The sequence below is a fragment of the Nicotiana tabacum genome, chromosome 7 (genome assembly GCF_000715075.1).
Source record: "Nicotiana tabacum cultivar K326 chromosome 7, ASM71507v2, whole genome shotgun sequence".
NCBI lineage: Eukaryota > Viridiplantae > Streptophyta > Magnoliopsida > Solanales > Solanaceae > Nicotiana > Nicotiana tabacum.
In genome coordinates this window covers 18,044,987-18,116,202 of record NC_134086.1, presented here as the reverse complement: position 1 = coordinate 18,116,202, position 71,216 = coordinate 18,044,987, and the positions used below count along the sequence as shown (strand labels likewise).

Below are 71,216 nucleotides of genomic sequence, written 5' to 3'. Positions count from 1 at the left end.
AAATAATTCGTGCATTATAGCTAGCGCGTTCCTAGAATTCACGGGTAGATCTCATTGCCAGAGGGAGGCCTAATTCACAGATATTTGACAGACATTTAGATTTGACACATTTAGATATGAAGCAATTTGTTTTCATTGATAATTTAGACTGATACAACAAGGATTACATCACTGTTTCATAGAACTACATGGGCTTGCACAACTTGCCATTTTTGAAAGTAAAAGAGAAAACTAGGGATAAGGGTACAAAATGGAAAGGGGAAATCAACCAACTCTGATAAGCATCCCTTGAGTCATTTCCCATTTCTTTCTCTTCTTTTGGATCCTCTTCCGGATACTCCTCCGGGTCTTCCTCGAATTCGTCCTCATCATCAATGAATTTAGACTCCTCCTCTGGATCTTCTTCTGGCTTTGTGCTAGACTCTATCTGGATACACTTCACTACCCGGTGCTCATCTTCTATAGGTGGAAATATGTGGTCAATGGATCCCGGGACCACATGACGATGCATTGAGGTGGTCAGTAGGTAATGTGGCAGGATCTCATGGTAAATCTGCGAAGCAACCACCGCGTCCTCTAACTAGGCTATACCCTTTCTGTTTGGCTGGGCCATTTTTTCTTTTTGGTTAATCCATATGTAATACTCAGGAGTACACCATGAGTTTTGACCCATAAACACTGTTACCAGGTCATTCCACTATTCTTGCAGCCTTTTTATCATGGGAATTAGGATCTATCCATTGTACTCATCCTCATATAGTGATTTCCTTATCCATAAGGGTGCATCTTGGATCATCCCAAACTGTCTGAGGACCCGCAGGGGTGAGTATGGTTGAATTCCTTCCAACCCGATCAACTCAATGTAATATTTTTGAGGAGTCCTCAAGATTTCCCTTACACCTAACTAAGAGAGCTTCTAGTTGATCCATTCTCCAGTTAGATCGGTTAGCACTTCCCTCCATTCTTCTTGCCCATGTGGGGTGACCCAATGTCTTATTCTTTTATTGTGGATGCGGATCATATTGCTGACGCCCACGAAATAATCGATGATGGCTTCTCACTAAAAGAAATGTTTAGTAGCCCAGATCTAAAGCAACAAGTTACAACCTTCAAAGAAATAATACTCTCGTGCACATGCAGACAGAGCCCTCAGCATCTCAGCCAATAGCATTGCTACAAAAGTTGCTTGAAGATTGCCACGGAAGGTTAGAAATACTGGTAATAGGCTGATGTTGATATATCACTTCACTGGAGGAAGACTAATAGTCCAAACAGTGCCATGGCAAAAGTGATAGGCCCGAGACTCTCCCACGTCGCTTTGTCACATCGAAACTCTCTTGAATACTATTCTTAGCTTTCACGGTTCCTAAATCTATCGAACAGCTGGTCGAGGCTCACCCATCCGTCCTCGATACTTTTGAGACTCCTACCGTTGGTAAGGCCTAATACATCCAAGAACTAGTAACCGAGCATAGTAACTGGAAATACTAGCTTTCTTCTGTTAAATGGCAGGTCCGTGAAACTTGTGACTTCTTCAAATGTTGGTACTAACTCACAGTCGGCAAATTTGAACACTACCTTAGCCGTATCACACAATTCTATCAACAGGTGAGTGAGCACCCTATCGGCTTGGATGTTCATCGATGCAGTTAATGCCCCAGGTGCGTTCGAACCTCATCTCTGTGTTCCTGATGAATATTTTTCCACCACTATTTTAACTTATGTGGTGCTCCTATTACCATTGTGATCTTAGGGATGTTTCGGTTGATTTACATTTTCTGAGGTTGGTAAAAGAAAGATATTTGAGTAAGTGTTTGCTTCGGATCTTTAAGCGCCTTGTCAAGTTTGTTTGTCTTTTCCACTGAAGCTATGTCGTTGGGTGCATGGCCCGTTGACATTAAAGCAGCTTTCTTAATTATATGTCAGTACCAAGGACCGACTCACCTAATGTTTATGCAGTATGACCTATTTTACAAAAGTAGAGTGTTTCCCAATTTTCAATTGGACTGAAGGATGCGAGAAGTTATGTGAGTTGACCTGACAAAGCCATTCTCCGAAAGTAGAAAGTTTTGAAAAGAAGGTTTGGAGGGGTGTGAAAAACAACCCTCATGTGCCATTGTGTGTGATAGTGTATGGCCAAGACTCAATTGAAAGAAATATGATGGCAGTGTATATAAAGCAGTAACAAGCAAAGGTTTAGCAGCAATAAGCATGATAATTATAAAGAGCAAATAAAACAGGTAAGCATGTAATTGCAATTTCAACTACAATCCAAGCAAGGTATAAACGAATCTAGATGCCAAATTAATCTAATCTTGCTAAGTTCAGAACCTAAATGGGGTTTTCCTAGCAGAGTCGCCATGTTGTTGTACCCTATTTTTCACTAGTCAAGACAGGATTCATCTTGTGGTTTCTTTGTTGTTGATGAAATAGAGTTGCCACCTAATATTTAAAGGTATGCTCGGGTACCTATTTAATTACTAAGTTATATTCCTTATAGGTCTGCAAACAAGTGAGATTATGGGTAATGGTTCTTGTTCTTCTAAGGAGAAGATGTTAGGCACCCCTTAAAATCTACCCAAGGTAGCTCCATAGGACTTAGACTAATTTTTAGAAACGCGTTATTTATAATATGCTGAATTACTATTAGGGCATGGCTTACTACATATATATTAAAGGAAGGGTATATATAAAGAGTGTAAGACTTAAGGAGGATGCGAGATTATAAAAGAGTTATAGAAGGTTAAAAGAGTTCTGAAAGTAGTCCATATTTTAAGTGTAACGATCCGACCGGTCGTTTTGAGCTCTGGCGCGTCATTCAGCAGTTTGAGGCCATGAGCGGCTTCATCTCAGGTATATTGACTTGTGTGTATGGTCAGAATTAAAATTCAGGAAGTTTGGAGTCAAATCTAAATGGAAATTCTCATTTTGAAAGCTTAAAATTGAAGAAATGAATTAGGATTGGAATTTTGAGTAAACGACCTTGGAATTGGGATCCGAAGGTTTTAGCAGGTTCATATGATGATTTTGGACTTGGGCGTATGCCCGGATCGGGTTTTGGATAACCCGGGAGCGTTTTGGCACCTATTGTGGAAGATAGCATTTTAGAAGAAATTGCATCAGTTTGGTTTAAAATGCATTTTAGTGTCATTGATGTCTGTTTGGGATTCTGAGACTCGGAGTAGCTCCGTATGGTGATTATGGATTTGGGAGCGCGATCGGAAGTGAATTCGGAGGTCCGTAGGTCATTTTGGAGTCGTTTGGCTAAAGATGGAAAATTGAAGGTTTTTGAGAAAATTTGGCCGGAAGTGGAAATTTTGATATCGGATTCGAAATGCGAATTTTATGGTTTAGATAGCTTCGTTAGGTTATTTGGGACTTAGGAGTGTGTCCGGAATATCTTTGTGTTGAAATATATGAATTATGGGAAAATTTTGATATTTAATATTGTTAAAGTTGACTTTGGTCAACATTTTTAGTAAACGGACCCGGACCAGTGATTTTTCGGTCTCGAAAGGTCCATAGAAAAATATGGGAGTTGAACGTATTTCCGGAATTGAATTCCGAGGTCCCAGGCCCGAGAAATGAATTTTTTCGTGAAATTGTTTTCTGAAAATGTTTAAGGAAAATGAAAATGAAAATGAAATTTGATTAGAAAGTAATGGTACCGGGCTCGTATTTTGGTTCTGACGCCCGGTACAGGTCATATATGTTGGTTAAGCACTTCCTGTAAAGTTTGGTTACAAAAGGACGTTGTTTGACGAGTTTCGGCCTTAAATTGGAAAATTTGAAAGTTTATGAAATTTGAAAGAATTCTTGGATTTAAGGCTCAAATCATTGATTTTGATGTTATTTTGGCGATTTGATTACTCGAGCAAGTTCGGGTGATGTTTTAGAGTCAGTGTTCATATTTGGTTTGGAGCCCCGAGGGCTCAGGAGTGTTTCGGAGGTGTCTCGGAGTGATTTCGGACTTAGGAAAAATTGCAGAAAATTCTGTTGTGCCCAGAAATTTTAGGTGCGAGTAGTCCGGTTTGGAAGCTCATATCTTGTAATCTATAAGAAATCAGAAAAAGTGCAAAACGTGAAAGTTATATCCCATACATTCTAGTTTTCGGAAAGTTAAACCATTCGCGATTTGGATATCATCTCGGAAAGTTACGATGGATCGAAAAGGGCTGCTGGAGCAATTTCGGCAGAATTTACGATGCACTTTAGAAGCTCATATCTCGGGATATTTAAAGAGTTGTATGGTGTATAACCTATCAAATTAAAGATCTTTGCGAGTAGTTTCTAAATCTTCAAACCGTGTGTCATTTGGATATTTATACAAGACGTTATGGGTGTTTAAACAGAAGGTGTCCGACAAGGAACAATTTTAATAGGATGTACAACTTGTATAGCACAAATGCAAGGTACAATTCGACGAAGCACAGACAAATTCTTTTATACACGGATTTAGCTCACTTTTCTTCATTTCTTCAAAGTATGGACGATTTTTGGGGAGCTACAAGAGGGGATTTTCATCATCAATGTGAAAGTAAGTTATCCCCACTTATTTTGAGTTAAGTACATCAATTATGTATGGATTTGAGCATGAAAATTGTAGAAAAATTGAGGATTTAGGCCTAGGGATTTGAAAATAAGATTTGGTGATTTGAGAGGCCAAATGAACTCCGATTTTGGTAAATTTTATATGTACGGACTCGTGGCGAGACGAGGAATCCGGTGATGTGACTTTCATAATTTTTCGAGAAGTGGGCCCGGGGCTCGGGTATTGCAAATTTCGTGATTTTCGATATTTTTCGAGTTTTTTCGATTGGGTTATATTACCTTAGCCTATTGTAATATATTCATTGTGGTTTTGGCAAGATTCGACGTGCGAGGAGGTCGATTTGAAAGGAAAGGGCATCGCGGAGTAGACTTTTGGTCGTCTTGAGGTGAGTAATAGATGTAAATGTTGTTCTGAGGGTTTGAAACCCCGGACTTTCACATCGTAACGCTATATTGAGGCATGACATGCACTCCATGGTGAGTGAGGGTCGGATACTATTGGGGATTGTGACTTGGTCCATCCCGTATGATGTTTATACTATACTGGTGATTGATACACATACTTCATTAATATTACTGGGCCTGATGCCATGTTTGGGGCCTTGTGCCGATTTGTAAAATCCTTCGAGGATTGATATTACTTCTTAGCATGATTTGCATATCATTTAATTTCAGTCCAAGGTTTTAAATGTTGTTTTGCAAACTCAGCCATAATTCTAAGTGTTGAAAACTTAAATGATAAATTTAAATGTATTCCGGGCTGGGAACTTCTATTTTGTAAATGCCCAAGGGGCTTATTATATTATTTTTTGGACTGATTATAAAGTAACTTGAAACAGTGGTAACAATGACACTGTGTGATATACTTGAAACAGTGGTAACAATGACACTATATGATATACTTGAAACAGTGGTAACAATGACACTGTGTGATATACTTGAAATAGTGGTAACAATGACACTGGATGATATACTTAAATAGTGGTAACAATGACACTGTATGATATAAATTGGTCAGGTAACAATGGCTGATCGGTCAGGTAACAATGACTGACCAAGATATTGCGCTTAGGCTGCAGGAGCCCCTCCGGAGTCTGTACACACCCCCAGTGAGAGCCGTCGACGATAAATAAATATGGATGGCTCGGGCTGCACGCCGTAGTAGGTACTGGAATGTACCATCATATGAATTGCATTGCATTCATGTATTTGTATTTATACTGGTGTTTAGCTGCTCAGTTCCATATGTTGTTGTATATTCCGATTGTAGCTTACTTTGTGTATTTACTGGATTTTCTTATCTTTGGACTGTAGTTACCTTTATTACTTACTGGGTCGGAGTACTCACTTTACTCCCTGCACCTTGTGTGCAGATCCAGGGCAGTCTCAGGCTCAGTAGATCCAGTTGATCAGCAGATCCAGCCTCTGTGAGTATCGAGGTAGCTGCACGGCGTTCGCAGACATTGATCTTCTCCCTCCTATCCTATCTCTTTATTTTCGCATTATCGGACTTTGGATATACCGTGTATTAGAATGATATTCTGTATTCTAGAGGCTCAGATTCGTGACACCGGGTCCTAGTGAGATTATATTGTGTAGTTTGTTAAAATCTTCAGTACTTTAATCTTGCTTAATTGATATTTCTATTCGCTATTTTTCATAAATTGGGTTAAGTGTTTAATAATGGTCGGGCTTGCCTAGTAGTGTGTTGGGCGCCATCACGACCGGGATTTGAGTCGTGACAAGTTGGTATCAGAGCCTAGGTTACTTGGTCTCGCGAGTCATGAGCCAGTTTAGTAGAGTCTCGTGGATCGGTACGGAGACGTCTGTACTTATCCTCGAGAGGCTACCAAACCTTTAGGAAAACTTTACATTCTTGAATTCTTATCGTGTGTCCATGATTCAACTTGAAAAGAAACTTTTGAAATTCCTTCCGCTTGATCGTATGCACCAACGGGCGCTCAGTATCAGATATGTCTCGATGGCTTTTGATTCCCCGATCGAGGGGCGAGGTGTAATCTCTGTGAGTTTGAAGTTAGACCAGTCTGGAGGACTTGAGGCCAAATCTTTGCCAATGGCTTGAGCACCGAGGTGCTGATTTTGTGAGCAAGTGTTTTGAACTCATATGTTCATTATTGTCCTTGTTAGCCGGAATGGCGGTTGGATATCCACGTGATGAGTATGTTAGTATTGCGAGGTGTATTTGTACGACTTGGTAATGGCGAAGAAGCCTACTGGATAGTAGATGAACTGTTAAGTTATTCGTTTCTTATTGTGATTTGTTGAGTAGCCCGAGTTATGGGCGCGTGAAGAATATTTTTTGTGTCTCCTAGTTAGATAAGTATGGGAGCTGAGATCGCTTCCGTAAATGTATTATGACGAAATCGTTGAGTCAAGGAGACTACCTTGAAGGTTGAAAATATTAAAGGAAGAATATGTTCCTACTTGGTTGAATAGCCCAATAATGGAGGGTTGAAGGGTATTTTCTATGTGTTATGATTCAAATAGGTGCAACGCATGTCCATGTATCAATTTTGATTTATGTAATTGATATGCATTGTGATGCTTTGTCAAGTTGTGGATGTGTTGTTAGGATGGTTTTGGTGATTCTCTGGCAGGTGGATAGGACCAATTACAAAGGAGGCTCTGCCGAAATTTTTGAAAAATTTAGGACTTAAAAAAAATTGGTCGCCTAGAGAGTGGGCTTAACTGTTGTATGAGTAAATGCAAGAATTGCAGAAGAGTTAAAATTCCAGATGATTCGTGTTTCCACGAGCTTATGATGGAGTGAGTTTAATCTCACCATGATATTACGACAGCAATAGAGTATATGTGTTGTGATCTATGGCTTCGAGCCAAGTTGGGGAGCTTGTTGTTGATTAGCTTATTGCACGGTTTATTACCTGCGTGAATTCTGGTTATTGGCATATTAGTGGGTTATTGCAGCTACGAAAAAGGACCATGAGTGGTAATTTGAGTAAATAAATTGTTGGATGCATGCTATGGTTAGCCTTATTGGCTCATGTTCAGACTTGAGGGAAGATTCATGATTTATGCCTCGTATAGGTGCAGGCTTCGAGGGAAGTGATCCCTCTAGGTGCTTTATCGAGAGGGTATTCATATGTTATAAAATTCAGTAGAGTTGGTTGCATTCGGGGCCAAGTCAGAGCTGGGTGGCTCTCAATAGCGATCCTAGTTAATTCAAGAGGTAAAGTGTGGTGCCTAATGATTTTGAGTCTATAAGTACGGTTAAGAGTCAAGCTTTTGAAGCAGCTTATAAAGAAAGGCACAGAATGTTCTATGATGTTTTGACTTGCGGTGTAGCATTTGAGAGACATGAAATGGTCATGGTATTTGAGACAGCATGGTCTCGTGATTTAAGGTCACTCAGGGTGAGTTTGGTTGAAATAAGTTAGGTGTTAAAGGGAGATATTATTATTTCTAAGGCAATCAAGGATAAATTGGAAGGAAGTAGATTGATTAGCCATAGTTGAGTTGGTATACTGGTGTCAGTGATCGGTTCGTTCAGCGTGATCGAGTTATGCATGTGAGGCTTGTCGGCCGCAGTGATTGATGTTATTCTGAAACATTCTTTTGTCAGGGCCTATTATGAGTAGGCGGATCCCAGAAAGTGTTATGGTGGCTTGGACAACTACTTAGAGATTGGCATATTCGACGATTATGAGGATTCGCATGTATGCTGCTATAGTTCTCCTGAAGTGAGTTAAATGGAAAGTCTTATGTGATGAAGTATTAGGCTATCGGCGGTTCCAGAGTTGTGATGGAAATCGCGTCTATTTTATATTGGCACGTGAGGTGCAGTGAGTGGTATGGAATTTTAAGTAAGGACCAAGGTTGCAGTTTGGTCAATGACTGTGATGTCACGATCTCAGATGAGCAGTATATGAGTTTCAGTGTTTTGAGTAAGATGGGTATTGACGTCAGTATCACCTGAGGTTGGTGTTCTATGAGAAAGGCTTTGCATCCTAGTTAGAGATTCTTGATCACTTTTCAGCATTAGTGCAGCCGGTGGTTTTGATGTGCAGACCCGTTAATTATTTCGGAAGATGGTGGGAGCTTGTCCCATATGAATATTGTATAAGTGTGACAGGTAGTCACTTGATTAATTAGAAATTCAAACCAAGTATGAGGATTTTGGTAATATCATCCATTTGAGAATTTATGCTTGGAAGGCATTATGTTTATTGGGTTATGGACCTGTGAAAGATTATTGGCCTAGCTTGGCACGATCAGGATCGACTTGAGGTCGGTGGATAGATTTAAATGTGGAAGTGAGCCTTACATCAGGCCAGTTGTGTTTATTTCATCAATGTGCTCTTTATGGAAGGATAGTCGCGGTCTTATTTCGTGGTCAGTTAATTCATGTAAAGATATATTGCACCGTATGAGTTGTGAGACGGCTTGGTAAATTCCTTATGTGTTGAGGTTCAACTCAGTGGTGATGTTATATGAGCAGGATGAGACTTAGATCATGTATCGCACCTCAGTTGTGCTTGAGTTTGTAGCCTATAGCGCTATATGTTTCCTTGGGAATGATATTATGCACCTTAGTGTGTTTATGACCGATATTCGGTATTTTGATGTGATGAGCTATTCAGCTCGACGTATATCTCCTTATGTGAGTTCTATATGTGGATCGGGTGGCACACCACCATGGGTATGTTGTTTGGATCGGGTTGCACGCCGCAACAGTGTGATGTTCAGTTCAGTGCCCATATTTGCTTTTGTGTGTTCTGTTTCCCTATTTTCTGAGGAAGTCTATGTTAGTGTGCAAGTTGAGTAGTTCCTTCTAGAGTTCGCCTTCCTTTTGTATCGCGTTCGAATTGATAACATACTGGCACATTGTGGCGTCTTGTGGGATTTTTGATTATGTCTGAGGTGGCTTATTGCCTGAGCAGTTCGTACTGGGTGAGACGAGGTTACTAGATTTTGGGTCAGTGCAAACTGATTATATGAAGTATATTATAGAACAAAGATCATTCTTTGGTTTGGGACAAGGTAATGGAACTTGTCAGGAGTGTAGATCCAATGAATTGTTGATTCAGCAGTTGGTTGTGAATTTTGGCACATCTCTTCAGTCGTATCAATGTTGAAAAAAAAACTAGAGCAAGACCTTGTAGATCATGAGATGCAATGGGAGCATCAGATTCGTGGAATTTCGACTATTATGTTTAAAGAATGTTATTATGGTTCTATGAGTAAAGTGATGCAAAGTGTGAATTCAGCAAAGTTATGCAGTCATGTTTGGGTACAGCGTGTGGAGATTGATATGGTGGTCGTATGATGGAAACAGGCTTGGCAGGGAAATTCAGGATGTTGGAATTGGGCCTAATGGATTATTTGCTTGAATAAATAAGTATATCTATAAAATTATCGAGCTAATGTGCTCAACGGAGTAGTGGTAGCATGGGAAGGTGCATGGTATGTTAAACAAGTGATTTCAAACTACTCCAGTGTAGTTCTCAGCACGTTCGAGGACAAACGTATGTTTAAGTGGGGGAGATTGTAACGACCGACCGGTCGTTTTGAGTTCCGGCGCGTCATTTAGCAGTTTGAGGCCATGAGCGGCTTCATCTCAGGTATATTGACTCGTGTGTATGGTCAGAATTAAAATTCAGGAAGTTTGGAGTCAAATCTAAATGGAAATTCTCATTTTGAAAGCTTAAAATTAAAGAAATGAACTAGGATTGGAATTTTGAGTAAACGACCTCGAAATTGGGATCCGAAGGTTTTAGCAGGTTCGTATGATGATTTTAGACTTAGGCGTATGTCCGGATCGGGTTTTGGATAACCCGAGAGCGTTTTGGCACCTATTGTGGAAGATAGCATTTTAGAAGAAATTGCATCAGTTTGGTTTAAAATGTATTTCAGTGTTATTTATATCCGTTTGGGATTCCAAGATTCGGAGTAGCTCCGTATGGTGATTCTGGATTTGGGAGCGCGATCGGAAGTGAATTCGGAGGTCCGTAGGTCATTTTGGAGCCGCTTGGCTAAAGATGGAAAATTGAAGGTTTTTGAGAAAATTTGGCCGGAAGTGGAAATTTTGATATCGGATTTGAAATGCGAATTTTATGGTTTGGATAGCTTCGTTAGGTTATTTGGGACTTAAGAGTGTGTCCGGAATATCTTTGTGTTGAAATATATGAATTATGGGAAAAATTTGGAAAATTTTGATATTTAATATTGTTAAAGTTGACTTTGGTCAACATTTTTGGTAAACGGACCCGGACCAGTGATATTTCGGTCTCGAAAGGTCCATAGAAAAATATGGGAGTTGAACGTATTTCCGGAATCGAATTCCGAGGTCCCAGGCCCGAGAAATGAATTTTTTCGTGAAATTGTTTTCTGAAAATGTTTATGGAAAATGAAAAAGAAAATGAAATTTGATCAGAAAGTAATGGTATCGGGCTCGTATTTTGGTTCCGACGCCCGGTACAGGTCATATATGTTGGTTAAGCACTTCCTGTAAAGTTTGGTTACAAACGGACGTTGTTTGACGAGTTTCGGCCTTAAATTGGAAAATTTGAAAGTTTATGAAATTTGAAAGAATTCTTGGATTTAAGGCTCAAATCATTGATTTTGATGTTATTTTGGCGATTTGATTACTCGAGCAAGTTCGGGTGATGTTTTAGAGTCAGTGTTCATATTTGGTTTGAAGCCCCGAGGGCTCGGAGTGTTTCGGAGGTGTCTCGGAGTGATTTCGGACTTAGGAAAAATTGCAGAAAATTCTGCTGTGCCCAGAAAATTTTAGGTGCGAGTAGTCCGGTTTGGAAGCTCATATCATGTAATCTATAAGAAATCAGAAAAAGTGCAAAACGCGAAAGTTGTAGCCCATACATTCTAGGTTTCGGAAAATTAAACCATTAACGATTTGGATATCATCTCGGAAAGTTACGATGGATCGAAAAGGGCTGCTGGAGCAATTTCGGCAGAATTTACGATGCACTTTAGAAGCTCATATCTCGGGATATTTAAAGAGTTGTATGGTGTATAACCTATCAAATTAAAGATCTTTGCGACTAGTTTCTAAATCTTCAAACCGTTTGTCATTTGGATATTTATACAAGACGTTATGGGTGTTTAAACAGAAGGTGTCCGACAAGGAACAATTTTAATAGGATGTACAACTTGTATAGCACAAGTGCAAGGTAAAACTCGACGAAGCACATGCAGATTCTTTTATACACGGATTTAGCTCACTTTTATTCATTTCTTCAAAGTATGGACGATTTTTGGGGAGCTTCAAGAGGGGATTTTCATCATCAATGTGAAAGTAAGTTATTCCCACCTATTTTGAGTTATGTACATCAATTATGTATGGATTTGAGCATAAAAATTGTAGAAAAATTGAGGATTTAGGCCTAGGGATTTGAAAATAAGATTTGGTGATTTGAGGGGTCAAATGAACTCCGATTTTGGTAAATTTTATATGTACGGACTAGTGGCGAGATGAGGAATCCGGTGATATGACTTTCGTAATTTTTTGAGAAGTGGGCCTGGGGCTTGGGTTTTACAAATTTCGTGATTTTCAATATTTTTCGAGTCTTTTCGATTGGGTTATATTCCCTTAGCCTATTGTAATATATTCCTTGTGGTTTTGGCAAGATTCGACGCGCGAGGAGGTGGATTCGAAAGGAAAAGGCATCGCGAAGTAGACTTTTGGCCGTCTTGAGGTGAGTAATAGATGTAAATGTTATTCTGAGGGTTTGAAACCCCGGACTTTCACATCGTAACACTATATTGAGGTGTGACACGCACTCCATGGAGAGTGCGGGGTCGGATACTATTGGAGATTGTGACTTGGTCCATCCCGTGTGATGTTTATACTATACTGGTGATTGATACACATACTTCATTGATATTACTGGGCTTGATGCCATGTTTGGGGCCTTGTGCCGATTTGTAAAATCCTTTGAGGATTGATATTACTGATTAGCATGATTTGCATATCATTTAATTTCAGTCCAAGGTTTTAAATGATGTTTTGCAAACTCAACCATAATTCTAAGTGTTGAAAACTTAAATGATATTTTTAAATGTATTCTGGGCTGGGAACTTCTGTTTTGTAAATGCCCAAGGGGCTTATTATATTATTTTCTAGACTGATTATAAAGTGACTTAAAATAGTGGTAACAATGACATTGTGTGATATACTTGAAATAGTGGTAACAATGACACTGTGTGATATACTTGAAATAGTGGTAACAATGACACCGGATGATATACTTGAACAGTGGTAACAATGGCATTGTATGATATAAATTGGTCAGGTAACAATGGCTGACCGGTCAGGTAACAATGACTGACCATGATATTGCGCTTGGGCTGTAGGAGCCCCTCCGGAGTCTGTACACACCCCTAGTGAGCGTCGTCGACGATAAATAAATATGGATGGCTCGGGCTGCACGCCGCAGTAGGTACTGGAATGTACCATCATATGAATTGCATTGCATTCATGTATTTGTATTTATACTGGTGTTTAGCTGCTCAGTTCCATATGTTGTTGTATATTCCGATTGTAGCTTACTTTGTGTATTTACTGGATTTTCTTATCTTTGGACTGTAGTTACCTTTATTACTTACTGGGTCGGAGTACTCACTTTACTCCCTGCACCTTGTGTGCAGATCCAGGGCAGTCTCAGGCTCAGTAGATCCAGTTGATCAGCAGATCCAGCCTCTGTGAGTATCGAGGTAGTTGCACGGCGTTCGCAGACATTGATCTTCTCCCTCCTATCCTATCTCTTTATTTCCGCATTATCGGACTTTGGATATACCGTGTATTAGAATGATATTCTGTATTCTAGAGGCTCAGATTTGTGATACCGAGTCCTAGTGAGATTATATTGTGTATTTTGTTAAAATCTTCAGTACTTTAATCTTGCTTAATTGATATTTCTATCCGCTATTTTTCATAAATTGGGTTAAGAGTTCAATAATGGTCGGGCTTGCTTAGTAGTGTGCTGGGCGCCATCACGACCGGGATTTGAGTCATGACATTAAGGCTTGTAATAATGAGATTATGTTATGAAAGTAATTAACTTAGGGAATAGATATTTATATGATTCTAAAAGATGTTTGTGAGAAAGAGTGATTGTAAATGTACCTTTATTTAAAAACCTATCTTTGAAAACTCGTTTGAGTGACAGTATCTTACCGTTATACAAAAAATCTGATTTCATTCCTTGTTAATAAATTGGAGATTCTTTTTTATTTCCTTTTTGAAAAAGGGATTGCTATTTTTTATTAGAGTCTGGGCTTCAAAATCTTTTAAGAGAGGTGAGCGAACAAGATGAATAAACTTTCACCAGCGGTGTGAAGATTAATTACGAACTAATTTTTTTTAAATCCTATATTGTTTAAAGTTTGCCTATGTTTCAGGTGATATTAAAGCATAAAGGTAAGGTACATGATATAATATATGAGTGTTTAATACGTGATAATGAAATACAACAAAATGACAGAAGTAGTAGGCAAAAATAATACAGCTGTAAACTAGTCTATGGAAGCAATGAATAGTAATGAAAGAAATAAGGGAGAGAGGACTGGCCTCTGATGGTTGGGCCTCAATAAGGTAGGCCCAGCAATTAAGGATTGCGACTATAGCTGACTGGATCCTCCAGAAAAATACAACAAGTTGGTTTAGGTCCGAGTTCCTTAGGAACTCAGTAGACCCAAATATGTACATGCCCAAAAAGAAAGAAGGTCATTAGAAGTATATCCCACATTCTCAACATAAACATGTATGAAATGTATATAGACAAACAACTGGAACAGGAAATTTATCAATGATTCAAATACTATGAAAAATTATATTAATAATGTAGTTATACACGACAAATAGTTTACTTTAAAAATCTTTCGTTGTCATTAAACACTAAACCCTTAAAGAATAAAACGTGTCAATGAATTAAGAGCTAATGAAGAAGTTCTACTCAAGGTCTATGCCCCCTTTAAATCCTCCGATACTTCAAAGTTCCCAAGGGACTCAAGGCCCGGGGCAATGCTCTTGCTTGGGAAGGCAGCCCAACCTAGAGCTAAACTCCACTCCCAAATACTCTTAAACATTAACAACATGTTTTCCTTATGGTTTTAAATGCTCAATGGGGCCCTTTAAATATAAACTAGATGTTATAGTATTACTTGCCACAAAATATACTTTCCATCCTAATGGAAAGACATAAGAGGAGACAGTCTACATTTGATACCAAACAAAAACACATATCAAGTGAATTTAAAGGTCTGACTTTCAAACACACATATGTGAGGAGTAGAAATATTACAAGCATGTTGTAAAGGTCTGAACATTAGAGAAGAGCACACTCAAAGGAAAGACAAGCTATATAAGGTCACATATGCAATAATACAACAGACACAGATGTTCCTGTTCTGGCAAACCAAATATGAACTGATTGGTTCACTTCTAGCACATACATAGGTTGACAACACTACTTTAACACTTTAAAACTCTTCAATAAAGCTTCAGACAAAACAATCATGGCTAACCTTTTTTACAGAGGTTATCAAGGATATCGTGAACAAGATCAAACTCTCAACAGGACTATAAGTTCAACAATTTAAACATGGAATCCCTGAAGACTCAACAAAGTCATACCCCTAACAGTGTTAGCCTTAAATAAATTCAGACAGTATCAACAAAGGATCTCATAAGGTTTAAGGATCATATATGGTTTTCTATTAATAGTCGGGAAAGGACTGGGGTGGTTCTGGATAAAGCATGAAATCAGGAATCAAATAGGAACATACAGTATTCTGTTAGTTACATGAACACTTCAAGTGAAGTAATAGCTTTATATAGACAGGGACACTTTACACATTTATAAAATTAAGTTAAGTATGACATGATGATAAACATTACAGATAAGGGATAGCATTGTATCAAAACAAGTTTAACCCAAACATAAATCTAGTTTAGCATCTAAGTATGAGATGGTCATGCTTCTGTTTTCACAAATTATCACTTGATTATAATAGAGTAATTAAGTCCCTTTTTTAAGGGAAGATAATCTTAAAGATAAATGCATGTCATCTTTTCAAAGACCAATAATAACTTAAAAAGATTAGAGACAGGGATGTATTATGCTAAGTAGGTTTTGAATTGAACATGCAACCAAAGATGCAAATCAGTCAAGAAACAACAAAGTTCAGTTATGCAACAATTACCTTTGACTATAACAAAACATGATCATGACTAGTTTTATGGAGAGGAAGATAGCTCAATCTCAATAGCATGTACAATAAAGATTAATAAAAAGAAGACACTTCAATTATAACAAAACCAGGTCAACAGATACAACCATAACTAGATGAGATCATGAAAATGCCATAGTGATAAACTAGAAATGGTCTTCATAGTATAACAGGCATAAGTATAAAGAATAGAAACATATAAACACTTAGAGCTTCATGTTTAAGTTAAAGGGTAGATAATATAAACTTAAGCACCTTTAGATTTATCTGTCATGATTATCAAATAATGAGCTCAATCCCAAGGCTCACATGCTACAGAGAAGCAAACATATAATGGTAAAGGTCAAAGGTCACTGTAGAATCATCAATGGAAGGCTATAAAGTTCATGTGAACATGAACAATCACTCAAACATATAGACTTTTAGAAACTTAGAAACGAAACATCAGCAGGAATCACTTAATGGTTTGATCAATCATCGATTAAAGATTCATAAGGCAAGAAAAATAATCACATAGTAGACATTAGACTAATAGAATATAAGAACTAACATACGAATCACAAATACCATAAAACAACTATAATCATCAGAATATAACTAACACATTTGTAGCATTTAAAGGAGATGAACAAAAGAGAGGGATGAGGGTTGTGCTGACCTTTTTGAGCGAAGCAGACCAAACAAAGATTTTCTCACTTGCTTAAGACCCCAGGAACCTCAATTTTGAATCAGCAACAGTACTCAGAAAATGAAAAGAAAAGAACAGCACGAAAACTTAGGCTTTTTGAACTCTAAATTCTCTTAGATGATATCAGTGTTAGGTCGTAGCGTTCGTGTGTTTCGTGAGAACATTAAAGGTCACTTTTATAGTACCATTTAAGGGTATATGGTTTCACAAGTTCAAATCAGTGATGGAGAGTGATTCATGGTAATGATTTTAGCAAATTGAGTGAAAATTAGAAGACAGAGGGAAATTCAGTGTTGACTTTAATTGAGAGAAAGGGAATCGATCGTTAAAGGTTTTGAACCAACGGACAAACCCTAAGACCTAGATGTCACTACATTTGATCTCTCGGTATAGAATTTCATGATGAATCACTGAAGAAATTTCCATGCATACTCCGATTCGATGGAGTATTAGAGAATTTGAAGGATTTGTAAATTATTAAGTATAAATAAATAAATTTAAAAAAGGGGAGGGTCAACATTGGTGGTTAACAATGACGACTCCAAGGATTACTCTATTGTACTCATTGAATCTCAACGAACCCCACCAAAGCAGAGAACAAGACTTAATATAACATACAATACAAGCAAAGATTCTAAATGCATGGAAACATAAAGCTTCTAAGAACAATTCTAAAATAGTTGCATAACAGCAATTTATGAATATTCTAAAAGAAATTCCTTACTTTTTCTTTCTTAAAAAAGTTCACTTTATGCTTCGGGAGTTCCAACTATCCTAACTTATTTTTATCTTAGTCACCGTATAATCGGCACGGGTTTGATCACATCCTGATGGAATAGGCCCAATCCACGAGGTGCCACTAGCTTCATGGTTCTAAGCGCTCATGTATCATACCTTAGCCTGGCTAGGCAAATTCTAAACAACGAGACCCTCGGCTCGTGTGGTCCCTGCTTTGGCAAGATTAGGTTTAGGAAGTCAACGCCTTGGTCAGGACCCTTGGCCTGGACAATGACCCCTTCTAAGAATAGAGGATACTCCTAAAAAAGCTTTAATAATAAACTTTTTTTGTGTGACCTCGCTAGGGTCTAAAAAAACTTCGCAACTTTCTTGACCATTCAAGTCTTAATCTTTTCTAGAACTACTTATGCATACTCATAATAGTATCTATAAATGTAAAGCATGGAATAAACATGAAATACATATTCAAAAATATTTCAAAGGTTCTTGATTTTTCATGAATTTTCAAAATCAAAACGACATAGAAGAATAACACAAAATTCTGAAAATTTATGAACATATATCAGAATAAATTATCTAAATATTTTCTAGAACAATTCTAAGTTAATAGGTTCTCACTCGCTCCAATTAAGTATATATTAACTCTTTCAAGATATTCATCAAACACCTTGTATGCATGCTTTTGTGAGTTAAATCACTTTAGTAAAAGGTTATATCAACTCACCTTAAAATTCCTCCAGCCAATACGTAGGCTCCAGTCCAATTTATACTCGTCAATGATCGATTCTAATACAACCAATGCATTTTAATTAATTTTAAAGTTTCACGCCTAAACATTGAACTTACTGTTGATACAAAGAAAGGAGGGAATTAACTATCCAATTCTTACCCACTACTATTGTAGGATAATTAACAACAGAAAATTTTATATACATGAGTTCAAGAACTAGTAATTTGCAAAGAAACCTAGAACTTCCTGTTGCCCGCGTGAGTATTTCGCTGGGAGCCTTTGTTTCTCACTACTTAAAATTCTACTTCATTGTTGTTCTGTTTGATATAAGGAGGCTTTAAGCCTTTTACGGACAGCAACCCTCTTTATGTGCTCTAGTAATCCCTTTTTTTACTTAACTTTTTGTAATGACCCAACCAGTTATTTTGAGCTCTAGTGCGTTGTTCAGCAGTTTGAGACCTTGAGTAGCTTCACTTCATGTATTATGACTTGTACGTGTGGTCAGAATTGAATTTCGGGAAGTTCAGAGTTTATTCGGATAAATAATTCTCAATTTGAAAGCTTTAAGTTGGAAGACTTGACCAAGGTTTGACTTTTGAGCAAACGAACTAGGAATCGGGATTTGAAGGTTCCAATGGGTTCGTATAATTTTATATTTGGGCGTATATTCGGGTTGAGTATCGGGTGGTCCGGAAGCATTTCGATGCTTATTATAGAAAGTTGGCATTTTTAAGTTCAAAGAATTTCTCAAGTTTGGGTTGAAGTGAATTTTGAGGTTATCAATATCCGTTTGAGGTTTTGAGCCTTGGAATAAGTTCATATCGTATCATGATTTGTGATTTGCACGCAAAATTTGAAATCATTCTGGATTGATTTGATACGTTTTGGCGCAAGATACAGAATTTGGAAATTTAAAAATTCATAAATGCGATTTGAGGTGCAATTCGTAATTTCGACGTTGTTTAATGTGGTTTGAGTCCTCGACTAAGTTTGTAATGTGTTTTGGGACGTGTTGGTATATTTGGTTAAGGTCTCGGGGCCTCGGGTGGATTCTGGATGATTAACGGATTGGATTTTGGAATAAGGAAATGCTGGAAAAAATCTGGTTGCTGGTGCAATCGCTAATACGGAAGCTTGATCGCAGAAGTGACCTCGCACAAGCGAGGTGAGAAGCTATTGTCACGACCCTAAAACCGACCCAGTCGTGATGGCGCCTATCGTGAAACTAGGCCAGCCGACACAATCCCCGAATTCAACCAATATTCAATAAAAGTCATTTTAAGCCATTAATTAATCAATAATCTCATAATATAAGTCTAAATGAACAGTGTGGAATAAATACACAAGCCTGACATCGGGGTTTCATAAGTCACGAGCATCTACTAAGGTCTAAAAACAACAAAGTATCTGAGAATAAACTATAACAGGCTAAGGAAGATAAGAGGGAGAAGGCAGGGCTGCGAACGTCAGGCAGCTACCTTGCTAACTCTGATGACTCTGCCATTGAGCAACCAACACCCGCTACCGGGTTCAAAAATACTGGATCTGCCGACAAGGTGTCGGGAGTAATGTGAGTACACCAACTCAGTAAGTAATAAAAGTAAATAAAGACTGAGCATTAGGAAATCACGTAAACCACGTCATAGCACCACAGTAGGTACAATATGTTTCCAAAAAACAGAATACCAATCAAGTTATCTCGTTAAACTCCAATTTCAGTAAAATCCTTTAAAAAATGTCTTTCTAACCGTTTTCGTAGAGGTTCAATGTAATTTATAGTGAAAGTGATGAAAATCTTAACTGGCCTCTCGGGCAAAACATAGTTCGTATACAGCCCTCCGGACAAACATGAATCATATACACCTCATAATATAAAAATCTCGATAGAAATAACAAAGCCAAATTAGTGATTAAATTCCGAACATCTAGTAAAAACTCCAGTTTAAATGAAAGTTGTTTAAAAAACTTGTTTAACATTTTCAATAGAGGCTCAGTTTAAAGATGAGTGAAATCAGTAATTTAATCAACATATTTAATAGAGACTCACTTTAAGGAGGAGTGAAAACAATAATTTCATAAGCAAACCCCTCAGTCAAAGCATCACTCGTATATGTGTATATATAGCCCCTCGGGCAAGCCTCTCATGTCACTCATGACTCAACTCTCATCAATCAGCGCTTACACTTAGCACTCACGCTCAATAGGTACCTTATAAGACCCGTTGCGGCATGCAGTCCGATCCATATATCTGCGGCGTGTAGCCCGATCCATATATATAGTCGACTGCGCTCACTGGGGGAGTGCAAACTCAGGAGGGGCTCCTACAACCCAAACACTATATCGCTGCAGCGTGCAGCCCAATCCAACATATCGCTGCGGCGTGCAGCTCGATCCATATATCGTTGCGGTGTGCAACCCGATCCATATATCGCTACGTATATATATATATATATATGTATATGGATCGGGCTGCACACCGCAACGATATATGGATCGAGCTGCACGCCGCAGCGATATGTTGGATCGGGCTACATGCCGCACCAAAATTGGATCGTGGGTGATCTCAACAGCTTCGTATGGCGATTTTGGAGTTAGGCGCATGTCCGGATTCGAATTTGGAGGTCGGTAGGGTAATTTGAGGCGTTTTGGCAAGTTTGGAAAATGGAGAAGTTTGATCCATAACTGACTTTTGTGATATCGCTGTCAAAATGCGATTCTGAGAGATGGAGCAGCTCGGTTATGTCATTTTGGACTTGTCTACAAAATTTGGCGTCATTTCGGGTTGATTTTACTGATTTTGGCACAAGTTTTCAAATTTGGAAGATTTCGAAGTTCATAGTTTGATTCATGGTGTAATTCATCGTTTCAACATTGTTTGAAGTGATTTGAGACCTCGAGCGAGTCCGTGTTAGGTTATGTGACTTTTTTATGTGTTTAGACAGGCTCAATGGGGCCTCGGGTGTGTTCCAGGTGGGCCACGAGTCATTTTCCCTATGTTTGAACTGTTGTTCTGCTATCTGGTATTTCTTTCTATGCGATCACAATGATTTGTCCGCGATCGCGTAGCAAAAAATTTGGACAGTAGCATTTTCCTTCTATGCAATCGCATTGATTTGTCCGCGATCATGTAGAACAAAATTTGGACAGTGGCATTTTCCCTTCTATGTAATTGCATTGATTTGTCTGCAATCATGTAGCACAAAATTTGGACAATAGAATTTTCCTTCTATGCGATCGCGTTGATTTGTCCGCGATCGCGTAGAACAAAATTTGGACAGTAGCATTTTCCTTCTATACGATTGCATTGATTTGTCTGCATTTGCGTAGCACAAATTGGGCCAGCAACTATTTCTTCTATGCGATCACATCTCTTCTCCCGCGATCGCGATGTACAAATACCTGGGCAGTATTTAAATAGCCCATCCGCGACCCTTCTTCATTTTTCCACCACTTTTGAACGGGATTGAAGCTTTTGAGGGAGATTTTTGAGGAAACCAAAGGGGAATCACATGGAGGTAATATTCTTGAAGTTAAGTACTCGTGGTAAGTATCTTTTAAAGTTAAGTACTCGTGGTAAGTTCACATGGGCCATTTAAAGTTAAGTACTCGTGGAAAGAACGTTGTTTCGGGTTGATTTTGAGCCTGTTCGAGGTAAGTATCTTGCCTAACCTTGTGTGTGGGACTTCCCCTTAGGAATTGAGTCTTGTATGCTAATTGTAGTCCATGCATGCGAGGTGACGAGTGTGTGCTCGGATTTATTTGTGGAAAATTTGCCTCTAGGATTCTTAGGTCCTTATGTGGAAAGTATCTCGTTATGATTAGGTTTTCTAATTGCTTAAATTGCCTCTATATGCTCCATATGACGTTGTTAGATTTCCTCTAATTCTTACTTGTTACATTGACCCTTAATTACCTTAATTGAAGTGATTGCCTTCGTTATTGTTTTGATATGTCTTGATTGTGAGTTCCTCTATGACTTCGTGCAAAGAGGTTGCATGTCCAATTGTTGTGGTTACTGGTGTAATTATCACGTGCTTATTATGTCTTGTTGTTTAGTTGAGGTTTTATTGTGAAGTTAATTTTTGGTACAAGTTTGGCTACAGCCGATTCCCTTGCCGGGACATATTTAATTCTTACTATTGGTTCCCTTGCCAGGACGTGTTTATTCTTGTTGTTGACTCCCTTTCCGGAATTCTTTTGTGATTGGTGTTGATTTGTATATTGGGATCGGGTTGCACGCCACAACAATATTATATGATTTGGATCGGGTTGCACGCCTCAACAATATTATATGTTTTGGACCAGGTTGCACGCCGCATCAATATTATATGATTTGGATCGTGTTGCACGCCGTAACATCACTATATGATTTGGATCGGGTTGCACGCCACAACAGTACTACATGATTGGGATCGGGTTGCACGCCGCAACAAGAAAGAATAAAAGTGAATATTGATTTTTTGGTGAGAACGAGAGTAAAAGCATGAAGGGTAATGCCGTGCACTTTCTGCTGCTGTGTTTATTTGTTGTTATCAATTCAAATGTTTAACTCTCATATTAAAAGTAATAATACATTCGATGTTGTATTTTAAATTAAAAGGGGTACTTTCTTTACTCAAAGGATTTCCAAAGAAATGACTTCATCTTTTCTCGCTGGCTTTCCTCATTAGCTTAGAAATTGTAATTTTACTTATATTAGGTAAATATGACATCTTGGACATATTGAGTGCATTGTACGGACGTTATGTATTGTATAGCATGTGGATTTTGTTGTTAAAAGTGAAATGGAAAAAAATATGGGGACACAAGGTGCCATGTGTGTTGAAGGTTCGGAAGTTGAGATTATTATATGAGAAATCAAGGGTTAAGACGGTCAGGATTGTGTTCTAGACATGATGTGATTGATTTAGTTGACATTGCCTTCTTTATTTGGATACATTCTTACTTATCTCTGTTCATGTTATGTCAGTGTTGATTTACTTGGTCATCCAATTTACTTCGTTATCTGATTTACTTGGTTATCATTCGTTACTATCCATGTTCTCCCTTTTAATTTTGTTCCTACTATTTGTATTTTGATTTCTCTCCGCTGTTGGTATTACCTCGTTATCTTTATCTCGATATTTTATTATCATATCCTGTTCATTCCATTTGACCAGTAGGTGTCTTGACTGTTCCTCGTCACTACCCCACCGAAGTTAGTCTTGATATTTACTGGGCACCGCCGTGGTGTGCTCATACTACACTTCTTTACATTTTTGTATACAAATCCAGGTGTTCGATCGATAGTAGTTGTGCGAGTCGTTGCGGTGGAGACTCAAGGTAAACCCACTACAGCGTTCGCAGGCCTCGTAGTCACCTTCATTTGTACTTGTCTACAAAATTTGGCGTCATTTCGGGTTGATTTTACTGATTTTGGCACAAGTTTTCAAATTTGGAAGATTTCGAAGTTCATAGTTTGATTCATGGTGTAATTCATCGTTTCAACATTGTTTGAAGTGATTTGAGACCTCGAGCGAGTCCGTGTTAGGTTATGTGACTTTTTTATGTGTTTGGACATGCTCAATGGGGCCTCGGGTGTGTTCCAGGTGGGCCACGAGTCATTTTCCCTATGTTTGAACTGTTGTTCTGTTATCTGGTATTTCTTTCTATGCGATCACAATGATTTGTCCGCGATCGCGTAGCACAAAATTTGGACAGTAGCATTTTCCTTCTATGCGATCGCATTGATTTGTCCTTGATCATGTAGAACAAAATTTGGACAGTGGCATTTTCCCTTCTATGTGATTGCATTGATTTGTCTGCAATCACGTAGCACAAAATTGGGACAATAGAATTTTCCTTCTATGCGATCGCGTTGATTTGTCCGCGATCGCGTAGAACAAAATTTGGACAGTAGCATTTTCCTTCTATACGATTGCATTGATTTGTCTGCATTTGCGTAGCACAAATTGGGCCAGCAACTATTTCTTCTATGCGATCACATCTCTTCTCCCGCGATCGCGATGTACAAATACCTGGGCAGTATTTAAATAGCCCATCCGCGACCCTTCTTCATTTTTCCACCACTTTTGAACGGGATTGAAGCTTTTGAGGGAGATTTTTGAGGAAACCAAAGGGGAATCACATGGAGGTAATATTCTTGAAGTTAAGTACTCGTGGTAAGTATCTTTTAAAGTTAAGTACTCGTGGTAAGTTCACATGGGCCATTTAAAGTTAAGTACTCGTGGAAAGAACGTTGTTTCGGGTTGATTTTGAGCCTGTTCGAGGTAAGTATCTTGCCTAACCTTGTGTGTGGGACTTCCCCTTAGGAATTGAGTCTTCTATGCTAATTGTAGTCCATACATGCGAGGTGACGAGTGTGTGCTCGGACTTATTTGTGGGAAATTTGCCTCTAGGATTCTTAGGTCCTTATGTGGAAAGTATCCCGTTATGATTAGGTTTTCTAATTGCTTAAATTGACTCTATATGCTCCATATGACGTTGTTAGATTTCCTCTAATTCTTACTTGTTACATTGACCCTTAATTGCCTTAATTGAAGTGATTGCCTTCGTTATTGTTTTGATATGTCTTGATTGTGAGTTCCTCTATGACTTCGTGCAAAGAGGTTGCATGTCCAATTGTTGTGGTTACTGGTGTAGTTATCACGTGCTTATTATGTCTTGTTGTTTAGTTGAGGTTTTATTGTGAAGTTAATTGTTGGTACAAGTTTGGCTATAGCCGATTCCCTTGCCGGGACATATTTAATTCTTACTATTGGTTCCCTTGCCAGGACGTGTTTATTCTTGTTGTTGACTCCCTTTCTGGAATTCTTTTGTGATTGGTGTTGATTTGTATATTGGGATCGGGTTGCACGCCACAACAATATTATATGTGATCGGGTTGCATGCCACAACATCATTACATGATTTGGATCGGGTTGCACGCCGCAATAATATTATATGATTTAGATCGGGTTGCACACCGCAGCAATATTATATGATTTGGATCGGGTTGCACGCCTCAACAATATTATATGTTTTGGACCAGGTTGCACGCCGCATCAATATTATATGATTTGGATCGTGTTGCACGCCGTAACATTATTATATGATTTGGATCGGGTTGCACGCCACAACAGTACTATATGATTGGGATCGGGTTGCACGCCGCAACATGAAAGAATAAAAGTGAATATTGATTTTTTGGTGAGAACGAGAGTAAAAGCATGAAGGGTGATGCCGTGCACTTTTTGCTGCTGTGTTTATTTGTTGTTATCAATTCAAATGTTTAAACTGTTTAATTCCTTTATTGTTGTGATCCTTTGTGTTAGAACCCACAATGTTTTCAAAACCTCATCGTATTTACATATATATATATATACGTTCCAATACTTCAAACTTCAATAATTGTTACATCCTTAATTCAATCAGTTTCTCAATTATTTCCCCTTAAACGGTCTGAGGTTGTATTTTTCTTAAAAAGGAATTTCTACTAAATTTTAAGTTATTAACTCTCATGTTAAAAGTAATAATACATTCGATGTTGTATTTTAAATTAAAAGGGGTACTTTCTTTACTCAAAGGATTTCCAAAGAAATGACTTCATCTTTTTTCGCTGGCTTTCCTCATTAGCTTAGAAATTGTAATTTTACTTATATTAGGTAAATATGACATCTTGGACATATTGAGTGCATTGTACAGACGTTATGTATTGTATAGCATGTGGATTTTGTTGTTAAAAGTGAAATGGAAAAAAATATGGGGACACAAGGTGCCATGTGCGTTGAAGGTTCGGAAGTTGAGATTATGATATGAGAAATCGAGGGTTGAGATGGTCAGGATTGTGTTCTAGACATGATGTGATTTATTTAGTTGACATTGACTTCTTTATTTGGATACATTCTTACTTATCTCTGTTCTTGTTATGTCAGTGTTGATTTACTTGGTTATCCAATTTACTTGGTTATCTAATTTACTTGGCTATCATTCGTTACTATCCATGTTCTCCCTATTATTTTTGTTCCTACTATTTGTATTTTTATTTCTCTCCGCTGTTGGTATTACCTCGTTATCTTTATCTCGATATTTTATTATCATATCTTGTTCATTCCATTTGACCAGTAGGTGTCTTGGTTGTTCCTCGTCACTACCCCACCGAAGTTAGTCTTGATACTTACTGGGCACCGCCGTGGTGTGCTCATACTACACTTCTTTACATTTTTGTATACAAATCCAGGTGTTCGATTAGTAGTAGCTGTGCGAGTCGTTGCGGTGGAGACTCAAGGTAAACCTACTATAGGGTTCGCAGGCCTCGTAGTCACCTTCATTTGTACTTATTTTCATTTGTTCCTTTTGTTTCAGAGCAGTGATGTATTTATTTGTATAACTACTCTTAGAAAGGCTTGTGACTTGTACCACCGATTTTAGGAATTATAATTTGTTCAGAGTAATTTAATTTAATGTTAGTAACTATCTATGTTTTTTCAGTTTATGTTAGGCTTACCTAGTTTAGAGACTAGGTGTCATCACGACTCCTTTGGAGGGATTTTTTGGTCGTGACAAGTTGGTATCATAGCTCTAGTTTCATGGGTGCTACGATTCACAAGCAGGTTTAGTAGAGTCTTGCGGATCGGTACGGAGACGTCTGTACTTATCTTCGAGAGTCTACAGAAGTGTTAGGAAATTCCCCTTCTTTCATTCCTTATCGTGCGATATTGATTCAGCTAGAAGTATGTAACTTATGTTCCCTTACATCCACTTATTTATAATATTATGCTCTTAGCGTTCGCCACACGCCAGTGGTTTGCGATGCTACAGACGAGCTACGAAGGAGTCAGGGATGCTAACGCATTACCTTGACGTGTTGTCCAGACTAAAGATACAGAGGTATTGAGAGACTAATAAAATATTAGTACAAGATGATGTTAATCGAGGAAGGTATGTATATTTTAATTAATTTTATTGTATTGCTTAAGATAGTTAAATAATATATTAATTGCTTGACCTGTTAATATATATTCTTATTAGATTTTACTAATCTTGGCAAAGAAGCTTCCACCGACGATGTTTGCTAGAGTTTGTTAGCTGCTATGTAACTTCTCCATGTTAAATAATATACTTGTAAAAGAATGTGATGTATTACAAAGTTCTTAATATTTTTCTTAATTTCTTCCATGTTTAAAGGTTAGGACTTTCAGCAAGGGATACCATAATTAAGGAATAATCATATTTAAAGCTCAAGGGAATGAAGTTCAAATTAATGGAAAACATAATTAGCCGTGATGATGTATTTTTTTTATACCGTTCGAGCGTTGGTGGCATACATTTGATCCCTTACTTTAGTTTCGTTGCATGTGCTTGTTGACATAATTTTTATGTTATAAACGGTGTTCGTCTTATTTTAGCTTCTTTTGTCCATATTAGTTAGGCGTGTTTATAGCGATATACTTTCCGTGGAATCCCGCAAATTTTCTTATTGGTGTAATCGATAACCGAATCGATAAGCCCCAAAAATCGATAAATCGAAATCGAAAAAATCGAAACCTTATTGAAACGATAACGATAAGCATATGTACAAATCGATAATCGATAAGTAATTATCGATAAGGGTCAAAATTGAATCGATAAATCGAATGCATACCCCTAGTGTCCTATTTTGTTGTTGGAATATTCTGTAGTTTCTCTCTTGCCATATGTGATAAGTAGTACAAGCCAAGCTCACTCTATAGGTTTCTGCCAACGAGTTCTTTCCATTAGCTTGCATTCCAACACAACTAATCTCCTCCCTCCCCCAATAGGACCTTTTTCTAATGCCGAGCCACTTCAGAATATACATCCACACCTTCGCGGATATGCAACAGTTGAAAAACAAATGTTGGTGACTCTCCTGTTCAACTTCACACATTGCACAAATAGTATCATTCCACATACCCCATTTTATTATCCTATCTTTGGTGTATAGCCTCTCTTGTATCGATGAGAACAATATGAATATCCATTTTGGGCTTGCTTAGGTGTTACAGATCAACTTCTTCCAGCTCACTTTAGGGAAGTTCCCCCCTAAGCATGTTATACATTCCCCTTATAAAGTACTCCCCATCTACCACAACATCTTCAATCTTCAAGGTTGCCTTCTCAAGATATTTCTTCACATTAATTATCTTTCGAATAGTCCACGAGGTATTCTTGGCATCCACATCACTTATATCCCTGCCTTTCACATAATAAATGTGCACCCACTTAATCCATAACTTGTCCTTTTTTTAGACAAGTTCAGTAATGTTTCAGGATTGCAGCTCTATTCCATACTTGCACATCAACGATATTTAGGCCCACAGTTGTCTTAGGTAAACACAATTGATTCCATGCCACCAAGGCCTTTTTCTTAGCTTCTGTATTTCCTGTCCAAAGGAAGGTTTTGCATACTGCTTCGACTTTGCTGATGACCTTCTTAGGCAACAGGAAAATCTGAGACCAGTAAGACTGAATTGCTATTAGCACACTTTTAATCAGTTGCAACCTCCCTGCATATGATGGAAACTCTTTACAGTCCAATTAGTTATTCTTCCGAGCATTTTATCAATCAATGGTTGGCAGTATGCTATAGCCAGTCTTTTGGAGCTTAATGGTACTCCAAGGTACTTGAAAGCCAAGGTACCAACAGAGAATCCAACTTGTTGTACTATCTCATGCTGCACATGGTTAGGCACTCCTCTAAAGTATATACTACTTTTGTTTATGTTAGCTATTAGTCCTGATGCCTTGGAAAATTATTGAAATTGATCAAATAATAGCTTGGCTGATACCACATCACCCCTGCATAACATGAGGCTGTCATAAGCAAAACCTAGTTGTATTATGCCCAGCTTTTCACATCTAGGATGATGATTGAAGTTTGGATTCCCCTTTAGTGTTCTAAGCAATCTAGTAAGATATTCCATGGCAAGTACAAATAAATATGGGAATAATGGATCACCCCGCCTGAGCCCCTTTTTGCCCCAAATGATTGTGTTGGATTTCCATTTATAACAATTGAATAGGAAACTTTTCTGATGCAGCTGCTAACCCATTTGATGAACCTTTCTGGAAAATTCATACTTGACAAGATCTGCTCCAGAAAAACCCATTCCAATGAGTCATAAGATTTTTACATATTCACTTTGATCACAATACTTTGTGACACTCCTTTTCTCTCGTATCCTTTAATGATTTCATCGCTTATAACCACATTATCATGTATCACCCTTCCATGAACAAAAGCATTTTGGGTGCAATCCACTAGGGAATCCATGAGTTGTTGTAGTTTGTTGGTAATCATTTTGGAGATGATTTTGTACAATGTTGTGCAGCAGGAGATTGGTCAATATTCTTTGATAGAGACAAGGTTCTTTACCTTAGGTATCAATGTTACTGAAGTCCAGCTTATAGGTCTATACATATCAGCTGTTTCAAAGTATCTAAGTACTTCAATTGTTACCTCCTCTCCCAGTATGTGCCATGTTTTCTTAAAGAATGTTGAGTTAAAACCATCACATTCTTGGGCTTTCAATGTGTTTATCCCTTCTGGTGCTTGATATACTTCTTTATTTGTGAATGGACTTACTAATTGAAGCTGTTGGGCTCTGTTCAGTTTTGGCCCTTCCTTCATGATGTTTGGGTTGATGCCAAGTAAGCAATTCTGGCTTGAGTCTAGTAGGCCTTTGTATAAGCCAATTATATCTTATTTGATCTCCTCTGGCTTTTGCAATAACCTTCATGTTGTGGATTTAAGCTGCTTCATATAATTTTGTGCTCTTCTCCCTTCATGTTAGCATAGAAATATGCTGTATTGGAATCACCCAGCTTGAGCCATTTGACCCTTGACTTTTGCCTATAAATGCTTTCTTCTATTATACTCCACTTTTCAAGTTGCTTCTTTAGTTCCTTATCCCCCTCATACTTTCCCGTAGAGTGGCTGATATCCCTCATTTGTGCTTGCAATTTGTTCAGCTTGTCCCTAATATTCTGAATTTTGTTCCACACTCCTATAAACTCCTCACTGTTTAATCTATTCAGGGCTCATTTAACAATCTTCACCTTTAACCATATGCCCATCATGCTTTGTGTAGACCTTTGACTTGACCAGCCGCTTTTAACTATGTCTGCAAACTTAGGATGGTTTGCTAGACAATTCAGAAATCTAAAACAAAGGAGGCATGGATCCTTGATATGGACTTGCAGAGGAGGCATGGCATTCATCCACTGTGCATTTACTAATGCTTTGTCTATCTTACTATAAACATGGCCATTGGTCCATGTAAATGTTCTTCGAGTAGTTTGAAGTTCTGCAACCCACACTCTTCTGTGAACCTTCTAAAATCCCTGGTTTCATATTATTGTACCTCATTTCCTTGTGATCTATCCTTCACATATATAATTGAATTAAAGTCCCCCATTATCAACCAAGGGTGGATCATTAGCTCCTCTATTTCCTTTAGTTTCCTCCATAGTTCCCTCCTAGCCGGGATATTATACAACTCATACACTGCTAAAAAGTGAATGATTATATTAGTATGTCCATGCTGTATTATCCCATGAATGAGCTGATCATGGATCTCCATGACTATAAATTTGACTTCAGTAGCGACCCATATTATCCATATACAATCTCTAGTTGTATTAGATCCGTTGGTACACCATTCCCAGCCATAAGCTATTTTGTTTACTATCTTGGCAACCTTATTGCTATTAACTCTATGCTCTGAGATAGCTATTAAGTTTACTTTATTCTCCTTTAAAAACTCCTTCAACTCCTTTTGTTTGTATATTTTGTTTATTCCCCTAACATTCTATGTGACGATCTTCATGTGGAATGTTGAGATGATTGAGGTCTTCATTCATTCTTACCACAACTACATTGCCCTTTATTATCTATTTCCCTTTGTGTGTTTGTGCATTAGTTTCTGATTAGTGGACCAAAATCATTGTTTGTAGGCACCCCGACTTGTTGCTATACTAACATTTTTATTGCCTTTGTTTGCAGACCTCATTCTTGCTTTTTGTCATCCTTCATCATCCTTGGGATCATGCTGTTGAGTTGGTCCAATACCCATTCCAATCCCCTATTTCTCCACTACCACCTGAGTCTATGATTTTTTGGTCTGCCATATCCATTGCTTGGTCTAATTCTTCTCTCTTGGCTTTTGGGTTTTTTCCTTTCTTGTCCTAGGTTGTTTATTTTTTGCAAATAGCCATGTTTATAGTAATCCATCTCAATCCATCTTTTACTTGAAGGACAACAATCCATTTATACATGTTATGTCATTTCATGAAAAGTTAGATTTCAGGCAATGGAAGGCAGCTTGATTGTCACATATTAGCTTCACTTGTTTGACTTCACTTCACCATAATTATTGGAGAAATTGTTTCTACTATATTAGCTTACAAGTTATAATTACCATCACTATATTTCTACACAATATCTAGTGGATAACGTTTCTCTTATCTCATTGAGAACTTGTTTAATTCGCATAAGAATATCCAACAATGTATGTGTTGATGGTCTCATATTTACCTTAGGGAATACGTTGTTGTTTCCTTATATGATCTTAGGTTAAGTTAGGCTTAAGGTTCATTTCATTAACATATGTTAGAGACAGATACACTCAAGCGTTGGGTTTTATTTAATAAGATAAAGAGGTTTGAATGAAAATGGAGGGAAAAGAATTGGAGGGAAATGAAAAACTTGAAATGTTCCTTTTGTTAAGGCATTTTGTTATGCTTATATAGAGAAGCATATCTTCTACCTCTTAAAAAGTTGAGAAGAATTGGTGCCTCGCGTCATTGCGCTCGCTCGGCTTTAGATTTGGATTTGGTCAAATGATCTAATTGATTGATATATTTTTTGGACCAAATTTATTAATTTCCTTTTTCCTATAATTACTCATGCAAATTTTTAAAAGTAAAATTTGCGGTATAAATTTATTTTAATTTTTTCCAAACGTCAAATTTGCGACCAAACAATTCACTTAACATAAACTTGATTAATTTATGTCAAAAAAATACCTTGTCAAACGAACAGGTATCTTGGCACATGTTGAACCCAAACCATTGGCTATAAATGCGGAGGGCTAGCCTAATTTTTCATACACTAAACATCGAAAAATCTGCATATATTTTCTCCTCTTTTCTATGCATTTATGCATAGTTTTCAAATGAAAAAGTAAGTGTCTAGTGTGATTTCCAGCCGTTTGTTAAGTTCACTGTAATTTATATTGCCGATACTACAAAATACTTGTTCCATTTTATCCTAGGAGAAATTAATCCGAAAATTTTGAGAAACAACGAGGGGATTAAATTCTTTAAAAAAACACAACTTTCTGTAAGTCTTGGAACTTTATTTTTTTCGATTCAGTTTCTAATTTGTTCATCTAACTTTTTTAGTTTCTGATTGTGAACACAAATTACTAATATCAAGTTCTTGGTACTAATCTTGGGCCCAAGTGTTCCACGTTGATTGTATTTTTTTATAGAGAAATTTTCATAAAGCACTATCTTTTGGTAGTAATTAGTCATCTATAGATACCATTTGCTATATTACGGATTATAGATACCTTTTATGTGGTTATAAGATGTATTTGATGTATTTAAGCTATTGTATTCATGAATACAGTAGCAAAAATAGGCGTGAATCAGGGAAGTCCAGCTAATCAGTTGTTGTATTCGAGTGTATTCGACTGTATTCATGGAGTGAAACATGGGATTACAGCTGGACAGATTATTGTATTCGACTGTATTCACGGCGTGAAATAGGGGATTACACTATTTTTAAAACAGAAAGTGAATCAATTAACATACTAGACTCCTAATATAATTCCGGTAAGAACTCAAGTTTTAACTTTGGTATAACTCATGCAACATTTTCAACTTTCTATATAACTTATTTAGCATTTACGTGTTCTGGAAAATATGAAGTTCATTAAAAGCTACTTAAAATCTGTAAAATATTATGCATAATGTTAAAAATATTCCTTGCCCTGTTTAGAGCAATATATTTTGATCCCTGCCATTAGGGGTGTCAATGGATATTCGAAAACCGACTAAACCGTACCGCACCGAACCAATTTTTAGGTTTCTTTTTAAGAAACTGTAGGTTTTTATATAAATCTATAACCGCACCGATAACTAGGGTAGGTTTTTTACCGAATAAATTTTACATGTAGAAAATATATTTATTTATTAAGTTTAAAAATAATAATGTATTAAATTTTCTTTGAGCCTTGTAATTATGAAAACTATTACAAACCAACAAGTAATTAAACTCAAAATACTAATTCCTAAAACCTATTATGCTACTTCTACTTAAACTAAGTTATTTCAAATATCTTTATTAGCAAGACACAAAGTATTCTAGCGATTATGAGTAGCAAACTACAATGTATTGAATATGTTTCCTTTCATATAATTTAGATTTATCTTTTTGAATATTTAATCTTCTATAGACTTTATTCTTGAGTCTCAGCTTTGTATATCTTTCAACTCGTGTGATTAATATTTTCTTTGCCTTTGTTTGATTTCTTTTACGCTGTTGTAGAATAGTTGATGGATCTAAACTCTAGCCATCTTTTTTTTTAATTCATCACCCTTTAAACAGTAAAAATGTCTAGAGAGTTTTGCTAAGTACTATAAAAGAACGTATGTTATTGTAATTCTACTTCTACTGGTGAATTTTACATGATATTAAAAACAATACCGAAAATTAACCGAACCATACCGATACCGAAGAGAAACCGACATGATTGAGACGGTTTTGAAAAGTCTAATTTTGGTTATACATAATAGAATAACCGAAAAATTGGTATGGTACAAATTTTATAAAATAACCAGCCGAACCGAACCATTGACACCCCTACCTGCCATTTCTTCTTCTCACTCAAACCTCCTTGATTAATTTGTGAAGCTCTCATAATGACATTGAACTAAGTACTTTGTGAGTTGAACATTTATTTTCTGTGCAGGTGGCTAAAAGTGTAAAGATTGTGATGGCATCTCGATTAGCATCAATTGCTATTACGCTAGATATGGAGACAATTCAGGTGTCACAACTGTGTATTGATGCTTATATTGTCAAGCAGCCGATTTTGCAGACCCCAAAAATAAAATTGAAAGAACAGGTGAGAAAGGTTGTGTTTCTGGTTCGGCTGCTTATCTATTAATTATATCTTATTGGGGAAAATTCCTATTTTCTGCAGCAAGTAAAAGTTTTGAACCCCAGGAAGCTAGAAGTTTTTCCTCAGGCTAATAAAGATAAACTGCATTTTGAACTTCACCGGTTGAAAAATAAGCTTCCTTTTGTTGTTGTGAAGGTATGACAATTATCAACACTAAAATCAAACTAAATTTGTGGGTTTTTGTCCGAACTACTCTGTTCACTTCAACTTGTAAATCTTGTCGGGATGTCAGGGTATTACTACGGTTCAAAGAGCTGTGGTGAACAAAGAACAAGAAAGAGATCGTAAGAGCGATGTCAAAGGAGAAACATATGAGTTGCTTGTTGAAGGGTAAGTTTTATGTACGGCTTCCGCATTCTACATCATTTGGTTGTGCTCTGTTTGGTGTGGCAAGCCTGTTATTCACTACAATATTCTGATAACTAGATGTATTCAAGATCTCAGAACTTATTTCTCTTTTCGGAAGAGAGATCCCAAAAGTTATTTCGCTTTCACATACCTTATTCTTTTTTGTTAAATTAAAGAATAACCTAAGAGGAGGGCTAGTTAGGTTATCGAAAACGTTGCACCAATCTAGAGAATTTGAAACCTCCTTCTCAAACAATTGCTTAAAGTGAAGTAGATTAGAACTTGGGTCAATCTTAGTCTTTTAACCTCCTTTTGGACAGGCCAGGGTAGTCTCGGACTGATAATGGCCCCTTACCAAATTGATTATCTTCAATTATTTATAGCTCTAACATTAGATATTCATCTAATTGTATCTATCAAAATAAATTGGTAAATCTTAATTTTAAAAGTATATTCATTAGCAAACATAGTGTATTTAACTAGTCAATGGCTACAAATACACATTAAAATCCAGTAAAGTTGTTGCAAATTTTTCTGTTATTTTTTCTTTGGGACCTGCATACGCATGCTATGTTTGCAATTAATGATTTAGACATAGTCTAAATATCATAACAATACACCAAATTAATTTAAAAATTAAATGCAATTATGATCTCAACTATATGAAAGAAGACAAAAAACTGTAACTGCGGGCTGCATTTTATGTCTATGCAGGCAGTGTAAGGCTGTCGGCTGTTACATGAAAATTAATGTTCTACCAAGATTCTGGAGGCTCTGATACCATATTGAAGCGTCTCACCTACCTCATCTAAAAGTTTAAGTTGTTAGAAAGAAGGAGCACTGTAAAATATTTATTTATCTATGTAAGTTTAGGTCTGTTACATTTTTAAAAATCAAATAAGGAATAACTTTGAAATTTATCTTTTCAATTGGAAAAAAGTAATTAATGGAACAATTTGAATCACAAGATCATGATTTGGAGATGTTTTGGGGCTGGTTTGTTGCAGTTAGATCATTAAAAAGAATTTGAAAGGATTATAAAGTATGTGCAGAAAATCTGTATTTGTTTCTTTGATTGAGAGGTTAACTGGAAGGCTAGCAACTCATCTGATCAAATTTTATTTCAAAATAATATTGTCTAATATAGTTTCGAGGATCTTGTGAAGAAGTGTACAAGAGAATAACAGTCCTACCTTACTGTTTTGGTTCAATTTTCAGCAGCTTGGGCTTTTGGTTTTCTTTTCTGTGACTCCATGATCCAGTTAGTTCTTGCAATAAAATAGAAGTCCTTCCACACGATACCTGATTTGCTCTTTCCTTTCTGCAGTACCGGTCTCCTAGCCGTAATGGGCATTGACGGAGTTGATGGGCGTAATACAAAGAGTAATCATATAATGGAGGTGCAACAAAGACTAGGCATTGAAGCAGCAATGATCTCTATAATTGATGAGATTAACTATACCATGTCAAGTCATGGAATGACAATAGACTTGCGGCACATGATGCTTCTAGCAGATCTGATGACATATAAGGTAGTTCTCCTGGAAAATTTTCCTCAACCAAAAACATGTTGGATTCCTTTAATGTCCGATTAACAAGTTTAATGGACACTCTTTTTTTTTCTATCATAGGGTGAAGTTCTGGGAATAACCAGACATGGCGTTCAGAAAATAAAAGATAGCGTACTGATGTTAGCCTCATTTGAGAAGACAACCGACCACCTGTTTAATGCATCTGTAAATGGAAGGGATGATAAGATAGAAGGAGTTAGCGAATGCATCATCATGGGCATACCAATGCAGATAGGCACTGGGATGTTTAAACTTCGGCAATGATATGTGTTTGATATTTTGGCATGAAAATTTTAATCTTGAACCTTAACGTATCTTATATGTATGTCGTAATTATTTGAATAAGCTAATCATCAGAAGCTCCAAAGGGAGAAAATTGATTAATCTACACAACCTTTAAGGTCTTATTGCTAGATCAGAGAAGTAATATTCTGAGGAATGGTTTCTTTTCATAAAATAATCTAGAGGAATGATTTTCTAGCTTGTTCCAATTACCTGGAGTTATTGTAGTAGCTCCTAAATTCTAGCTGCATATTAAAGTGTCTTTTCCATCTGTGGTGAATCTCTAAAATCCAATGAAATCCAAACGTCTGCTTTGGTAGGATACTTCCAGAATAACTTGGCTATTTTGATCCCTCTACTTATCATATTTTATCCTTTATTCCTGCCCTCTTCTCTTGTCATTCTTGTGAATGTCTTTATAGTTTGATGTTCTTCGTACAGTCCAAGTTAACTAATCCCTTGTTTCCCTGTGTTTTGTCTTTCCTTTGTCTATGCCAGTGTTCAGCAGGTTGAGCTGAATTATCAATCAGAACCTATGTTATCCTAGGACTTCTAAATGAATTTGTCTGGTTCTGCAAAGTTAATATTTTGTCAATGCCTCAATGGCATTTGGGAGGCGCTGCTGAATTCTCTTCGAAGGATAATGGCAGAGGTAAAGATGAATTTAATATGAGGAGAATATGCACTCTTTTTGTGGCTTGATATTTCAATGCAGCTGCTTGTTTTCTTCTTCCATTGCATATTGTGCATCAAAATTTATTTTTATAGTTCCTAATCTGTGAACTATTCTTCAAAATGCTTTAATGGATAGCATTTTCAGATTTCTCCCCTTTTTCCTTCTACTTACTGTTTTTCCTTCTATTTTTCATGGGGCACCCACTCTCGGGTTTGGGGGAGGAAGGAATTGGAAAAGCTGGAGCATTGTCAGATGTTATTGGATATTAATTTGGTGCTACTTTTCTTGATTTAACCATCTTACCTTTTATCTTCTTTGGCACTGATTGTACAGGTAGACGACTTACAATATTTTCTTCGTGTGGCGTGATATGCAGATTCTAGCATTGACCATGCAACATCAGGTGAATTTTAAAAGAAATCGTCGAAGGAGGCAGTCTTGCCAACACCTGGAAGATTGGTTTCACCAACCTTATAACGTAGAAAGTTACTTTGGCCCCTGTTGGTAATCATGTTTACGGGTGACATTGTTTTCATCTTTATTTAAGGCAAAACGTAATTTCGGGAGTCCCTCCTCCAGCCTATGGTAACACATCCTTATGTTACTCCATGGTTGCTGATGCAGATTTTGTTAGTATTTTTTATGATGCATTTGCAAAAAGTCTTGGCATATTGGTAACTCATATTGGGAATCTTCCCTCAAGGAGTTGCAGAATGTCTAGCTATCCAACCATTTGTTAGAGGAATAGGAGTAGTGTACAGTCTGTGAAGCAATAGAAGCAAATTAGGAAATTTGAATTATAATTTTCGGAAGTGGAATTTATGCTTTTGGCATAAATTTCCTAGTTTACGTTTATTTAGAGTCAAGATAGAAAAGTAACTTGTGAGAAAGGGAATTGCACTTTTTGTTTCTGGAGTTCACCATTTCTGGACTTTAAATCTGGGGCAAGACTTTTCACATGTTTGAAGAGGTCAATGATGTACCTGTCACTTTAATAGATGTGTTCTGGTCCGCAAAAGGTTCCTTCTTTTTACAATGTCAAGGTAATGTAAATTGATTCTTTTGGCGTTCCATAACATTATATTTTTTTCTACAACATTGCTATTAGAGAGTGTGTGTGTTGTGTGTAAAATGGTAGTCGCTACCTTTTTGGCTGAACCAATTGTTGGCGATGTTTTTTTCCCTTTCTTGGACTGTAAAATGGTAGTCGCCATGTTTATAGTAATCCATCTCAATCCATCTTTTACTTGAAGGACAACAATCCATTTATACATGTTTTGTCATTTCATGAAAAGTTAGATGTCAGGCAATGGGAAGGCAGCTTGATTGTCACATATTAGCTTCACTTGTTTGACTTCTCTTCACCATAATTATTGGAGAAATTGTTTCAACTATACTAGCTTACAAGTTATAATTACCATCACTATATTTCTACACAATATCTAGTGGATAACGTTTCTCTTATCTCATTGAGAACTTGTTTAATTCGCATAAGAATATCCAACAATGTATGTGTTGATGGTCTCATATTTACCGTAGGGAATGCGTTGTTGTTTCCTTATATGATCTTAGGTTAAGTTAGGCTTAAGGTTCATTTCATTAACATATGTTAGAGACAGATACACTCAAGCGTTGAGTTTTATTTAATAAGATAAAGAGGTTTGAATGAAAATGGAGGGAAATGAAAAACTTGAAATGTTCCTTTTGTTAAGGCATTTTGTTATGCTTATATAGAGAAGCATATCTTCTACCTCTTAAAAAGTTGAGAAGAATTGGTGCCTCGCGTCATTGCGCTCGCTCGGCTTTAGATTTGGATTTGGTCAAATGATCTAATTGATTGATATATTTTTTGGACCAAATTTATTAATTTCCTTTTTCCTATAATTACTCATGCAAATTTTTAAAAGTAAAATTTGCGGTATAAATTTATTTTAACTTTTTCCAAACGTCAAATTTGCGACCAAACAATTCACTTAACATAAATTTGATTAATTTATGTCGAAAAAATATCTTGTCAAACGAACAGGTATCTTGGCATATGTTGAAACCCAAACCATTGGCTATAAATGCGGAGGGCTAGCCTAATTTTTCATATACTAAACATCGAAAAATCTGCATATATTTTCTCCTCTTTTCTATGCATTTATGCATAGTTTTCAAATGAAAAAGTAAGTGTCTAGTGTGATTTCCAGCCGTTTGTTAAGTTCACTGTAATTTATATTGCCGATACTACAAAATACTTGTTCCATTTTATCCTAGGAGAAATTAATCCGAAAATTTTGAGAAACAACGAGGGGATTAAATTCTTTAAAAAAAACACAACTTTCTGTAAGTCTTGGAACTTTATTTTTTTCGATTCAGTTTCTAATTTGTTCGTCTAACTTTTTTAGTTTCTGATTGTGAACACAAATTACTAATATCAAGTTCTTGGTACTAATCTTGGGCCCAAGTGTTCCACGCTGATTGTATTTTTTTATAGAGAAATTTTCATAAAACACTATCTTTTAGTAGTAATTAGCCATCTATAGATACCATTTTCTATATTACGGATTATAGATACCTTTTTTTGTGGTTATAAGATGTATTTAAGCTATTGTATTCATGAATACACTAGCAAAAATAGGCGTGAATCAGGGAAGTCCAGCTAATCAGTTGTTGTATTCGAGTGTATTCGATTGCATTCATGGAGTGAAATATGAGATTACAGCTGGACAAATTTTTGTATTCGACTGTATTCACGGCGTGAAATAGGGGATTACACTATTTTTAAAACGGAAAGTGAATCAATTAACATACTAGACTCCTAATATAATTCCATAAACTCAATTACAACACACAAAATTTGTATTTTCAGTTATAAAAAAGATTCTTAACCAAAAAATACCCCAAAAACATAGCAATCTTCAGAGAAATTATATAATACATCTGAATACATAAATTATATTAATTAAAAAAAACTTATGAATACATTCATGGCATATAGCGAGACAGTGAATACAATGAAATACATAGAATACAGCGGGATACATTGAAATACAATGAGAAAAAAATTGTGAATATAATGAAAAAAGACAATGAATACAATGAAAATCATGAAAATACAGCGTAATACATTGAAATTACATTGAAATATATTAAAAGAAATGTTCTTCTTCATCGCGAAAGAAAGAAATCGTCACTTAATGGATCTCCGAAACCGAATCCTCTTTCCACGACCGCCGCCATCTCCTAGTTGGACTTGTATGTTATAATTGAGTTTGTTGAGCTATATTAGGAGTCTATTATGTTAATTGATTCACTTCCCGTTTTAAAAATAGTGTAATCCCCTATTTCACGTCGTGAATACAGTCAAATACAATAATCTGTCAAACTGTAATCTCGTGTTTCACTCCATGAATACATTCGAATACACTCGAATACAACAACTGATTAGGTGGACTTCCCTGGTTCACGCCTATTTTTGCTACTATATTCATGAATACAATAGCTTAAATACATCAAATACATCTTATAACTACAAAAAATGTATCTATAATCCGTAATATAGCAAATGGTATCTATAGATTGCTAATTACTACTAAAAGATAGTGATTTATGAAAATTTTCAAAAGGAAAAAGGTATTGGGTCGGGTAAAATCTGAAACTCAAATGTCAAAATCATCATAAAACCCTAACAAAAGCCCTAGCTCTCCGTAACCCTCAACCCCAGCAGACACCGCTACTCTAGCAACCAAAATCGAACCAAAATCTCAAAGCCAATGAAGACAATATCAGGGAAATTAACATCCACAACCCCAATCTCTCTTTCTCAAGCAGCGAAATCGCTCTCCAAATTTGCTGCATCAGAAAACGGAGCTTCACATTCTGTCTCCATATATATCCAACGTGCCGCTGATTCATTCAATCAACTTGTTCAGCTTCATGAGAAACTTAGACCAAATAGTGCAAAAAATGAGCTTTCTATCAAAGTTGAGGAAAATTCCGAAAGAAGGAAGAAAATTAGGGAAGTTGGTTTAAAGGCTGAAGATGTAGTTAAGAATGATGATTTCCCAAATGGGTCACAAAAAAGCAGAAAAAGCAACAGTCTTGATAATAAAAGCAAGAAGCTTGAAAAGGATCAGAAATTGATCCAGACCGAGCACCGGCTCGATATAAGTGAAGGAGAGACAGCAAAATCCAAGAAAAATGAGCTGGAGTTTGTTAAAATGGATAGCTATGTGAAGAGGGAATCGGAGTTCGAGGAAGTTAAGGAAGATGGTATGATAAGTAGGGACACAAAAAATAAGAAAACGAAAAATAAGGGTGTTGATGACAATGAGGGTGAGGTGGTGGGGAAAGTGGAAGAAGATTTGAGGGTTAAGGAGGAGGAGGAAAGGAAGAAGAGGAAGAGCGTGGATCGCAGTGAGGGTGAAAATGCTGGCTCAGCAGAGCAGAGTAATAAGAAAAAGAGTAAAAAGAGGAGAATTGAAGGTGAAAAGTGAATGAGTTAGCTGAATTGTATGAGATTTTTGCTGCTGCTGTTGTTGCTAGTATTGGTGAGGATCAGAGTAATGCTTTTTTATGTAGGAAAAATGTCCCTTGTGGATATCATTGCTAAAGCTGTATTGATATAAAATTTCAAATGACATTTTGAGTTATATTTAATGAGATACGATTCAATTTCAAATGATTATGGATCTAACAAAGTTTATTTGACATATCATAATTTATGTGCTAATTTTCATATCCTTAAAAAAAATTGTTCACTTGGTACTTTATAGTTGTACATAAGCAAAGTCATTCTCAAAAAAAAAAAACAGACAGTGCTAGTTCAGAAGAGCAGAGTAATAAGAACCAAGAGTAAAAAGAGGAGAATCAAAGGTGAAAAGTAATTGAATTAGTTCAACTGTATGAAGATTATTTCTTGTGTTGCTACTAATTGTGAGGATCAGACTAATTTTTTTTTTATATATGTAATACCTTCAGAAAATTATCCCTTGTGGATATTATTGCTAAAGCTGTATTGATATTACTGTTTGAGTAATTCTTTATGAGTTATGATTCAATTTGAAATATATGTATCTAACAATCTTTGATTGACTGGTTAGCTTTCTGATTTTTTTGGATAGTGAGAGTGTGTTTGTACGAAACAACTGTGTTTGTGTTACTTGATAAAAAACACCACAAGCACTTATCGAAAAATTTAGACAGCACAGTCATAACATTTGAAAGTGAGAAGCATAAAACTATGAATGCTGATCTGCTATTACTTTTTGCACCAAAAGAGTAATAAAGAAAAAATCTCCTTTCGTTTCTCCTGTCCTCCTCTACTACTCTCTGGAAGCTAATAGTGCGAGTGTAAGGACACCTACATCCTTCCGTTCTTCTTTCACCTTTGAAATTTGACTTAATTATGGTTTTCATTTACTTTGCTAGAAGGGAAGTGGGCTGTTATTTCCTTACATTTTACATCCTATTTTGATTCTCATATTTCTATGTACTTATCCTATAACTGCTCTTTCATGGAATGCACTAAACCAACTATATTCAATACTTTCATGTGAAGAGTAAGGTTTAGCACATTTGGGAATTGTAAATCTGAAATAGTTTGCTTCAGGATTGTGATGTTAAGACCACAATAAAAGAACTACCTCAAACACGTTTTATTTTCTAGAGAAGCCTTCAAAATAAACAATAACATTCTCTTGCGTTACAATTTTTCTATTTTTGTCATGGCTTACAAAAGATTATATTTAATAATTGCAAGATATTCAAATTGCACTTGCTAAGAGGTCCTGTGACAGCTTTTCATATAGGAAACAATCCTCCATAGAGTCATCTGCCGACCAAATAAAGATACCATGAAGTTTTCCCTGACTCCTTAGTATGCTGCATGCATCATAGAATCCATGTTTAGGAGACAAGCCACCACTGTTATCAGTTCCAAAGCTCACTAGAATCTTGCCTCCTTTATAGTTATACCTCTGGGTTTCAAAGTACTGCAGGAATTGAGTAATGGTTGTGCCCTTTTTATAGGCATAAAATTGGAAGTTGACATAGTCTATTTGATGACCATACTTTCTCCAGAGAGCTAAATAGTGCACCTGCACTGAATCATCTGCATATGGTGCTATTGATGTGTAAGAGACGACATTGTTTTGTTTAAGATAGTACAACAGTCGCCCGATGCACTCAGCGAATGTATCTGGATCTGCATTGAAGTGTTCATAATCTATATCTATTGCATCCAGGTTATATTGTTTCACTATCTTGGTGATTGAATATGTTGCATTTCTCACCCAAGAAGTAATTGAAGTAGGAGCAAAGGTTGCATTTTTACCATTCACTGTATCACCACCGAGACTCAATCCTACCTTAACATTTTTGTACTGGGCCTTGATGGAAGAAACCTGAGAAGGGGATAGATTATCAGTGTCCCAATAGACCAAGAAGTCGCCATTAGTGGGTTCTGGTGATGTTGTGTTTTTGTAGTCTATAGCAAAGGAGAAGAGGAAGTGAAACTCAATATTTGGATTAATTGGGACATCAGAGAATGTGACATTCTTGCCCTCAGCTCCAATGTATTCTCTGAAAACGCCAGGGCAGTCTGCTGGATCTGCGTTGGTTGTAGGGGAAATGTTGAAGAGAGCTTGAAGGACAAGAATAGAGATGCAGAATTTGAAGGGCTTCATGCTTTCTTTGAGCCAGATAGTCCTCTGATCATGTCACAGTGTGGTTCAAAAGGATCCCCAATTAACATAAGCCAGATGATTGCATGTGTTGGTCAGCAGTCCGTTGGCGGTCGTCGTGCTCCTGATGGATTCATAGATCGAAGTCTTCCTCATTTTCCTACCAAATCAAAGTTTCCAGCTGTGAGTACTGCATGTTACATTATCAGTTTATTTGTTATTCTCTGGATCTTTAGTCATCGCTCTTCCGACAAGAGCTCAAGGTCTTTTCTTGTACGCCTCTATGCTAGTAGTATGTGGGATCCCTGAGAACATCCTCCTACTGTGTTCATAACTGTGTTCACTTTTTTTTTCCCGTTCAATCTTTTCAATTAAATTTATTAAGCTGCATCAGTTTGTTGCTGCCGAGGGTCTATCAGAAACAACCTCTCTACCTTACACAAGGTAGAGGTAAGATCTGAGTATACCCACCCTCCCCAGACCCCACTTATGGGATCACGCTGGGTATGTTGTTGTTGTCTGTTGCTGCCATACAGTTATCATGATTCCGTATCTAATTCTTTATGTGATGTGTCTTCATTAACACAGTGTCATATATAGTTATTTCAGCGGACTACACGTTACAATTGTTTCTCATTCACGTACGTGGCTGTACTTGTACTATTAAATGATTGACCGGATGCCTTAGGTGAGATATGCATTTAGCAGATAGTGCTAGTGATTGTTGTGTCTGTCTATTCTACCAATGGAAGTTCACACCTGCCCACTCGTTAGCTATTGGTCTATCTCTTCTACCAACGGAAGTTCACCTCAGCTCAATTGCCTCTCGTATATTCTAGTTACTTTGAGTTGGCTGAAGAAATGGTAATGAACTGGAAACCTAATAAGAGCGGATAAATGTGGTGCTTTTGAACATAAGGATGATTCTGAATTTGACAAAGGAACACATTCTTTGCTGGCTGCCATCTGTTGTGGGAAGAGAAACATTTCTTTGGTGGGGCCTTGGGGAAGACGTATCCTAGGGACTAGGCACATTTACCATGTTCTGCAGCAGGGGTAGATGGGCTCTCCATGTCACAGGCCTCACTGCTGTTTCTACTGTGAGATCCCAGAATTATTCCTTTGATAAGCAATTATATGTAGGTCTAAGTGGTCAAGTGGTGCACTATCTTTGGTTCCAGGAATGGGAAAGGGAGGGGACGGTTTACTTCACTTAGGTTAAGTATTAATGATATAAAAATAAGAGAGAGAAGCAGATACTTCGATGGTTTTGACGATTTGATGATTATAGGACACACCTATTTATAGGTGTCAAATGGAAGACTATCCAATTTCTTTGTAGTTTCCTGGCAAGACATTCCTTTTCAGATTTTGATCTTTCTTTGTTTTATTCAATCACTTTTTAAGTGATTGGTTAAAAACTGATATAATGACGGAGAGATGGGAATAAATTATATGACATCACGGAGAACATTGATTGCTCAGAAGCTTGGTATGACTGGGTTGAGAGAAGGACAAATACTCTATGCTGCATGTCAGTGAGTAGGAAGGTGCTTTTGTGGTAATTTAACTGCAGCAAGGATGATTAAAGCCCGCATTGAGAAAACTCTTTTGGGACAGGTAAGTTAAGTGTATTTGCTAAATCTTTTTAGACTTAATGCCTCAGTTGACACCTCAACTTATTCCGTTCTGCAAAGCTGGCCCCTAAGTTCCGTTTTTTTCCGTTTAAACACCTGTACTTGGTAAAAACACATTTCAAACGCTTCTGAAAATAGAAATAGCACGTATCTCTCAATCACTCTTATTTGTTATACACATCGTATAACTTTTTGACACATCACAGACAAAAGAATGACACGTCAAGGCATACTATAATTGGCAACACATTCATCTGGAAGCCATTCCTCTCCTTCCCCTTGACTGCCTCTTTATTCGCCAACTCCAACCACCACTCCCTTGACGACCTTATCTCCTTTGCACCTTCTCTACGTCCTCTTCTTCTCCACCATTTATCACTGCCAGCGCCCTCAAGCGGGCATCCCAACAGCACCAGGCCTCCACCTCTTACTCACCTCCACCCTCATTGCCTTACCACCACTGCCACCACTGAGCATATTGCCTCCACCTAAGTTGTTTGGACTCGGGTGCGGGTGTCCGATATGGGTGCGGATCTAGAGGTTGGATCTTTCATGATCTAAATTTTAAGATTCGGGGGTACGGATCTATGTACGGTTGTGGGTGCAGGGATTCGGCTAAAAATAATTCAAATATTAAAAATAGAGTTATATAAAATATTTCTAAATTATGAGACATTATGTGAAAACCTACAGGTATTCCGAGAAGGAGAAAAATATTGATCAAGAGGAGAATCTGAGGAGATAAAAGGAAAAGGACCGATATAGAAATTTTTATGTACAAGGTATTCCATTTTCTTCAAATTCATCTTGGCATTTATTTTGATTTAAAAAATCATTGTATCTGTCTCGAATTTCTCCTTCGATTTTGGTCAAAGTACCCCAAATCAGTTGACCAAATCTGATACGGATCCTACACCCACACCCATGTCGTGTCGACACGGGTGTGACACCGAAAGTGAAGAGTCCAAGCAACTTAGGCCTCCACCACTTCCTTTCTTGTATGCTCTTCACCTCCACCCGTCTACAGTGCTCCTTGTGCACGCCCACCACTGCCCTCCTAGCCATTTTGCTTTCTTTGTTGACCGGTAGGATCCCTGTTTTTCAATCACGAATCTAACCTCCTACAACTCTTAAAGGTCCGGTCTGCTCTTGTTGGCTTCAAAATTCAAGTTGGGTAAGAGTGGTATGGATAGAACTCAAAGGATGGGATTTGGAGTTGGGGATATTGAAGATCATGAGGCATGAGGAATTTGGTAATTTGATTATTTTGACCTTTGGGTTTTAGGCCAATTCTACAGAAAAATATTAAATTTTGATGGCAGCAGAAAGCATAGCAGTGTTTGGAGAGCGGTGACCAAAGAAAAAGAAAGTAGAAAGAAAGATAACAGGGATGATTTTCTTCATATTTTCTTTCCACCCATGCTTTTAAGCCACATCATCGGAACCTATGCCTCATGAGCATGGTCAATGGTCGAAGGTGTTTAAAATATGTGTTTTTACCAAGTATAGGTCTTTAAATGGGAAAAAGGGGAGTCGGGGGCCGTCTTTGCAGGCCAGGACAAGTGAGATGTCAATATAGGTATTAAGCAGTTTTTTTCATGATATAATAGCTGCTTAGTTACTTGAACTGCTTACTGTGCAAGAATGCTGCCAGAGATGGTTGCTTTTTTTTTTTTTGCTTCATAGTTTGCATCTTCAACTAAATCATTGATAATAACACTACCGAGCCCTAGTTGGATTGCTACACTGCTTCTTTCTCAGAAGCTTTTATCAAATGTCTCCTATTAAACCACCACTCTGTTGAACTTGCCTTTAAGTGTAGGAGGTCAAAGGAACATCAAAGAAAATAAAGGATTAGAGTAAGATAGCTCTTAAAGAGTGCAGCAGAGATGCATTATACACAAAAATTAGTGGCAATTATTTCAGTTTAGGGTTTTCTGTTCCTTGATATTAGTCATAAACTAGCTTCCTTGTGTTTGTTCGTATCATTTTGAATGCTTGAAATATTAATAGTGTAGTTCTTTAGTGCAACTGAATTAATATTGCTAACTTAATGAAGCTTAAGAAATTCTCCAAGGGAAAAATCCCCAACAGAAAAGCTGTAACAAGATTGTTTGCCTTGCAAATTGAACTTTGAACTTTTTATTATATCCAATGTTAAAAGAAATTTGATCTTTCTGAATTTTATGATTAATACTGTCAACACATAGAAGTTAATATATAGCATTTTACGTTCAAATATTCTTGAATTAAGTTAGTCAAGCACTTTTTTATTGCAAGTAAGCCTGTCCACGGATGCTAGGTTGTATCAAAGTTGTATATAACACCAAAATTGTTCTGTTCAAGAGGAATACCTTGTTGCAATTGAATCCTGAAATACCATCATGGTTCGACACAATTATTTCATATACTTACTCTAGTAGTTTTTACAAAATAATTGCAAAGCTGATGGCTGAAAGCTGGTATCAGATAATCAGAATGCCTTTGTAAAAGGCAGGCAAATTGTTGATGCTGCTATGGTGGCAAATGAATGCTTGGAGTATCTATTCAAAAGAAAGATCAAAGGAGTGGCTTGCAAGCTAGATTTGGAAAAGGCATATGACCATGTTAATTGGCATGTTTACTATATCTCATGAAGCAAATGGACTTTGGTGAAAGATGGATTGGGTGGATAAAATATTGTATATCCACAGTTAACTTTTCAGTCCTGATTAATGAATGTCCTCAGGGTTACTTCAAGTATTACAGGTGGCCAAGGCAGCGGGATCCTTTGTCTCCTTATCTATTCTTGCTGATGATGGAGATTCTAAGCATCCTGCTTCAAAAAGCAGAAAATTTGGGATGGATCAGAGGGTTGAAGTGTAGAAGAAGTGAGGGAGCAATCTCACACATACTTTATGCAGATGATACTTTGATTTTGTGTGAAACTGCGATAGATCAAATTTTACATCTTAGAGGAGTTCTATTAGCTTTTGAAGCTGTCTCAGTATTTAAAGTGAACTCGGCGAAGAGTAATGTTTCAGTATTAATGCAGAACATTGCATTGGTGATTTGGCAGACATTATTGGTTGTAAGGTGGAGCAGCTCCCTACGGCTTACTTAGGCCTGCCTTTAGGAGCTAAAAAGAATGACCAGAAAAATGTGGCAGGGAGTTCTGGACAGGTGTAGGAGTAAACTTGTTCCATGGAAGAAACGGCACTTGTCATTTGGGGGAAGACTTAAACTGGTTAACAGTGTATTGGATGGTATGCCTACTTATTTGATGTCAATAATTAGAATGCCAACAACAGTGGAGAAAAAATTGAGTGCTATGCGAAATAAATTCCTTTGGGAAGGTAATGCTGATAGAAGGAAGCTCCACTTGGTTAAGTGGCAGGAAGTGATGAAAGGAATAAAAGGAGAAGGTTTGGGTGTAAGGAATTTAAGGCTGCACAACAAAAGCCTATTATTTAGGTGGCTTTTGAGATATAATCATGAAAGCAATAGGTTATGAAACAACTCATAGATTTCCAGTTTTATATCGATGCTCCACTGACAAGACTGGGAAGGTAGCAGACTTTTACTCGAGTAATGGCTGGGCAGTTGATTTTCAGGAGGGGTCTTAATGACTGGGAAGTAGATGAATTCGCTCAGTTAATGCAATTGCTGGACAGTGTCAGTTTGGACAGCAATAGGAGAGATTCAATTATTTGGGCAGCAAGCAATGATGGGAAATTCACAGTTAGCAGAGGTTATACTCTTTTACAGAAGCAACAGGGGAGGTATGAATCTGATTGGCCATGGAAAGCAATATGGAAATGAAAAGCTCCTGTTATAGCATGTTTTGGGTGGGTGGCAGCAAAGGTAGCTTGTTTAACTCAGGATAATATCCAGAAGAGAGGAACTATTTTAATTAATAGATGCTATATGTGTGAAGAAGAATTAGAAACAGTCAATCATCTCCTCATTCATTAAGTGGCAAGACAGGGTTGGGAGCTATTCCTTGATTTGTATGGTATTAAATGGGTTATGCCACAAAATGTAAAAGTCTGCTGAAGACATGGCAACATCAAAAAGTGGCAAGAATTCAGTAGGCAGTGTGGAGAACAATCCCCCTTTGTGTCTTATGGACAATATGGTTGGAGAGAAACAGGATTTGCTTTTAAGGGATAAGACGACATGTAGCCTGGATTAAAAATAGATGTCTTTTGAATTTGTTTTTTTGGGTGCAAAAGGAGTGTTATGAAAAATCTAGAACAATACATAGATTTCTTAGAGGAGATAGTTGATTTGTTGTTGAAAATTATTATGGAAGTTTTTGGTCTGGTGTAATTGTACCATCTTGGTACCTTCGTTAATAAAACATTACCTTATCAGAAAAAAGGTGATGGCTCTGGCAGACGTTGACCTTTATTCTTGATATATTAACTAACTAGAATTCTGTTTATATGTTTTGCACGTAAATGTTAAGGCTCATCAATTGATTTGTGACTGGAAATAAAGATTTTCACAAGGATCTTTTAGAGAACCTCTCAACATTGCTTGTCCCTTGGTTCCTTCCTTTTCAGAGTTTTCCTCTAATTGCCCTTCCTTTCCATTTTTCTTAAATATAGTTTGCTCTTTCAGTGCTTTTTCCATTTTCCTTCCTTCACTTCCAACTCTTGTCCCTGATTTCTTCTTATCCGCATTTTGTCATCTTTGGCTTTTGTTGCCTTGAGGTGTTTCTGGAGCGTAGCTATTCATTGATGACATGTAGATTCAGTATTTAGATCCCTTATCAACCTGATATCGTTTTTCTTTGTTATCAATTTGTCAACCATATTTTTTTTCTGATCAAGTCCACGTTCAACTATATTGTCCCTCTCTACCAAGGAAACAGATGATACTAGATTTTGAATGCTGACATTTCCAAGTTTATTTTCTTTAACCTAAGCATAAGTTTTCATTGATAACCCAAAAGCCAAGCACTCTGATAATGCTGGTCATTGGTTATCAAAAAAGATAATGCTGGTCATTAAAAACTGATCTATCTTACAAAAGCTGCTTTCTTGTGTAAGGAGTCTATGAAATGTATCACTCTTTATTCATCATATACTGCACCAGGGGGCTCGCATGCTAGGACATATCAGTTATAAGGTAAGCAAGGCATAGCCTTCCTTTTAAAACATCTCTTATTCCTTTCATTCCTTAATGTCCAATCAATACAAGCTGTTCTTTTGAATCCCCCTTGTTCTCTTTTACCCTTAGTCCTGTCCTGATCTTTCTTCCTTCCCAGCAAAATAACTCTTTACCTGATAAAGGCATCATGTAGCACACACCAAAAATGCTACAGATAGTTCCCAGAGTTGGGGCCACCACTGGACTATGTGATGATTTCCAGTTTTTACCCAATTTTGTTAAAATTTTATCAGCACCTTTACATGGGTGGTTCTGGCTCTAAATAAAATTGAAACTTCTTTGCGGTTGCCATTTGGTTATAGCAGGTGAGTGGGAAATTTTCTTTTTGTGAATTCTTGGCTATTTAAGCTTAAAAAGTCTCTTTCACCGATATTGATGCTGAAATTAGTTACTCTGTTGCAAGTTGATTTTAATTTTCATTCAATATATAGACTTCATTGAAATTAAAACACATCATGTTTCATCACAGCATAAGCTCCTATAAAATGACACGACATAATCCGACAAGTTTTTTTTCATTAAAATCATAAATAAAGCACGAGTGTTCCACCTTAAAACCCTAGCTTGGTTCTACGCCAGTGCCTCGCCTAGCATGGTACCTGATAGTGTTGTCAGTCCTTATACAGATCCAGTAAGGAATGGGCCTGTTTTGCCTCTGCTTCTTCGCCAGTTTCTTCTTAATCATAAATGTCTATGTGACGGCATTTTCACCGGTTGGAGATTCTCAGCGATAAGCTCTGATGCTGCTTGAACATTGAAACCCTCAATTGCAAGTTTACTATTGTAGCACTAAGTTCATACGCTTTTGTTGTTTTTGAATTTTCAGCAAATTGTGCGCCCATTTCAAAGAAGCATGCATTTTCACATCAACCTTTTCGCTTCAGCACCATGGACCTTATCGTCTTGTTGCGCTTTTCTTTATTACAAACACTGACCTTATCTCTGTTTGTGTCTTGCTAGTGCTCGGTGGATTGGTAATCATGGATTTTCTATAGGGATTGATGATGTCACACCTGGGGAAAACTTAGTTAAGCAAAAACAAGAAGAGATTCATCAAAATTACAAGAAATGTGAAGATCGTATTCAACAATTTAATGAAGGAAAGCTTGCCGTGCAACCAGGCTGTGATGCTGCCCAGACTCTGGAGGCTGAAGTAACTATGGCGTTGAATAAAGTTCGTGACGACATAGGAAAAGTAAGAACAACTTATCTTTTCATGTGCTGCCTGTTTCCAACTAACAGTCGTCACTTGTAGGGATTTTATCTATCATAACAGGTTTACTGCTAGAACCTTCATGTCTTTGATCTCGTCCTAGCTTCCCTGACAGATAAAAGGAGGGAAAGCATGGACAAGGAGAGCTTAGCCACAATATTTTAAAAAAAAGGGCAGCCTGATGCACAAAACATCTTTCGTTCACGCAGGGTCTAGGAAAGGGCCGCACCCCGAGGGGTGGTAATATAGGCAGCCTACCGTGATGCAAACATAAGTGGCTGATTTCACGACTCGAACCTGTGACCTATAGGTCACTCGGAGACAACTTTACCGTTGCTCCAAGGCTCCCCTTCCTTAGCCACAATATACAAACATTTAAAACTTCAAGACCGAGTGAAGTGCTAAACTTGTGAAAGTAAAATAGTAAGTATAGAAGGCAAAGAGTTACATTTGGCTGCTGACTGAAGTGCTCATCATGTAAACAGCAGCTCGAATGGAACACCATAAGTCAATCTGAATAAACCATATCGGATGATGTTAAAGTTCAATTCGTCAATTAAAGAGTTGTGCCTACTCCCTACCCATATAAAGTATAGGAAAACCTGTGTGCATCAAAGCCTTCAAAATCCAGGAGCCTAATTTAGACATAATCCTCAAAAAGCAGCCCCCCTGCAAAATCTACTGTCCTAAGACCTTATGTTTCCATAGTTCTTTTTGGCGCCTCTTCCCCGGTCTTCTATCAAAATTTTGTCCATTAGATAAACCCTTGCCAAATTGCACAAACCATTTTATGATTTAATCAAATTGTGGCCAATTATATGTGGATTTATACATTATATTCTTGTTCTTCACCTGGAGAACAATGTCTCCTTGCATCAAAGAAGAGAGCCCAGTCAGTGATAGTGCCAACTTGTAATGGGAATTTTCTTCCTTAAAGCAAATCGTCGCTTTAAGGTCCCACCAAATCCAATCTATGAAAAAAAGAAATTGAGTGATCATTTGCATCCAAGGCCTGCATCAAATAATATTTAGAGTTAGGAGGCATGCTTCTTTGCAGTCTCTTTGTTTCCTCTTGTAGCTTTCTCCCAGAATAGTTGTTGTGATGTTTAGTTATTAACTCATAATGTCACATTTTGATACGGGATGATGGAGCAAATTTGCCTGAATGTGATTTTTTTTACAGATTTGTATGAAAGCACTACATTGGAGGAATAGTCCTCTGATCATGTCACAGTGTGGTTCAAAAGGATCCCCAATTAACATAAGCCAGATGATTGCATGTGTTGGTCAGCAGTCCGTTGGCGGTCGTCGTGCTCCTGATAGATTCATAGATCGAAGTCTTCCTCATTTTCCTACCAAATCAAAGTTTCCAACTGTGAGTACTTCATGTTACATTATCAGTTTATTTGTTATTCTCTGGATCTTTAGTCATCGCTTTTCCGACAAGAGCTCAAGGTCTTTTCTTGTACGCCTCTATGCTAGTAGTAGGTGGGATCCCTGAGAACATTCTCCTATTCTTGTCATAACTGTGTTCACTTCTTTTTTCCCGTTCAATCTTTTCAATTAAATTTATTAAGCTGCATCAGTTTGTTGCTGCCGAGGGTCTATCAGAAACAACCTTTCTACCTTACACGAGGTAGAGGTAAGATCTGAGTACACCCACCCTCCCCAGACCCCACTTATGGGATCACGCTGGGTATGTTGTTGTTGTCTGTTGCTGCCATACAATTATCATGATTCCGTATCTAATTCTTTATGTGATGTGTCTTCAGTAACACAATGTCATATATAGTTATTTCAGCGGACTACACGTTACAATTGTTTCTCATTCACGTACGTGGCTGCACTTGTACTATTAAATGATTGACCGGATGCCTTAGGTGAGATATGCATTTAGCAGATAGTGCTAGTGATTGTTGTGTCTGTCTATTCTACCAATGGAAGTTCACACCTGCCCACTTGTTAGCTATTGGTCTATCTCTTCTACCAACGGAAGTTCACCTCAGCTCAATTGCCTCTCGTATATTCTAGTTACTTTGAGTTGGCTGAAGAAATGGTAATGAACTGGAAACCTAATAAGAGCGGATAAATGTGGTGCTTTTGAACATAAGGATGATTCTGAATTTGACAAAGGAACACATTCTTTGCTGGCTGCCATCTGTTGTGGGAAGAGAAACATTTCTTTGGTGGGGCCTTGGGGAAGACGTATCCTAGGGACTAGGCACATTTACCATGTTCTGCAGCAGGGGTAGATGGGCTCTCCATGTCACGGGCCTCACGGCTGTTTCTACTGTGAGATCCCAGAATTATTCCTTTGATAAGCAATTATATGTAGGTCTAAGTGGTCATGTGGTGCACTATCTTTGGTTCCAGGAATGGGAAAGGGAGGGGACGGTTTACTTCACTTAGGTTAAGTATTAATGATATAAAAATAAGAGAGAGAAGCAGATACTTCGATGGTTTTGACGATTTGATGATTATAGGACACACCTATTTATAGGTGTCAAATGAAAGACTATCCAATTTCTTTGTAGTTTCCTGGGAAGACATTCCTTTTCAGATTTTGATCTTTCTTTGTTTTATTCAATCACTTTTTAAGATTGGTTAAAAACTGTGATATAATGACGGAGAGATGGGAATAAATTATATGACATCATGGAGAACATTAATTGCTCAGAAGCTTGGTATGACTGGGTTGAGAGAAGGACAAATACTTTATGCTGCATGTCAGTGAGTAGGAAGGTGCTTTTATGGTTGTGTCAACTGCTTTTAAAATGGTTTATTCAGATTCATCAATTGCAGTTATGTTATTCTAAGGAAGAGATGCTTAAAGTAATTATTGTTGTTACTTATGCACTCAACTGTACAAATTGCTTGTATGTATGCCCGTGGATGCTGATTACAGTTATGTTTTTGGTCCAGGCTAAAGGGTTTGTAGCTCATTCCTTTTTTGACGGTTTGTCAGCAACTGAGTTCTTTTTTCACACAATGGGAGGAAGAGAAGGCCTTGTTGATACAGCAGTATGGATTTCCTCTTTTGACTTATTTGATGGTGTTACTATTTATTTTTCATTCGGACATTAGATATGTTTACCTGAATTCTTCATTTGTCTGCCTTGACATACTTGTATGGAACGGATATAAGTGCGGATACTTGTAGATTTTTTGAAATGCATTAAAAATTAACAAAAAGATTGCAAAAACTCGTATCGGATGCTTAACACACCTGTATCAGATATGAGAGTGCATGTAACATAGGATGTGTCCGGATCCAACAGATTCTTGCTGATGTCTTCCTTTAAGTGTCAAGGCTAAAGTTTTGCCAGTGTTGGATGTTCATCCATTTCGATCGTCACAGGTTAAAACTGCTGACACCGGATACATGTCTCGTCGACTTATGAAAGCTTTAGAGGACCTTGCTGTTTATTATGACAACACTGTACGAAATGCCAGCGCAAGTATAATTCAGTTCATGTATGGTGATGATGGCATGGATCCTTCACAGATGGAAGAGAAAAAAGGCCGTCCTCTGAACTTTAGCAGATTATTTATGAAAGTTAAGGTATGAGCTTCAATTTTTTAATAGAATTCTCAACAGTTTTATGGCGAAGGTTAGAAAATTTTGATAATAATTTCTATTTACAGGCAACGTGTCCTCCTAGAGGTGAGAAGGGTTTGTCTTACTCGGAAATCTGCGAGATAGTCAATGAAAGGCTCTCGTATCATGATATGAGTCCTGAAGGGGGGTGCTCAGAGGCATTCCGGGCTTCATTATCAGATTTTCTGATTAAAAATTTAGCTGAAACCTTGAAGAGATTACGGGAAGCCCTATTATTGGGTGGAGAGCAGTATGCCGGGGGTGACCGTGAATATCTTGAAAACGTTGCATTAAACATATCTGGTATTACAAAGAAGCAACTACAGGTAAATAGATTTAGAAGTTCCTTTTTGCCGTTCTCGAGGATTTTTGGGTAATTCCTTGCTCCAACTATAAGGGGTTTACTAACAGAACTTTGAGCAACAATTAAGTCACTACCTGATTTTTTCCCTTCATATGGAGTATTGGTTATCCTTTAAGATGTGAAGGTATATTATAAAATTAATGTCATTGAGTATGATGCCAAACAGTTATTCAGATGTAGCTCATTATCTTGTCAGGAGTTCAATATGACATGTTTTCTATTACTGCTAGATTTTAAATTCTTATGGCTACTTTATTATTGATAGAAGTTTTCTGATTGGCCAAATATAAATTAAATAAATAGCAAGAAAAAGCAAGAATTAAATCTTTGTTGCTCCTTAGTGGAAACTTTATATACTTCGATCTAACCATTGTATGTGGCATTATTTGCTTTCCCAAGTGGATTCAATGAATTTTTATTTGCATTTCGCACTAATATAACAAAATATATGGATTCAAAATCTTTTTCAAAAGTTCTGTGTGCCCTTGAATGATAAAAATATGAAGTATGTGAACAGAATATAGCTGTTCTGCGTCACATACTGTAAAGGCGATGCAATTTTGACTAGTGTAAAGATTTGCATAAAACAAAATAAGACAGGAAGTAATTTATTTTCAATCAAAAGTTTCATGCACTAATTTGTCTGAAGTATCTAACAAGCTATCTTTCTTAATTGTGAATCCTAAATTCAAGTTTAACTGGATCACGGGAGTAAGTGTTTGATGATATGTCTCAAATGCTAACCAAGTAAATTTTAATTCTCTACTTCGGAAAATGTTTCTCTTTTAAATGAATTTGTGTCTTAGTTTCAAATTTGAAAAAAGTAAGCCCCGAAACGGGAAAAATCAAAGTTAAAGTCTAATAGATAAATGAATATGAATTCTTCAAATTTTGAAAGTCATATACAAGTCTTTTTAGTTGAAGTGTGTCAGATATTTAGGGAAGTCCAAAATTAGAAAGAGTGTCGCAAATTAGAGCAAAGCGGTTATTGACCTTGATGTGTCACATTTGCTGCAAACCATCTTACGTTGCACTTTTTCTGTCAGTATTTTTAAAATCCTAGCTCCCTCCATGTAAACACGAGTGTGTTATCCTATATTAACTGTTCTGCTAGCCAAAATCATTTAAATTGGAATCAAGGAATAATTCTATAATATCCCCTGTAGTAGGACTTAAAAATAAAGATATAGCATGTAAAAATTGACATGAATCTGTGTCCGGTATTCTAGGAACGGTTGGGTATCAAATAGGTTACAAGACCTACGAGCTGTACTTCATTGAGTGAATACTTTCAATGGGGAATTTAGGAAAAGAAAGAAAGGAGAAACTAAGAGATAAATCTTTTCTATTTTAAAAGAGAGAGTATCTGTAATTTCCCCAAGCAATAAAGTTACTAATAGCACTGTGATGTGTGGGTTTTTATTTTTCCTTGCTTCTTTGTAGGTGTTCCTCAACATGTGCATCTCTCGCTATCACCTGAAAAGACTAGAATCGGGAACTGCTATTGGTGCAATTGGAGCTCAGAGTATTGGGGAACCTGGGACACAGATGACATTGAAAACCTTTCACTTTGCTGGAGTTGCAAGCATGAGTATCCTTGTTTATTTGGAGCTTAATTTTGCATCTTCAAGTTGGTTTTTTTGGATAGTCTAGATGGGTTTTTATCATATTATCCTGTTTCTTTAACTCTTTGGTAGACGTTACACTTGGAGTTCCTCGAATAAAAGAAATTATAAATTCAGCAAAAAAGATAAATACTCCTATTATTATTGCAAAACTTCTGTCTGCTGCTAATTTAACTGCAGCAAGGATGATTAAAGCCCGCATTGAGAAAACTCTTTTGGGACAGGTAAGTTAATTGTATTTGCTAAATCTTTTTAGACTTAATGCCTCAGTTGACACCTCAACTTATTCCGTTCTGCAAAGCTGGCCCCTAAGTTCCGTTTTTTTTCGTTTAAACACCTGTACTTGGTAAAAACACATTTCAAACGCTTCTGAAAATAGAAATAGCACGTATCTCTCAATCACTCTTATTTGTTATACACATCGTATAACTTTTTGACACATCACAGACAAAAGAATGACACGTCAAGGCATACTATAATTGGCAACAAATTCATCTGGAAGCCATTCCTCTCCTTCCCCTTGACTGCCTCTTTATTCGCCAACTCCAACCACCACTCCCTTGACGACCTTATCTCCTTTGCACCTTCTCTACGTCCTCTTCTCCTCCACCATTTATCACTGCCAGCGCCCTCAAGCGGGCATCCCAACAGCACCAGGCCTCCACCTCTTACTCACCTCCACCCTCATTGCCTTATCACCACTGCCACCACTGAGCATACTGCCTCCACCTAAGTTGTTTGGACTCGGGTGCGGGTGTCCGATATGGGTGCGGATCTAGAGGTTGGATCTTTCATGATCTAAATTTTAAGATTCGGGGGTACAGATCTAGGTACGGTTGTGGGTGCAGGGATTCGGCTAAAAATAATTCAAATATCTAAAAATAGAGTTATATAAAATATTTTTAAATTATGAGACATTATGTGAAAAACCTACATGGTATTCCGAGAAGGAGAAAAATATTGATCAAAAGGAGAATCTGAGGAGATAAGAGGAAAAGGACCGATATAGAAATTTTTATGTACAAGGTATTCCATTTTCTTCAAATTCATCTTGGCATTTATTTTGATTTAAAAAATCATTGTATCTGTCCCGAATTTCTCCTTCGATTTTGGTCAAAGTATCCAAAATCAGTTGACCAAATCTGATACGGATCCTACACCCACACCCATGTCGTGTCGACACGGGTGTGGCACCGAAAGTGAAGAGTCCAAGCAACTTAGGCCTCCACCACTTCCTTTCTTGCATACTCTTCACCTCCACCCGCCTACAGTGCTCCTTGTGCACGCCCACCACTGCCCTCCTAGCCATTTTGCTTTCTTTGTTGACCGGCAGGATCCCTGTTTTTCAATCACGAATCTAACCTCCTACAACTCTTAAAGGTCCGGTCTGCTCTTGTTGGCTTCAAAATTCAAGTTGGGTAAGAGTGGTATGGATAGAACTCAAAGGATGGGATTTGGAGTTGGGGATATTGAAAATCATGAGGCATGAGGAATTTGGTAATTTGATTATTTTGACCTTTGGGTTTTAGGCCAATTCTACAGAAAAATATTAAATTTTGATGGCAGCAGAAAGCATAGCAGTGTTTGGAGAGCGGTGACCAAAGAAAAAGAAAGTAGAAAGTGTTAGAGATAGCTATGTAAATGTTAGAGATAGCTATGTAATTGTCCCACATTGGAATAGGAGTAGTATCCCCTTTGTATAGAGTAGCTATAAATAGCACCTCTTGTATTGCATCCCACACAATATCAATATATCATATTTTCTCCCGTGCCTTCTCACATGGTATCAGAGCTATCGTGAGAGATTTATCGCTGTGCATAAATTCCAGCGATTCCGGGAAGTAAAATCAGTCACCGGAACCCTTTTTTTCCAGCGACTTTCAAAGTTGTTTTGCGTCTGCTTTGTCTCGGTCAGTGTTGTGCACAAAATCCAACACTACCACAAGAGTAGTCACTGTCCGGCGACCAAATCCCAGTGAAAATCTCCGGCGGTACTGTAGCTGTCCAAAGAAAATTTTCCGGCGAAGTTCCAACGTTGCGTGAGCCACCTTCCGGCCATTTTTTGGCGACGACTCTTCAGGACAGATTGTTTCCCTTGCAATTCCGAGCCTACCCATCCAGGTTACACCAAATTCCGACCACTTTTTTATTTTTCCGGCGTGAATAGTGATTTCAAAAAGTTGACTTCCGGCCATTTTTTGAAAAAGTTCCTTCAGAACAATTGGGTCTTCTGGTAATTCCGATCCTACCCCTACTGTTTTTATTTCATTCCGACCACTTTGAATATTTTCCGGCTGCAACAGTAACTTTCCAACTGCTACAGTAGTTTACTATTATGGTTCAGTGTTCCTTACTCTATTTTCAGTGGGTTACAGTTGATTATTTCTCTTATTTGGTAATAATTTACAAGATGTCTTTGGGAATTGATGTTTTTGGGTCTAAAAGCATGAGTTCTGGAAACTCTAATGTTATGATTACCTCGGAACCTTTAATGGGAGGTTCAAACTACTTAGCTTGGGCTTCATCTGTCGAGTCATGGTGTAAAGGTCAAGCTGTGCAAGATCATCTGATTAAACAGTCTAGCGAAGGAGATGAAAAGGCGATAGCGCTTTGGGCAAAAATTGATGCTCAATTATGTAGCATCTTGTGGCGTTCTATTGATTCTAAGTTGATGCCTTTGTTTCGGCCATTCCAGACATGTTATTTGGTTTGGGCAAAGGCTCGTACGTTATACACTAATGATATATCTCGCTTCTATGATGTGATATCACGGATGACAAACTTAAAGAAGCAAGAATTAGATATGTCTACTTACTTGGGTCAGGTACAGGCAGTCATGGAGGAATTTGAGACATTGATGCCAGTTTCTGCTAGTGTGTCAAAACAACAAGAGCAGCGACAAAAAATGTTTCTAGTTCTTACACTCGCTGGACTTACTCGTGATCTTGATTCAGTACGAGACCAGATTTTGGCGAGTCCGACTGTCCCTACAGTTGATGAATTATTCTCTCGATTACTTCACCTTGCTGCAGCACCAAGTGACCCAGTGATTTCATCACAGATACTTGATTCCTCTGTTCTTGCATCCCAGACATTGGATGTTCGGGCATCTCAAGCTATGGAGAATAGACGAGGAGGCGGTCGTTTTGGGAGATCTAGACCCAAGTGTTCTTATTGTCACAAACTTGGACACACTCGCGAAATGTGTTATTCCTTAAATAGTCGTCCACCCAAAAATGCCTACGTTGCTCAGAGCGAGACTACAGGTAACCAGGGCTTTTCTGTATCTAAAGAAGAATATAATGAACTCCTTCAGTATCGAGCAAGTAAGCAAACATCTCCACAAGTAGCCTCAGTTGCCCAGACTGACACTCCTATTGCTGGTAATTCTTTTGCTTATGTTTCCCAGTCTAGTACTCTTGGACCATGGGTCATGGACTCAGGCGCTTCTGATCATATCTCTGGTAATAAATCACTTTTGTCGAATATTGTATATTCACAGTCTCTTCCTACTGTTACTTTAGCCAATGGATGTCAAACTAAGGCACAAGGAGTTGGACAAGCCAACCCATTGTCTTCTATCACCCTAGATTCCGTTCTTTATGTTCCTGGTTGTCCTTTTAGTCTTGCATCTGTTAGTCGTTTGACTCGTGCCCTCAATTGTGGTATATATTTTATTGATGATTCTTTTATTATGCAGGACCGCAGTACGAGACGGACAATTGGTACAGGTCGTGAATCAGAAGGTCTTTACTACCTTAACTCGCTCAGTCCTTCCACAACATGTCTAGTTACAGATCCTCCAGATCTAATCCACAGACGTTTAGGACATCCGAGTTTATCCAAACTTCAAAAGATGGTGCCTAGTTTATCCAGTTTGTCTAGATTAGATTGTGAGTCGTGTCAGCTTGGGAAACATACCCGAGCTTCCTTTACGCGTAGTGTTGAGAGTCATGCAGAGTCTGTTTTCTCCTTGGTTCATTCTGATATATGGGGTCCTAGTAGAGTCAGTTCAACCTTGGGATTTCGTTATTTTGTTAGCTTTATTGATGATTACTCAAGATGTACTTGGCTTTTCTTAATGAAAGATCGTTCTGAGTTATTCTCTATATTCCAGAGTTCTTGTGCTGAAATCAAAAACCAATTTGGTGTCTCTATCCGCATTTTTCGCAGTGATAATGCCTTAGAATATGTATCTTCTCAGTTTCAGCACTTTATGTCTTCTCATGGAATTATTCATCAGACATCTTGTCCTTATATCCTCAGCAAAATGGGGTTGCAGAAAGAAAGAATAGGCACCTTATTGAGACTGCTCGCACACTTCTAATTGAGTCTCGTGTTCCGCTGCGTTTTTGGGGCGATGCAGTTCTCACAGCTTGTTATTTGATTAATAGGATGCCTTCATCTCCCATCAAGGGTCAGATTCCACATTCAATATTGTTTCCCCAGTCAGCCTTATACCCTCTTCCACCTCGGGTTTTTGGGAGCACATGTTTTGTTCATAACTTAGCCCCGGGGAAAGATAAGTTAGCTCCTCGTGCTCTCAAGTGTGTCTTCCTTGGTTATTCTCGTGTTCAGAAGGGATATCGTTGTTATTCACCTGATCTTCATAGGTACCTTATGTCAGCTGACGTCACATTTTTCGAGTCTAAACCTTTCTTCACAACTGATGTCACTTCTGCTGACCACCATGACATATCTGAGGTCTTACCTATACCAACTTTTGAAGAGTTTAGTAATCCTCCTCCACCTTCAACCACAGAGGTTTCACCCATACCAACTTTTGAGGAGTCCAGTGTTATCCCTCCTAGTTCCCCAGCCACAGGAACACCACTCTTGACTTATCATCGTCGTTCGCGCCCTACATCAGGCCCATCTGGTTCTCGTCCTGCACCTGACACGGCTCCTACTGCGGATCCTGCTCCTAGTACACCGATTGCACTTCGAAAAGGTATACGGACCACACTAAACCCTAATCCTCATTATGTTGGTTTGAGTTATCATCGTCTGTCATCTCCCCATTATGCTTTTATATCTTCATTGTCCTTGGTTTCCATCCCTAAGTCTACAAGTGAAGCATTGTCTCATCCAGGATGGCGACAGGCTGTGAGTGACGAGATGTCTGCTTTACATACAAGTGGTACATGGGAGTTTGTTCCTCTTCCTTCAGGTAAATCTACCGTTGGTTGTCGTTGGGTTTATGCAGTCAAAGTTGGTCCCGATGGCCAGATTGATCGACTTAAGGCACGTCTTGTTGCCAAAGGATACACTCAAATATTTGTGCTAGATTACAGTGATACCTTCTCTCCAGTGGCTAAAGTGGCATCAGTTCACCTTTTTCTATCCATGACTGCAGTTCGTCATTGGCCCCTCTATCAGTTGGACATTAAGAATGCCTTTCTTCATGGTGATCTTGAGGATGAGGTTTATATAGAGCAACCACCTGGTTTTATTGCTCAGGGGAGTCTCGTGGCCTTGTATGTCGCTTGCGTCGGTCACTTTATGGTCTAAAGCAGTCTCCTCGAGCCTGGTTTGGTAAGTTCAGCACGGTTATCCAGGAGTTTGGCATGACTCGTAGTGAAGCTGATCACTCTGTGTTTTATTGCCACTCTGCTTCAAGTCTATGTATTTATCTGGTAGTCTATGTTGATGATATTGTTATTACGGGCAATGATCAGGATGTTATTACTAATCTGAAGCAACATCTCTTCCAGCACTTTCAAACTAAGGATCTAGGCAGATTGAAGTACTTTCACGGTAATGAGGTTGCTCAATCTATGAGTGTTGTAAGTCAGTTTCTTATCCTGTGAGTGTTGTAAGTCAGTTTATGAATTCTCCCTGTGATAGTCATTAGGATGCAGTTGTCCGCATTATCCGGTATATAAAATCGGCTCCAGGTAAAGGATTACTGTTTGAGGATCGAGGTCATGAGCAGATCGTTGGGTACTCGGATGCTGATTGGGCAGGATCACCTTCTGATAGACGTTCTACGTCTGGATATTGTGTTTTAGTAGGAGGAAATTTGGTGTCCTGGAAAAGTAAGAAACAGAATGTAGTTGCTCGGTCTAGTGCAGAAGCAGAATACCGAGCAATGGCTATGGCAACATGTGAACTAGTCTGGACCAAACAATTGCTCAAGGAGTTGAAATTTGGTGAAATCAGTCGGATGGAACTTGTGTGCGATAATCAAGCTACACTTCATATTGCATCAAATCCGGTGTTTCATGAGAGAACTAAACACATTGAGATTGATTGTCACTTCGTCAGAGAAAAGATACTCTCAGGAGATATTACTACGAAGTTTGTGAGATCGAATGATCAACTTGCAGATATTTTCACCAAGTCCCTCACTAGTCCTCGCATTGATTATATATGTAACAAGCTCGGTACATATGATTTATATGCTCCGGCTTGAGGGGGAGTGTTAGAGATAGCTATGTAAATGTTAGAGATAGCTATGTAATTGTCCCACATTGGAATAGGAGTAGTATCCCCTTTGTATAGAGTAGCTATAAATAGCACCTCTTGTATTGCATCACACACAATATCAATATATCATATTTTCTCCCGTGCCTTCTCACATGGTATCAGAGCTATCGTGAGAGATTTATCGCTGTGCATAAATTCCAGCGATTCCGGGAAGTAAAATCAGTCACCGGAACCCTTTTTTTCCGGCGACTTTCAAAGTTGTTTTGCGTCTGCTTTGTCTCGGTCAGTGTTGTGCACAAAATCCAACACTACCACAAGAGTAGTCACTGTCCGGCGACCAAATCCCAGTGAAAATCTCCGGCGGTACTGTAGCTGTCCAAAGAAAATTTTTCGGCGAAGTTCTAACGTTGCGTGGGCCACCTTTACTTCATAGTTTGCATCTTCAACTAAGTCATTGATAATAACACTACCGAGCCCTAGTTGGATTGCTACACTGCTTCTTTCTCAGAAGCTTTTATCAAATGACTCCTCAATTGAAAATCTACTGAAAGCAACACCGGTAAGAACTCAAGTTTTAACTTTGGTATAACTCATGCAACATTTTCAACTTTCTACGTAACTTATGTAGCATTTACTTGTTCTGGAAAATATGAAGTTCATTAAAAACTACTTAAAATCTGTAAAATATTATGCATAATGTTAAAAATATTCCTTGCCCTGTTTAGAGCAATATATTTTGATCCCTGCTGCCATTTCTTCTTCCACTCAAACCTCCTTGATTAATTTGTGAAGCTCTCATAATGACATTGAACAAAGTACTTTGTGAGTTGAACATTTATTTCCTGTGCAGGTGGCTAAGAGTGTAAAGATTGTGATGGCATCTCGATTAGCATCAATTGCTATTACGCTAGATATGGAGACAATTCAGGTGTCACAACTGTGTATTGATGCTTATACTGTCAAGCAATCGATTTTGCAGACCCCAAAAATAAAATTGAAAGAACAGGTGAGAAAGGTTGTGTTTCTGGTTCGGCTGCTTATCTATTAATTATATCTTATTGGGTAAAATTCCTATTTTCTGCAGCAAGTAAAAGTTTTGAACCCCAGGAAGTTGGAAGTTTTTCCTCAGGCAAATAAAGATAAACTGCATTTTGAACTTCACCGGTTGAAAAATAAGCTTCCTTCTGTTGTTGTGAAGGTATTACAATTATCAACACTAAAATCAAACTAAATCTGTTGGTTTTTGTCCGAACTACTCTGTTCACTTCAACTTGTAAATCTTGTCGGGATGTCAGGGTATTACTACGGTTCAAAGGGCTGTGGTGAACAAAGAACAAGAAAGAGATTGTAAGAGTGATGTCAAAGGAGAAACATATGAGTTGCTTGTTGAAGGGTAAGTTTTATGTACGGCTTCCGCATTCTACATCATTTGGTTGTGCTCTGTTTGGTGTGGCAAGCCTGTTATTCACTACAATATTCTAATAACTAGATGTATTCAAGATTTCAGAACTTATTTCTCTTTTCGGAAGAGAGATTCCAAAAGTTATTTCGCTTTCACATACCTTATTCTTTTTTGTTAAATTAAAGAATAACCTAAGAGGAGGGCTAGTTAGGTTATCGAAAACGTTGCACCAATCTAGAGAATTTGAAACCTCATTCTCAAACAATTGCTTAAAGTGAAGTAGATTATAACTTGGGTCAATCTTAGTCTTTGTAACCTCCTTTTGGACAGGCCAGGGTAGTCTCGGACTGATAATGGCCCCCTTACCAAATTGATTATCTTCAATTATTTATAGCTCTAATATTAGATATTCATCTAATTGTATCTATCAAAATAAATTGGTAAATCTTAATTTTAAAAGTATATTCATTAGCAAACATAGTTTATTTAACTAGTCAATGGCTACAAATACACATTAAAATCCAGTAAAGTTGTTGCAAATTTTTCTGTTATTTTTTTCTTTGGGACCTGCATACGCATGCTATGTTTGCAATTAATGATTTAGACATAGTCTAAATACCATAACAGTACACCAAACTAATTTAAAAATTAAATGCAATTATGATCTCAACTATATGAAAGAAGACAAAAAACTATAACTGTGGGCTGCATTTTATGTCTATGCAGGCTGTGTAGTTGTTACATGAAAATTACTACCAAGATTCTGGAGGCTCTGATACCATATTGAAGCGTCTCACCTACCTCATCTAAAAGTTTAAGTTGTTAGAAAGAAGGAACACTGTAAAATATTTATTTATCTATGTAAGTTAAGGAATAACTTTGAAATTTATCTTTTCAATTGGAAAAAGTAATTAATGGAACAATTTTAATCACGAGATCATGATTTGGAGCTGTTCTGGGGCTAGTTTGTTGCAGTTAGATCATTAAAAAGAATTTGAAAGGATTATAAAGTATGTGCAGAAAATCTGTATTTGTTTGTTTGATTGAGAGGTTAACTGGAAGGCTAGCAACTCATCTAATCAAATTTTATTTCAAAATAATATTGTCTAATATAGTTTCGAGGATCTTGTGAAGAAGTGTACAAGAGAATAACAGTCCTACCTTACTGTTTTGGTTCAATTTTCAGCAGCTTGGGCTTTTGGTTTTCTTTTCTGTGACTCCATGATCCAGTTAGTTCTTGCAATAAAATAGAAGTCCTTCCACACGATACCTGATTTGCTCTTTCCTTTCTGCAGTACCGGTCTCCTAGCCGTAATGGGCATTGACAGAGTTGATGGGCGTAATACAAAGAGTAATCATATAATGGAGGTGCAACAAAGACTAGGCATTGAAGCAGCAAGGATCTCTATAATTGATGTGATTAACTATACCATGTCAAGTCATGGAATGACAATAGACTTGCGGCACATGATGCTTCTAGCAGATCTGATGACATATAAGGTAGTTTTACTGGAAAATTTTCCTCATCCAAAAACATGTTGGATTCCTTTAATGTCCGATTAACAAGTTTAATGGACACTCTGTTTTTTTCTCTCATAGGGTGAAGTTCTGGGAATAACCAGACATGGCGTTCAGAAAATGAAAGATAGCGTACTGATGTTAGCCTCATTTGAGAAGACAACCGACCACCTGTTTAATGCATCTGTAAATGGAAGGGATGATAAGATAGAAGGAGTTAGAGAATGCATCATCACGGGCATACCAATGCAGATAGGCACTGGGATGTTTAAACTTCGGCAATGGTATGTGTTTGATATTTTGGCATGAAAATTTTAATCTTGAACCTTAACTTATCTTATATGTATGTCGTAATTATTTGAATAAGCTAATCATCAGAAGCTCCAAAGGGAGAAAATTGATTAGTCTACACAACCTTTAAGGTCTTATTGCTAGATCAGAGAAGTAATATTCTGAGGAATGGTTTCTTTTCATATAATAATCTAGAGGAATGATTTTCTATCCTGTTCCAATTACCTGGAGTTATTGTAGTAGCTCCTAAATTCTAGCTGCATATTAAAGTGTCTTTTCCATCTGTGGTGAATCTCTAAAATCCAATGAAATCCAAACGTCTGCTTTGGTAGGATAATTCCAGAATAACTTGGTTATTTTGATCCCTCTACTTATCATATTTTATCCTTTATTCTTGCCCTCTTCTCTTGTCATTCTTGTGAATGTCTTTATAGTTTGATGTTCTTCGTACAGTCCAAGTTAACTAATCCCTTGTTTCCCTGTGTTTTGTCTTTCCTTTGTCTATGCCAGTGTTCAGCAGGTTGAGCTGAATTATCAATCAGAACCTATGTTATCCTAGGACTTCTAAATGAATTTGTCTGGTTCTGCAAAGTTAATATTTTGTCAATGCCTCAATGGTATTTGGGAGGCGCTGCTGAATTCTCTTCGAAGGATAATGGCAGAGGTAAAGATGAATTTAATATGAGGAGAATATGCACTCTTTTTGTGGCTTGATATTTCAATGCAGCTGCTTGTTTTCTTCTTCCATTGCATATTGTGCATCAAAATTTATTTTTATAGTTCCTAATCTGTGAACTATTCTTCAAAATGCTTTAATGGATAGCATTTTCAGATTTCTCCCCTTTTTCCTTCTGCTTACTGTTTTTCCTTCTATTTTTCGTGGGGCACCCACTCTCGGGTTTGGGGGAGGAAGGAATTGGAAAAGCTGGAGCATTGTCAGATGTTATTGGATATTAATTTGGTGCTACTTTTCTTGATTTAACCATCTTACCTTTTATCTTCTTTGGCACTGATTGTACAGGTAGACGACTTGCAATATTTTCTTCGTGTGGCGTGATATGCAGATTCTAGCATTGACCATGCAACATCAGGTGAATTTTAAAAGAAATCGTCGAAGGAGGCAGTCTTACCAACACCTGGAAGATTGGTTTCACCAACCTTATAACGTAGAAAGTTACTTTGGCCCCTGTTGGTAATCATGTTTACGGGTGACATTGTTTTCATCTTTATTTAAGGCAAAACGTAATTTCGGGAGTCCCTCCTCCAGCCGGTGGTAACACATCCTTATGTTACTCCATTGTTGCTTATGCAGATTTTGTTAGTATTTTTTATGATGCATTTGCAAAAAGTCTTGGCATATTGGTAACTCATATTGGGAATCTTCCCTCAGGGAGTTGCAGAATGTCTAGCTATCCAACCATTTGTTAGAGGAATAGGAGTAGTGTACAGTCTGCGAAGCAATAGAAGCAAATTAGGAAATTTGAATTATAATTTTCGGAAGAGGAATTTATGCTTTTGGTATAAATTTCCTAGTTTACGTTTATTTAGAGTCAAGATAGAAAAGTAACTTGTGAGAAAGGGAATTGCACTTTTTGTTTCTGGAGTTCACCATTTCTGGACTTTAAATCTGGGGCAAGACTTTTCACATGTTTGAAGAGGTCAATGATGTACCTGTCACTTTAATAGATGTGTTCTGGTTCGCAAAAGGTTCCTTCTTTTTACAATGTCAAGGTGATGTAAATTGATTCTTTTGGCGTTCCATAACATTACATTTTTTTCTACAACATTGCTATTAGAGTGTGTGTGTGTTGTGTGTAAAATGGTAGTCGCTACCTTTTTGGCTGAACCAATTGTCGGCGATGTTTTTTCCCTTTCTTGGACTGTAAAAAATAGTTGGCCCCTGTTTAAAAAGATAAGGCCAAGGTTTAATTCTTAAAGGAAATCAAGAAATAGTGTATTACTTAATACAGAAAAGTCTTGATGTACCAATAAAAGAATATTATTTTAGGGCCATAAACAAGAATTCAGGAAGATTTTTAATTTTTCATATGCTCCACACCATCTTCATAAATTCGGGTGACGGACTCTGAATCGTCTCAAATTTTGTGGGCCCATAAGAAATAACCTAATGAACAATAGCCATTGCTTTGCCATGACTGTTTTTCGTTTTTTGGCGTTTTAGGGCCATAAAACAAAATCCATGACGATTTCCAATTTTTTGTGGCCTATCAGAAATGACCTAATAAACAATAGTCATTATTTCGGCATGATCGTTCCTCGTTTTTGGTGTTTTAGGACCATAAAACAGGAATTCAAGACGATGTTTAATTTTTAAAATGATAATGTCTCTTCATGAATTCGGGCGAGTGGCTCTGGATCGCCAATTTTTTTTGGCCTATTAGAAACGATCTAATGAATAATAATCATTTCTTTGTCATGACCATTCTTCTTTTTGCCGTTTTAGGGCCATAAAGTATAAATTCATGACGATTTCTAATTTTTCGTGTGCTAATATTCACGCGATCTTTATAAATTCGGGCGACGCACTCCGAATCGCCTAAACTTTTGTGGGCTTATCAGAAGACCTATGAACAATAGTCTTTGCTTCGCCATAATTGTTCATCGTTTTTTGACATTTTAGAACCCTAAAAGAGAAATTCAGAATGATTTTTAATTTTACGTGTGCTAATGACCATGCCATCTTTCATCAATTCGGGCGATAGGCTCCGAATTGCCTAAATTATTTTGGACCCATAAAAAACAACCTAATTAAAAATAGTCATCCTAGTTTTTGGTGTTTTAGGGCCATAAAACAGGAATTTAGGATGATTTTTAATTTTTCGTGTGCTAATGTCCATACCATCTTCATGAATTCGGGTGACGGTCTCGGAATCACCTAATATTTTGTGGGCACATCAGAAATGACCAAATGAACAATAGTCATCCTTTGCCAAGATCAATCCTTTTTTTTTTTTGTCGTTTTAGGACCATAAAACAGGAATTTATGACGATTTCTAATTTTTCGTGTGCTAATGCCCATGCCATCTTCATGAATTCGGTCGATGAACATCGAATCGCCTAAAATTTTGTGGGCCCATCAGAAACAACTTAATGAACACTAGTCATCGCTTCCTACGTCTGTTCCTCATTTTTGGTCTTTTAGGGACATAAAATCAGAATCTCGAGCGGTTTCCAACTTTTCATGTGTTAATTAATGTCCACGCTATTTTCATGAATTCGGGCGACGGGCTCCGATTCGCTTAAAATTTTGTGGGCCTACCAGAAATGACCTAATAAACTATAGTCATTGTTTTGTCCTGACCGTTACTCGTTTTTTTGGCTTTTTAGGACCATAAACCAAGAATTCAGGATGTTTTCTGATTTTTCGTGTACCACGCCATCTTTATGAATTCAGGTGACCGGCTCCGAGTCGCCTAAAATTTTATGGGCCAATCAGAAAAGACCTAATGAACAATAGTCATTACCTCTCTATGACCGTTCCTCGTGGCATTTTAGGTCCTTAAATAGTAATTCAACACGGTTTCTAATTTTTTTGTGTGCTTATGTCCACGCCATCTTTATGAATTCGAACAACGGGTTCCGAATCGCCTAAGATTTTTTAGGCCCATTATAAATGACTTAATGAATAATAGTCATCGCTTCGTCATAACCATTCTTCATTTTTTGCCATTTTAGGGTCATAAATAGGAATTCAATACGATTTTCAATTTTTCGTATGCTAATGTCGACGCCATCTTCATGAATTCGGGTGACGGGCTCAAAATCACCTAAAATTTTGTGGGCACATCAGAAACAACCTAATGAGCAATAAACATCGTTGTGCCTTTATTGTTCCTTGCCTTTTGGAGTTTTTAGCATCATAAAATAAGAATTCAGAACGATTTCTAATTTTCCGTTTGCAAATATCCATGTCATCTTCATGAGATCGGGCAACGGGCTACGAATTGCCTAAAATTTTGTGGGCCCATAAAAAATGACCCAATGAATAATAATCACAACTACGCCATGATCGTTTTCCATTTTTGGAGTTATAGAGCCATAAAATAGGATTTCAGGACGATATTCGATTTTTCGTGTGCTAATGTCCAAGCGATTCTCTTGAATTCGGGCGACGGGCTCTGAATTGCCTAAAATTTTGTGGTCGTATAAGAAACGAACTAATGAACAATAACTATTACTTTGCCATGACCGTTCCTCGTTTTGATGTTTTAGGATCATAAAACAGGAATTCAAGATGATTTCCAATTTTTTGTGTGCTAATGTCCATACCATTTCATAAATTCGAGCGAT

General features: G+C 37.5%; 6 protein-coding genes across 9 annotated transcripts; 4 read left to right on the top strand and 2 right to left on the bottom strand.

Annotated features, from left to right (window-relative positions):
- Positions 1-29,693: 29,693 nt before the first annotated feature.
- LOC142162002 (uncharacterized) lies at positions 29,694-30,517 on the bottom strand. Its single transcript, XM_075218299.1, has 3 exons — positions 30,299-30,517; positions 30,028-30,158; positions 29,694-29,964 (listed from the first exon to the last, which is right to left on the bottom strand). The coding sequence occupies exons 1-3, from the start codon at positions 30,515-30,517 to the stop codon at positions 29,694-29,696; spliced, it is 621 nt and encodes a 206-aa protein (XP_075074400.1).
- A 3,300-nt stretch (positions 30,518-33,817) lies between these two features.
- Positions 33,818-38,083, top strand: LOC107814703 (DNA-directed RNA polymerase III subunit 1-like). Of its 3 annotated transcripts, none has more exons than XM_075256986.1 (6): positions 33,818-34,069; positions 34,148-34,261; positions 34,359-34,456; positions 35,802-36,006; positions 36,106-36,979; positions 37,380-38,083. In XM_075256986.1, exons 1-5 carry the CDS (start codon positions 33,938-33,940, stop codon positions 36,307-36,309), a joined length of 753 nt encoding a protein of 250 aa, XP_075113087.1. In that variant the 5' UTR covers positions 33,818-33,937; the 3' UTR covers positions 36,310-36,979; positions 37,380-38,083. The 3 variants fall into 3 exon arrangements, with proteins under 3 accessions (XP_075113087.1, XP_075113089.1, XP_075113086.1); XM_075256988.1 differs by having other exon boundaries at positions 37,337-38,083; XM_075256985.1 differs by having other exon boundaries at positions 37,229-38,083.
- A 2,564-nt stretch (positions 38,084-40,647) lies between these two features.
- LOC107816611 (uncharacterized) lies at positions 40,648-41,647 on the top strand. The gene has a single exon (XM_016642342.2). The coding sequence runs from the start codon at positions 40,762-40,764 to the stop codon at positions 41,482-41,484; it is 723 nt and encodes a 240-aa protein (XP_016497828.1). The 5' UTR covers positions 40,648-40,761; the 3' UTR covers positions 41,485-41,647.
- Positions 41,648-41,773: 126 nt separating this feature from the next.
- On the bottom strand, positions 41,774-43,724 carry LOC107816610 (chitinase 2-like). The gene has a single exon (XM_016642341.2). The coding sequence runs from the start codon at positions 43,672-43,674 to the stop codon at positions 42,754-42,756; it is 921 nt and encodes a 306-aa protein (XP_016497827.1). The 5' UTR covers positions 43,675-43,724; the 3' UTR covers positions 41,774-42,753.
- On the top strand, positions 43,714-68,629 carry LOC107821217 (DNA-directed RNA polymerase III subunit 1-like). 2 transcript variants are annotated; one of them, XM_075256983.1, is made up of 15 exons: positions 43,714-43,854; positions 51,426-51,660; positions 52,862-53,053; positions 54,601-54,699; positions 55,037-55,240; positions 55,324-55,602; positions 57,084-57,231; positions 57,338-57,489; positions 64,545-64,700; positions 64,779-64,892; positions 64,990-65,087; positions 66,392-66,596; positions 66,696-66,898; positions 67,416-67,569; positions 67,927-68,629. In XM_075256983.1, the coding sequence occupies exons 2-14, from the start codon at positions 51,625-51,627 to the stop codon at positions 67,462-67,464; spliced, it is 1,935 nt and encodes a 644-aa protein (XP_075113084.1). In that variant the 5' UTR covers positions 43,714-43,854; positions 51,426-51,624; the 3' UTR covers positions 67,465-67,569; positions 67,927-68,629. The 2 variants fall into 2 exon arrangements, with proteins under 2 accessions (XP_075113084.1, XP_075113085.1); XM_075256984.1 differs by having other exon boundaries at positions 67,819-68,629.
- Positions 45,112-48,801, top strand: LOC142162001 (uncharacterized). Its single transcript, XM_075218298.1, has 4 exons — positions 45,112-45,205; positions 47,778-47,914; positions 48,037-48,354; positions 48,457-48,801. The coding sequence occupies exons 1-4, from the start codon at positions 45,112-45,114 to the stop codon at positions 48,799-48,801; spliced, it is 894 nt and encodes a 297-aa protein (XP_075074399.1).
- Positions 68,630-71,216: the final 2,587 nt, after the last annotated feature.

Excerpts from the sequence above, each read along its gene's own strand:
- LOC142162002 (XM_075218299.1), bottom strand. The coding sequence starts at position 30,517 with ATGGAGATCCATGATCAGCTCATTCATGGGATAATACAGCATGGACAT. Across the intron at positions 30,159-30,298 it reads ATAGATCACAAGGAAATGAG|TGGATGAATGCCATGCCTCC; the intron begins GTACAATAATAT and ends GTAAATGCACAG. Across the intron at positions 29,965-30,027 it reads AGCGGCTGGTCAAGTCAAAG|ATTAAACAGTGAGGAGTTTA; the intron begins GTCTACACAAAG and ends AGCCCTGAATAG.
- LOC107814703 (XM_075256986.1), top strand. The coding sequence starts at position 33,938 with ATGGCATCTCGATTAGCATCAATTGCTATTACGCTAGATATGGAGACA. Across the intron at positions 34,457-35,801 it reads TATGAGTTGCTTGTTGAAGG|TACCGGTCTCCTAGCCGTAA; the intron begins GTAAGTTTTATG and ends TCCTTTCTGCAG. Across the intron at positions 36,007-36,105 it reads CAGATCTGATGACATATAAG|GGTGAAGTTCTGGGAATAAC; the intron begins GTAGTTCTCCTG and ends TTTCTATCATAG.
- LOC107816611 (XM_016642342.2), top strand. The coding sequence starts at position 40,762 with ATGAAGACAATATCAGGGAAATTAACATCCACAACCCCAATCTCTCTT.
- LOC107816610 (XM_016642341.2), bottom strand. The coding sequence starts at position 43,674 with ATGAAGCCCTTCAAATTCTGCATCTCTATTCTTGTCCTTCAAGCTCTC.
- LOC142162001 (XM_075218298.1), top strand. The coding sequence starts at position 45,112 with ATGGGAATAAATTATATGACATCACGGAGAACATTGATTGCTCAGAAG. Across the intron at positions 45,206-47,777 it reads ACAAATACTCTATGCTGCAT|ATAATCAGAATGCCTTTGTA; the intron begins GTCAGTGAGTAG and ends AGCTGGTATCAG. Across the intron at positions 47,915-48,036 it reads TGGAAAAGGCATATGACCAT|GGTTACTTCAAGTATTACAG; the intron begins GTTAATTGGCAT and ends GAATGTCCTCAG.
- LOC107821217 (XM_075256983.1), top strand. The coding sequence starts at position 51,625 with ATGGCGTTGAATAAAGTTCGTGACGACATAGGAAAA. Across the intron at positions 51,661-52,861 it reads TTCGTGACGACATAGGAAAA|ATTTGTATGAAAGCACTACA; the intron begins GTAAGAACAACT and ends TTTTTTTTACAG. Across the intron at positions 64,893-64,989 it reads TTCCTTCTGTTGTTGTGAAG|GGTATTACTACGGTTCAAAG; the intron begins GTATTACAATTA and ends TCGGGATGTCAG.